The sequence below is a fragment of the Salmo trutta genome, chromosome 24 (genome assembly GCF_901001165.1).
Source record: "Salmo trutta chromosome 24, fSalTru1.1, whole genome shotgun sequence".
NCBI classification, from domain to species: Eukaryota; Metazoa; Chordata; class Actinopteri; order Salmoniformes; family Salmonidae; genus Salmo; species Salmo trutta.
The window spans coordinates 36,477,861-36,549,298 of NC_042980.1; the positions used below are offsets into that span (position 1 = coordinate 36,477,861).

The window sequence follows — 71,438 nt, forward strand, 5'->3', positions numbered from 1 at the left end:
CTATTTGTGATGTTTATGGGACATATTGGAGTGCCAACAGAAGAAGTTCTTCAAAGGTAAGGCATGGATTATATCGTTATTTCTGAGTTTTGTGTCGTGCCTGGCGGGTTGAAATCTGATTTTCATGTGTTGGTATGCTGGGCGCTGTCCTCAGATAATTGCATGGTTTGCTTTCGCCGTAAAGCCTTTTTAAAATCTGACATGGTGGCTAGATGAATAAGAAGTTAAGCTTTAATTTGGTGTATTGCACTTGTGAATGTAGAAAATATTTCTAATAATTTGTTGGGAATTTCGCGCTATGCAATTTCACCGGATGTTGTGAAAACGTTCCGCTAGCGGAACCCCTATCCATAACTTAATGCAGCTGGTGGCCACACCAGATACCGACAGTTACTTTTGATTTTGACCCCCTTTGTTCAGGGACACATTATTCCATGTCTGTTTGTCACATGTCTGTTTATGTCTCAGTTGTTTTATCTTATATTCATGCAAATATTTACACATGTTAAGTTTGCTGAAAATAAACACAGTTGACAGCGAGACAGTTTCTTTTTTTGCTGAGTTTATTTATATGTACATATTCTTATTCATCCCTTTACATTTGTATGTATAAGGTAGTTGTTGTGGAATTGTTAGATTACTTGTTAGATATTACTGCATTGTCGGAACTAGAAGCATTTCGCTACACTCACATTAACATCTGCTAACCATGTGTATGTGACCAATAACATTTGACTTGATTTGTTTTGTTTTGATTTACTGCTCTTGTGGTGGTGTCAGATATGCAAAGAAAGTAAATCATTTGACATCAAATGTGATAAAGCTGACCAGGGGCAGACTGGGACAAGGATTCTGCCCTGTAATTTTATCCACACCAGCCCACTTCACTGCAAGCACACCATCTCGTCAACACACTCACCCAGTCTGTCTGTGTTAAGCCTTATGTTATTAAAACCAAGCTAACAACTTTGGCTATATTGCAAATTAGTGCCTGTCATATGTGTTCCCCTGAATCAACACCTACCCTAAGTATTAATTACTGTTACCGGACTTTTCCCCTGGTGTTACTGGTACCACTAACTTTTACAGTGGGTGGCACCAGCCCTTGATTTGGTCGATGAGTAATCATCTGATAAAGTAATTCATAGTGTTTTATTAAGAAGTATCATAAATAGACTACTGAGCTATTTAAGAAACAAGTTGTTTCATCTAACACGTCCAAGCAGGAATGGATGATTCAAGGTATTTTGGTGGGCAACCTAATCCAGTGATTGTCATGAAGTTTGGGTTGACAATTAGTTGATAGTTGCTATTTTACTGTCAAAATAGGACTCCAGAATATCCTGATCTTGTTGTTCAATAGAGATTAATTACATGGATATTTTTGTGCACTAACTAATATCATAGGCTAATTAATTTGGGGAAGTTTTATGTTTTATTAGTTGTATGTGCAGGATGCACATGGAATACACCGTCCAACTAAACACTTACTTGCAACTTCCTTCTCGACAACGCAACAACAACAATAAGAAAAGATAAGAATACGAACATAAAGTTAATGGCTCAGTAGAATACAATAAACGTTTTAGCATAAGTATAATACAGGAAGGCACAATTTATAGTACAATATTTACACGTGTATCAGGGAAGGGGGGAATTGGGGGGCAAGTATTTAAATTGTGCAGTATCAGCCATTGTAAATACGATTCTGGTATCAGCAGTTGTGAAATGTGTGAGTGAGCGCCTGTGTGCTGTTCACTGCAGCTAGCGACTGGAACGAGCCGCAACAAACACTCAAACTGGACAGTTTTATCTCAATCTCTTCATTCAAAGACTCATTCATGGACACTTACTGACAGTTGTGGCTGCTTTGTGTGATGTATTGTTGTCTCTACCTTCTTGCCATTTGTGCTGTTGTCTGTGCCCAATAATGTTTGTACCCTGTTTTGTGCTGCTACCATGTTGTGTTGCTGCCATGTTGTGTTGCTACCATGTGTTGTCATGTTGTATTGCTACCATGCTGTCTTGTCATGTGTTGCTGCCATGCTATGTTGTCTTAGGTTTCTCTTTATGTAGTGTTGTCTCTCTTGTCGTGATGCGTGTTTTGTCCTATTTTTTAATTTAATTTATTTATATTTTTAATCCCAGCCCCGCAGGAGGCCTTTTGCCTTCTAGTAGGCCGTCATTGTAAATAAGAATTTGTTCTTAACTGACTTGCCTAGTTAAAGGCTAAATAAAAATAAAATAAATATAAATATAAACTGTCTCTGAGCCTGTTGGTATCAGACCTCATGCTCTGATACTGTCTGCCCAACAGTACGGGAGAGAACATCTCATGGCTGGGATGTGTGGGGTCCTTTGATGCTACGTAACTTCCTCAGGCACCATTTCAAGTAGATGTCCTGGAAGGTGGGAACACGTCCCCAGTGATGGATTGGGCTGTCTTCACCACCAGCTTCCGGTCGTGGATGGAGCAACTCGCGTACCAGGCTGGGATGCAACCGGTCAAGACGGTCTCTATGGTGCAGTGGTAGTATTACTAGAGAGGACTTTGGGTGGCATGCCGAATTCCTTCAGCCGTCTTAGGAAGTAATGGAAGTGTTGCGCCCTCTTTACCTGGTGTTGGTGGTCCATGTCAAAACACATGAACTAGATCACTAACTCTAAATATAATACCCACTGCTAGTAGCAGTGGATGTATTCATCCAACAGTAAATGTAATGTCCTTTAAAAATGTTGCAGTTGTAGGCTACTACCACGTGACCTATAGTCTTATCCTCGCAACAGCCATTGCACATTTCACGCTCCATATCTCAAAGCCATATCAAATATCTTGGTTGTAAAATAGTAGCTATTGAGCTGGATATTGAGAAATTCAAATTATACCTTCAGAAAGTCGCTCTGGATAAGAGCGTCTGCTAAATGACTTAAATGTAAATGTAATGTAAATGAAAGCTGAGACCCTGTTCTCTTTGACAGGGACAAGGGGACAAATCTTCCAAAATTGTGTTTTTCCCACAATTGCATTTTGAAATGTTGTGCCCTGGCAGGGGCAGATACTTTCAATACAGGAATCATAAGAATAATACACTTCACTTTTTGACCAAATCATGGCTTTAGCCGCCCAAAAATAGGACGTTTTGAGTGAGGTTACAATGTATAATGTGCTCTTTCTACGTTAATAGGCACACTTTCTGTTTTTTACAATCCATGATCTAACTGATGACAGAGTCGGAGCAGGTCTCTTTGCTGATGCCGCTTTTGACGTTAAATGTGAGTTTGAGTAACCTCAGCTCAGCCTATCAGAAACCCAGGCCGGCCAATCTTGGTAGGGGGGCAGGCCGTTGCCCACTGATCAGCCAAAGGCTCATTATAGATTAGAATAACAGAGAAATTGCACAAACATCTTACTAATTAAATATTTACAGGCCCACCTTTTTCATTATTTTATTTTTTATTAAAAATATATCTTTTGTGTGTGTCAATTTTGACCAGCCCATCCAACAAAAAAATGGTCTAGCCCAACTGGCATTTGCCAGAGTTGCCAGAGGACCAATCCTCCCCTGAAGCTGACCTTAAAATTAAATAAACATTTACTGACTTCCACAATTTTCCCTTAACATTCACAAATCCTTGAAATTGCTTCGTTTGAGTAAGCCCTAAATGGACCCTGGTAGGTTAATTTATGATCATATACCCCCACCCAGTGGATGTACTTGATATTACAGGTGAAGAGGACATGAACGATGATGTTTTGTTCAACAGTTTATTGAAAAATCCCTCCTTCCGGTATTGATTTCCCTTAGCTGAACATGTCAAAGGATGGAAACAATTAACTACATATTTCAATAGCTATACAATATTTTTTTTTTTTTTCAGAAATCAATCAATGTTTCTGGTTTTCTGAAAGACCAATTTATGCCCATAATGCATTCCTACCATCTTCGTGACAATAGGTACAATGATGCAAAAGTGTAAGAATGGTGCTAAATTCAGACCTTCAACTCCTGAGTACATACCTTTGTCTCCTGAATACAAACCAAGTAATCTTATTTTTAGGTCTTCTTGCTCTCTTGAGAATATTGAAATGGGGTCAGTCGCCAGTGGTGAGTGCGCTGAGGTTGAGCCAGACCAGGATGAAATGGGCCTAACTGCGGCGACAGGTGTGGTTGAGACTTCCAACATTTGCCCTGTGAATGTTCCCGAAGAAGATTTTTTGAAAGAGTGGATTCCTGCTTTTTGGCCGACCCATACGTTTTGTCAAGCTGGGTAAAAAACAAACTAGGAATGTTTAGAGAAGTGGAATTGTTTAGATTTTTTTGTACATCCTCTGCCCAGAAGATGCGGTGCTTCACACGGCTCGGGGTTCAACCTGTGGCGTGCTTTGCTCTCCGGAACAGGGCGCCACTCAAAGGGCTGATCAGTGGGGTAGTGTTCAGTGTCGAGGTGGATCAAATTAAAAATAATATTCCTGGTGATTCTGACAACCGCAGTTTGGTGAGACGTAGACCCGGTGATAATGGCAAGACTGAGAATACCATCTATATTGTTGAGCTTTGACACAGAGTTCCTACCTGATAAGGTCAGGTTAGATTATATTTGCTATTCTATGAGGGCCTATGTTTCCGAACCCGCTACAGTGCTTTAGGTGCCAAGGATTCGGACATGTTGCAGCAGTGTGTAGAAGGGAGATCCCAAGATGTGAGAAAGTTGCAGGAGGGCATAGTCAGAGGGAGTGTACAGTTGGAATAGAGAAAGCACTGTGTGTCAACATGCACAGGTGAGAGAGCGACAGGTTGAGATTGCCAGAGTTCGAGTTGGGCAAAAATGTTCCTATGCTGAGGCAATGAAGAGACTAGAGGATAGCCCAAGGGTGAGGGATTCGACTGTGAGTCCCCCAGTGAGTAGGCCTGAAAAGAAAGGTCCAAAGAGGATGAATTTTAGTATTTTATTTATTTAATCTTTATTTAACTAGGTAAGTCAGTTAAGAACCAATTCTTATTTACAATGATGGCCTACACCGGCCAAACCCGGACGACACTGGGACAATTGTGCGCATCCCTATGGGACTCCCAATCACGGCCGGTTGTGATTCAGCCTGGATTTGAACCAGGGTGTCTGTAGTGATGCCTCTAGCACTGAGATGCAGCGCCTTAGACCGCTGATTTCTTGCATTTATAGCCATGGTGATCAAATGCACTGTGCTGTTGGAGCGAAAATCACAGAAGATATACGTGGTAGTTGCAGCAGCAGGGAAATATTTGGGGGTGAGAGATTTAAGTGCTGAAGGGCTATAGGAAGATGGTGTAGGACCATTTTGGGCCAAAGTAGTGGGTAGTGTATAGGTGCAGGGTTAGATAGTGGTGCAATTTAAGACTTTGCCATTCCACTTTTTCTTGATGTTTGTGACCAAAATGTGCAATCCGCACTCTGACCTGCGACAGGCAGCAAAACACAACACAGCGTCTATTCTTCCGGAAAGCCACACGAAGAAGATATTCGTGACAAGCGAGTCATCTGAACTACGTTAGAGCAAGGGGAATTATGTTGCTGGAAAATCGCCGACGGATGGAGACTTTATTCAGCGTAGCGTTTATCTTCTGCTCGGTTTTTACGGCAGGTAAAACATGGAAATCTTATATCTGATTATTTAGCTACTGATCTAGATCTTTTCATGGAAATGATCTCATGCAGATACTATAAACGTTAACGAGTCCTTTGCATTAATGAAAACGGTAACGTTAGCTAAGAGGCACTAACAGCTTTAGTTAGCTAACGTAAGTTAGCTACAGACATGACTTTAAAGAACACTTCCAATCGTGTTGATATAAATATTGTTGGCAATTTGTTGCAAGCCGTGTCTTTCCCTTATAAATATGTTATAACGATGAAATACTGCTTTTCAGTTGGGCTAATTTCCCTAGCTTGCTAGTAAGCTAACTTGACAGCAACCACCACCGAACTGGAACGACAAACATCAGCTAACATGATGAGCCATTTCCCGCAGTTTTACACAACAATATCTAGTCATATGGCTGTGGTTCATTGTAAGCTGTCTTGTTAACCAGACTCACAGGGGAGCGACTCCGCTAGCCAGCTGTATCATGTGACATACAGCATTCATTAGTCGGATTGCGTTGCTAAACGTTTGGTGTATTGCAAAACGTTTACTCCAAACGGAAGACGTTTTGAACGATAACGAGAGTTTATATTGGAAAAACTCAGGTAAGTCCCTCCACGTTTCGTTCTGTTTGCTTCCGTTTGGTTCCTAGAGTCACCATTGCAAAACGTTTTGCATCGGCATCCGACTAATGAATACACACCATATTGGCTTAACTTCCTCAAAAATCCTTCTGCTTTCCCAGTCACGAGACTCCGGATTATTAACTAGCTACTGTAGCCTGGCATTCCCATTCATGAAATGGGTGTCTTTCACAGTTTGTAATTAACAGTCAAGTGGGAGCAAATGGCAACACCATACTGTCAGAACCCACCTAGATGAAGCTCCATAGTCATATTGTAATGAAGCAGGTCTCGAACCCTCGACCTTCTAGCCCGAAGTCCAGCGCGCTATCGACTGTGCCGCAAAAGTATGCTGCGCGGCAGATTCGATATTCGCGTTTATAAATCCAGGGTCTTTACACTATGATGTAGACCTAGGTATGTGTCCCCTCCACCTACACCGTATTGAACTCCAAACAGTAGTTAGCTTTGATAAGTAGAAGTTGTTTATAGACAATATTATTTGAACCAAACCAATTCCTTCTGTTTTCCCTCAGGCGTTCAGGGGGACAGCCTCACCATATTGCAGGCCCCTGGGTATGTGTCCTTCCAAAAGGGAGACTGGCCAATCTCAGGGGAGAAGATTCCAGATATGGTGGCTCTGACTATGGGTTTCTCTGTCCAGGAGGTACACATACACTTTAGAGGTCTTCACGGGTCCAACAATTTGGACCAGGACCCGAGGACAATCAGACCTGACCCGAATGGACCCGATCATTGAAAAAAATACAATGGAGACTCAAACAGACCCTAGAACAATCAGACCGAAGGACAACTTGACCTAGACCAGTATCGACCCCAACATTGTTTATCAGCCAAGTTGCTCTTCTGCTTAACAAATAGGTCTTTATATTATATTGACCAGGCCTTCTATAAGTCAATAAATTACCCTTATTCACATAAAATAAATATGCTATAGGCTATGCAGAGCTGTGGTCAGGTCCACTCTGGTCTATCAGCTGTAGTTGCATAGAACCGATGACAATCAAACAGTACCTGACCCGGACCGGAGGGACAAGTTTGAATTTTGGGATTAGGTCTCAGGTATATCGGGTCCACTCGGACCCGTGAAGACCCACACAGGCGCATATCCTATGTTTGAACAGGTGCGCAAGCCTCTGGTATTTTCCATGATACTCTAACATCTGTGTTTGTAGGATCTCTCCTGGCCAGGCCTCCGGGCAGGTCAGTTGTTCCAGCGTCCCAGGGCCAATGTGCTGGTGGTGGTGAGGGGGGTGGACAGCCTGGCCCTGCCCCAGAATGTGGCCTCCTACCCCTTGGAGAACGTGAGTGAGGCTCCCCATCGGGGTGATGGTTGAGCAGCAGCAGCGTTTTAATTAGAATGAGATTCTTCACCAAGGCTCTGTTATTAATAACTCCTCCCTTGTTCCCTCTCTCCTCCAGCCGGTACCCTTCACCCTGGACAGTGTGGCTGAGACGGTTCATTCTCTCTTTGCTGACGACACTCCTGTGGTCCTCCAGCTGGCCCCTAGTGAGGAGGTACTGTATGGACCAGCACACGTGTAAAGGTTTCTTTATACAGAGGGTTTGTATGTGCAGGGGGATAGTAATGTTATCAAATAAAAATGTATTTGTCACGTGCGCCGAATACAACAGGTGTAGACCTTACTGTGAAATGCTGATTTACAAGCCCTTAACCAACAATGCAGTTGCTTAGGAGCCCGTGAAACGTCAGCCATCCCCTCCGGCGCCATTATTATTATTATATGTGTGTGTGTCTACAGAGGCTGTACATGCTGGGGAAGGCCAACGCGGTGTTTGAGGACCTGCCTGTGACCCTGCAGCAGATCCGTTCTCGTCTCTCCCAGGATGGCTCCGTGCTGGCCTCCCTGCCACTTAACTCCCTCAACCGCAACGCTGAGGTAACATGCATAACTAGTGCTGGTTCTATCTGCGTCCCTCAGTTAAAATGAATAAGGGTTGGTTGATCTCTGAACTCTGACCTTCTTCCTCTCTTCTTATAGGCTGATCTGCTCTTCCTGTCGGAGGTCCAGGTTCTACATGACATCACTGCCCTGGTAAGACTGAATATGTTGTTTGTTGGGCACATGGGGAACTAGATCATTTCAACGCTGGTCGTCTGTTGTGGCTAACCCCCTCACCCTCATGTAGCTGCAGAGACACCGGCACCTGGCCCAGGATCACTCCCCTGACCTGTACTCCCTGGAGCTGTCTGGCCTGGAGGAGCTGGGCCGTCGCTACGGACAGGACTCCCCTCAGTATCGAGACGCCACCGCCATCCTGGCCAACGTCCTACAGAAGGTAAGCACAGTGTTTCCCCTAGGATTTCTTTCAGCAGCGGTGGCAGAGTTTGGGGGGGGGGGGTCTTCCTGGGGCATCTATATATCAAATAAAATGGTTAGTGGCAGTGGCACGAGTAGTGTTTCTGGGTTTTTAATGGATATACGTGACCACCTGTTTGTCATCTCTTGCTCTCTCTCTCCTGTGCTGTAGTTTGGTGAGGACGTCTTTGGTCTCTATGGTGACAGTGCGGTGGTCGAGGTTGTCACGGTGAAGAGCTTTGAGGCACCATTGACCAGGAAGTCCCGCTCCATCCTGGAGTCCAAACAGATTGTATGTTTGTTTATATTAGCTTCATCTGCCCAGATCTTCTGTTTTTATGTTTTATGTACATATCTATGTATCAGTGGAGGCTGGTGGGAGGAGCTATAGGAGGATGTCTCATTGTAATGGCTGGAATGGAGTCAAATGTGTTTTCTATATTTTTGATATTGTTCCATTTATTCCATTCCAGCCATTACAATGAACTTGTCCTCCTATAGCTCCTCCCAACAGCCTCCTCTATTGTGTATATATTTATGTATCAAACCATGAGCATTTTTAGATGCCTGGAATTCTATACTTCATAGATGAGATTTGCAACTACTGAAATCCTCTCTTTCCTCCTTTCCCTCCTCATCCCACAGAGTAACCCTGGCAGTCCCTATAACCTGGCCTATAAGTACAACTTTAATTATGCAGTGATCTTCAACATCGTGCTGTGGCTGATGATCATCCTTGCCCTGGCTGTCATTGTCATCTCATACAATCTGTGGAACATGGACCCAGGATATGACAGCATCATCTACAGGATGACCAATCAGAAGATCAGGTTGGACTGAGGTCCGCCCAGCAACACTCCAGGCCTCCAATTAGCCCTCTCCTAGTGGAAGTTTATTGTTTTGTGTGAAAAATAAAGATGTGGAGCTGAATGGAGTCTTAGCCCCTACTCTCTAGGTACTTGTTTAGATCTGAGATAGTTGGATAGGTATAAGCAATATGGTGAAAATAGTTCCACCCAGCTTGGTATATAAGCCATGGTCGAACTAATTATAAACCAAATAGCGTATTCATATCCAAACTCAGATATACACAAGGTGATAGGGGTTGATTGTGGACTGAGGAGTAGACATCAGAATAGCAGTTGTTCAGGTGAAGGTAATAGTTTAATCCAATATGTATGACATGTATGTGAGTTGCAGTTCACTGTAATGTCACTGGTTAGCTCCTTTTGAGAAAGTACTGCGAAGGTTGAGTATACAGTTTAATGCTGAATTGTAACACTAGAGCTGTGTCTGAAGCCAAGTCCTGTACCTTCTATCCCACACTTCACATTTCTTATGTGTCCACAGTAGTTGTCCTACTTCCATGGTGATTGCAAATATCCTGTTTTATTTTTTATGGTAAAAAGAAAAAAATATTATTGTAATGCCCTAAAAGACTGAGAATTATATGTTGTGTGTGTGATGTAAATTATTGTATTTTTTGAGATACGATACTTAAGTTAAAGTGAAATGTGTATATATTGAAGTTAGAAAATATCTTGACTAAACTGCTGTATTGGTATGGTGAGAAGGACTGTAATATTCATTGGCATGTTGCATGAATTTTGCAGTTGTGTGACGACATGAAACAGGAAAATATTATGTAAAATATGGGCAATAAATGATTTAAAATCTTAAGTTTGTGTACTTCAATCAGCAAATTGAATTAACATGTTTATTAAACCACTATAGTCTACAGAAACCAGTGATACATTGGCACAAATGTTTATAATAAACACGTTTTCTAATTCAGAGTGATATGACATGTTTACCATCACCAAAAATACTCCTCAATTCACTTATCCAATACATAAGCAGATCACGAGACTAGGTCAGACGTAACTAGTGCGCTATATAGAAGTAGCCAATCAGTGAAGCCGTGTAGCTATCTGCTCCAATAGAGAGACGAGTTCCTGAAACTCCACCTCTAAGGTTATCCGCAATACGTAACTGGGTGTGCTTCTGTGTAACTGGTTTGGTAACAGCAGATCGACTGTACTACTAAAAGACATCGTTCAAGCAGCAAGACATCCCTCTATCTGGCGACAAAAACATCCCTTTTCTGAGGAGAAAGAAGAAGACTCTCGCGCCATGGTCTGACTGCTGATCAAAGGTGCGCGCCGATCTCTTCATTCTAGTTGTTACAAAGTAACATATGAAGTCATGTTACATAGGCTACACATCTATGACAATGATATCTTGTGAGGTGTCATTTCAATAATGTTTTGCTAATAACCTGCAGGGATATATTATCTGTCTTATTCTCTCCATATTTCAGCCAGCATCTGGACGGTGAGGAAGATTCGGGCCCACATTGCTGAGGGAGAGCAAGAGGAGAAGCCCATCTTCACACCATGTGGTGTTATTGGTAAGAACAGTAATTCCATAGATATGCAAAAATGCTGATTGTTACCAACTTATTTACAATTCTATGTAAGAATACTTGCGTTACCTAACAATGCCGTAGTAAAGGGTGCGTTCGTAAATTACCTCCAGTGTGTCAGACTGCACTTTGGGTTGTTCGTAAATTCAGAGCGCTCACTGAACGCTCTGGTCTAGAAGGGTTCATCCGAGCATTCTGACCAGGCAACGGCAGTCAAGCACCCACGTTAACTGGCTAAACTTGGCTAGCTTGTCAGCTACTTCCAGACACAAATGACAGAACACCTCACTGACCATTTTACTCACCATGACAGAGCTGGTTAGGCTGTTGTGTTATCTGGTGCGTTAGTGAGTAGCTGTGCTGCTGACAACAATTGAATAACTTTTTTTTTGCCGACGTTTGACACCGGTCATATTCAATGGGTGTTCGTAAATTCATCAGTTATTTTGCGCTCTGGCACACAGACGAGAGTGCTCTACAATTGGAGAAGATGGCTAGAGTGAATTTACGAACGCACCCAAATATGCGCTGTCTAAAAACCGCTCCACCTTTTCCTGTTTTCTAAAATTCTAATTGTTCGCCTTTCAGTTTGTGATAAAACAAAAATGATAGTTTAGAGAATCATTATACCATTCTAAACCACTGTGAAATATATTTTCCATAACCAAAAATGTATTTTCAGCTGGTGTACAAAACCGAAAGGAGGATGCAAAAACACAACTTAAGAACAGGAAGTATACAAATAACCTGTTATGGCTAGGAGTTCCACAATATCCGGTGAAATGGCAGAGCGTGAAATTCATTTTTTTAAATTTGAAATACACTGCTCAAAAAAATAAAGGGAACACTTAAACAACACATCCTAGATCTGAATGAAATAAATAATCTTATGAAATACTTTTTTTGTTTACGTAGTTGAATGTGCTGACAACAAAATCACACAAATAATCAATGGAAATCCAATTTATCAATTCATGGAGGTCTGGATTTGGAGTCACACTCAAAATTAAAGTGGAAAACCACACTACAGGCTGATCCAACTTTGATGTAATGTCCTTAAAACAAGTCAAAATGAGGCTCAGTAGTGTGTGTGGCCTCCACGGTGTTGGGCTGTAAACACAACCCCCACCTGTGGACGTCTGACCTCCCTACAATGCCTGGGCATGCTCCTGATGAGGTGGCGGATGGTCTCCTGAGGGATCTCCTCCCAGACCTGGACTAAAGCATCCGCCAACTCTTGGACAGTCTGTGGTGCAACGTGGCGTTGGTGGATGGAGCGAGACATGATGTCCCAGATGTGCTCAATTGGATTCAGGTCTGTGGAACGGGCAGGCCAGTCCATAGCATCAATGCCTTCCTCTTGCAGGAACTGCTGACACACTCCAGCCACATGAGGTCTAGCATTGTCTTGCATTAGGAGGAACCCAGGGCCAACCGCACCAGCATATGGTCTCACAAGGGGTCTGAGGATCTCATCTCGGTACCTAATGGCAGTCAGGCTACCTCTGGCGAGCACATGGAGGGCTGTGCGGCCCCCGTAAGAAATGCCACCCCACACCATGACTGACCCACCGCCAAACCGGTCATGCTGGAGGATGTTGCAGGCAGCAGAACGTTCTCCACGGCGTCTCCAGACTCTGTCACGTCTGTCACGTGCTCAGTGTGAACCTGCTTTCATCTGTGAAGAGCACAGGGCGCCAGTGGCGAATTTGCCAATCTTGGTGTTATCTGGCAAATGCCAAACGTCCTGCACGGTGTTGGGCTGTAAGCACAACCCCCACCTGTGGACGTCGGGCCCTCATACCACCCTCATGGAGTCTGTTTCTGACCGTTTGAGCAGACACATGCACATTTGTGGCCTGCTGGAGGTCATTTTGCAGGGCTCTGGCAGTGCTTCTCCTGCTCCTCCTTGCACAAAGGCGGAGGTAGAGGTCCTGCTGCTGGGTTGTTGCCCTCCTACGGCCTCCTCCACGTCTCCATGCTCTGGACACTACATTGACAGACACAGCAAACCTTCTTGCCACAGCTCGCATTGATGTGCCATCCTGGATGAGCTGCACTACCTGAGCCACTTGTGTGGGTTGTAGACTCCGCCTCATGCTACCACTAGAGTGAAAGCACTGCCAGCATTCAAAAGTGACCAAAACATCAGCCAGGAAGCATAGGAACTGAGAAGTGGTCTGTGGTCTCCACCTGCAGAACCACTCCTTTATTGGGGGTGTCTTGCTTATTGCCTATAATTTCCACCTGTTGTCTATTCCATTTGCACAACAGCATGTGAAATTTATTGTCAATCAGTGTTGCTTCCTAAGTGGACAGTTTGATTTCACAGAAGTGTGATTGACTTGGAGTTACATTGTGTTGTTTAAGTGTTCCCTTTATTTTTTTGAGCAGTATATTTAACTTTCATATATTCACAAGTGCAATACACCAAATGAAAGCTTAACTTCTTGTTAATCTAGCCATCGTGTCCGATTTCAAAATAGGCTTTACAGCGAAAGCACACCATATGATTATGTTAGGTCAGCGCCTAGTCACAGAAAAACATACCGCCATTTTCCAGCCAAAGAGAGGAGTCACAAAAAGCAGAAATGGAGAGAAAATTAATCACTAACCTTTGATGATCTTAATCAGATGGCACTCATAGGGCTTCATGTTACACAATACATGTATGTTTTGTTCGATAAAGTTCATATTTATATCCAAAAATCTCAGTTTACATTGGTGCGTTATGTTCAGTAATGTTGTGCCTCAAACAGCTGCCGAATTTGCAGAGAGCAACATCAATTTACAGAAATACTCATCATAAACTTTGATAAAAGATACAAGTGTTACGCATAGAATTAAAGATACTTCTCCTTAATGCAACCGCTGTGTCAGATTTCAAAAAAGCTTTACGGAAAAAGCACACCATGCAATAATCTGAGTACAGCGCTCAGCCACCAAAACAAGCCATACAGATACCCGCTATGTTGTGGAGTCAGTAAAAGTCAGAAATGGCGTTATAAATATTCACTTACCTTTGATCTTCATCAGAATGCACTCCCAGGAATCCCAGTTCCACAATAAATGTTTGTTTTGTTCGATAAAGTTCATCTTTATGTCCAAAAACCTCCTTTTTGTTAGCGCGTTTAGTTCACCAATCGAAATTCACAAGTCCAGACAAAAAGTCAAAAGTTCTATTACAGTTCGTAGAAACATGTCAAACGATGTATAGAATCAATCTTTAGGATGTTTTTATCATAAATCTTCAATAATATTCCAACCGGACAATTCCTTTGTCTTTAGAAATGAAAAGGAACGTAGCTCGCTCTCATGGCCACGCGTGACTTAGCACATGGCATTCTGCCAGACACCTGGTTCAAACAGCTCTTATTCTCTCCCACTTCACAGTAGAAGCCTGAAACAACTTTCTAAAGACTGTTGACATCTAGTGGAAGCCTTAGGAAGTGCAATCTGACCTTACAGACACTGTATATTGGATAGGCAATCACTTGAAAAACTACAAACCTCAGATCCAACCAGGAAGTGGGAAATCATTCTCAGGTTTTTGCCTGCAATATGAGTTCTGTTTTACTCACAGACATCATTCAAACAGTTTTAGAAACTTCAGTGTTTTCTATCCAAATCTACTAATAATATGCATATATTAGCTTCTGGGCCTGAGTAGCAGGCAGTTTACTCTGGGCACGCTTTTCATTCGAACGTGAAAATACTGCCCCCTATCCCAAACAGGATAACGTGTGGATTTTTTTTAGGCGGGATTATATGTCATATTACATCATATGTCATATTACTTCATATATGTCATATCACTCTGAATTAGAAAACGTGTTTATTATAAACTTGGTGTCAGACTGAGTGACACATTTAATAAAGATCCCCTTCTTATACTTGCTTTCAATGAGTACGGTTACATGCACACAATCTGGTTATTGTGGATAGTCAGATTAATATCATAGTTCGATTAAAGTTTACATGCTTTGCAAAAATAATGATTTCCCCAAATAAATCTGTTTACATGGACACATCTAAAGTTTGGTGGCACCCTGATGAATGCAGAAAATCGCCAATCAAAATAAACATTCTACCACAGTGACCATGTTATTTTTGGGAAGCATATTTGATTCTGAGTTCAGAGCGCCGATTAAGATGTTTACATGTCCTAATAATTCAAAAGATTGTTCAGAAAACCAGGTGTACAGTTCAAGTCAAAGTTTACATAGACCTTAGCCAAATACATTTTAAACTCAGTTTTTCACAATTCCTGACATTTAATCCTAGTAAAAATTCCCTGTCTTAAATCAGTTAGGATCACCACTTTGTTTTAAGAATGTGAAATGTCTGAATAATAGGAGAGAATGATTTAATTCAGCTTTTATTTCTTTCATCACATTCCCAGTGGGTCAGAAGTTTACATACACTCAATTAGTATTTGGCAGCATTGCCTTTAAATTGTTTAACTTGGGTCAAACGTTTTGGGTAACCTTCCACAAGCTTCCCACAATAAGTTGGGAGAATTTTGGCCCATTCCTCCTAACAGAGCTGGTGTAACAGTCAGGTTTGTAGGCCTCCTTGCTCGCACACACTTTTTCAGTTCAGCCCACAAATGTTCTATAGGATTGAGGTCAGGGCTTTGTGATGGCCACTCCAATACCTTGACTTTGTTGTCCTTAAGCCATTTTGCCACAACTTTGGAAGTATGCTTGGGGTCATTGTCCATTTGGAAGACCCATTTGCGACCAAGCTTTAACTTATGTCTTCAGATGTTGCTTCAATATATCCATATCATTTTCATTCCTCATGGTGCCATCTATTTTGTGAAGTGCACCAGTCCCTCCTGCAGCAAAGCACCCCCACGACATGATGCTGCCACCCCTGTGCTTCACGGTTGGGATGGTGTTCTTCGGCTTGCAAGCCTCCCCCTTTTTCCTCGAAACATAACAATGGTCATTATGGCCAAACAGTTCTATTTTTGTTTCATCAGACCAGAGGACATTTCTCCAAAAAGTACGATCTTTGTCCTCATGTGCAGTTGCAAACCGTAGTCTGGCTTTTTTATGACGGTTTTGGAGCAGTGGCTTCTTCCTTGCTGAGCAGCCTTTCAGGTTATGTTGATATAGGACTCGTTTTACTGTGGATATAGATACTTTTGTACCTGTTTCCTCCAGCATCTTCACAAGGTCCTTTGCTGTTGTTCTGGGATTGATTTGCACTTTTTGCACCAAAGTACGATCATCTCTAGGTAACAGAACGCGTCTCCTTCCTGAGCGGTATGACGGCTGCGTCGTCCCATGGTGTTTATACATGCGTACTAATGTTTGTACAGATGAACGTGGTACCTTCAGGTGATTGGAAATTGCTCCCAAGGATGAACATGACTTGTGGAGTTCTACACATTTTTTTTTCTGAGGTCTTGGCTGATTTCTTTTGATTTTCCCATGATGTCAAGCGAAGAGGCACTGAGTTTGAAAGTAGGCCTTGAAATACATCCACAGGTACACCTCCAATTGACTCAAATTATGTCAATTAGCCTATCAGAAGCTTCTAAAACCATGACATAATTTTCTGAATTTTCCAAGCTTTTTAAAGGCACAGTCAACTTAGTGTATGTAAACTTCTGACCCACTGGAATTGTGATACATTGAAATAATCTGTCTGTAAACAATTGTTGGAAGGAAAAATGACTTGTGTCATGCGCAAAGTAGATATCGTAACCGACTTGCCAAAACTATAGTTTGTTAACAAGAAATTTGTTGAGTGGTTGAAACACTTAGGTTGGAGTCATTAAAACTTGTTTATTTAAACTTCCGTCTTCTTCTGTATGTCTTCTTTGATTTTAAGATAGTCATGTAAACACCTTACTCTATTGCATAATCTGCCTGCTGCCATAATCAGTTTAAAATTGAATTACTACTATGTGAATGACAGATCTATAACTCACATTTATATGTGAATTTGGTCACCCAAAAGTTGCATATTGCAGCTTTAAGAACACTGGAATTACCAAACAATGCCACAGAGCTAACTATCTCTGGCACAGATTAGAACAATGGTACCACCTAACAATACCATAGTTAAGTATACTGGCATTACCAAACAATGCCATAGAAATATGAATTAATTGATTTATTTGATAAAGAAGGAAATATACTCTCTTATAGAAAGTTCTTAGAAAAATATAACTTCCCAATACATTATAAAGAATTTTATTCTATATGCAAAGCAATACCTTCAGGACTTACTCAATTAATTAAATGTCATTTGTGTTTTGGAGAACATGTCAAGATAGATGCACAACTTCTTTTAGGTTTCCCCCTGCTGGACAACAAATGTAATAATACATTCTTAAGATAACTTTTTAACTCCAAGAACAAGATCTCTCCTTGAGGGAAATTCTTCTGGAATGCATATGTTACTGAAATTGAATGGAAGCTAGCTTGATTGCTCCCTCACATATTTTGTATATCAAATTAAGTAAAATAAATTCACTTTAAAATCTTGCAGAAAGTATACCCTTGCAGTAACTTGTTGTCTAAATTCATGGATTTAGAGGACATATGCCTTTTCTGTTATAAAGAAGGGGAAACTATTATAAAAATTAGTGTGACTCTGTAACTTTATTTTGGAGCAAGTTAAATATATATACTTTTTAAATTGTATTTACACATTTATTGTATTTACAATGAAAGATGTAATACGTTATTATTTGTTTTTTTGTGTAGGCTTCACACACTTCATCAGTCTCTCATTCACAATTTGACAAGCAATTTCCCGGCTACATCCTCTTTGTGTGGCCGTAATGCCCCCTAAAAACATCCATTCCCAAGGGAGGTTGGACCCTTGGGCTGAATATAATAATTATCATTCCCTCCTTCTGGCTGCGTGCTGAAGCACCTCTCACTCACATGACTTTTTGTCACGTGATCTGGTCTTTCTCACAGGCTACAAGACGGACACACCGTGGACACAACTGCTACTAGCATCAAAAAAACACTAGCATCAAAAAACCTGTTTTAAGCAATGAGCCTGACGCAACCGATCCAAATATTTATCTTAAAACGTTGATAAACTGTTAGGATATTTCTTCACATTAGAAGCGCAGCAATGCGCACACGGCAGTAGGGTATAAGCGTGAACGTTCCATTAGCAGGAGAACACCATTCTCAAATGTGACCGCAAATGTGATTTATACAGGTAATCCTTTTATTATAAAGGTGCATTTGAAAATTGTGTTCCCCAAACTTGAAACTCACGTGCTGGATATTTTATGCCAGTTAGGCTCTACATCCGTTGTAAAGTGGATTAATGTGCTTCATTTAAAGTTATTTGGCCACTTTAGTTGTGATAAAAACCTTATGAAAACATATAGGCCTATGGGCTGGACTACATGAAGTGTGTGACTATGATTACAAAAAGTCACAAAAACAAGGCATGCACTGTTTCTTGCCTTAAGCTGGGCATCATTCACAAGTTATAATATATAATTCACAAGTTATAGGCTAATATTGTCACCCATCAGACTATTCTTGGTTTAATCTTGTCTTTACATATACTAAATAATATATGTGTAAAATTTGATTTATAATGGACCATTATCATGCACCTGTATCGAAACAGGGGCAGGGGGAAAAAATACATGTCACTTATGCACTTAAATAGCAAATGAAGGACGCTTTTCCCGTTGTTCATTTCATGCCAGCCAGGTAGGCTATACTCCTGTTGTAAAGAGATGCAATGTGCTTAATATTAGGAAAGTTGAGAAATAAATATAGTTGGCCTAGTCTATAGAAAGCTGACGGGATCCTCCTCTTTTTAATAGAGGTCATCACTCTGTTTTCTTGCGGAATTACATAGCCTATAGAAATATTACACAACATGAGCTCATGGGCTCTCATGAAGTGTTTGATTAGATTTTTGATTAGATTTGGATTGATGTCAGAGTGATTAGAGCGAGTAGAGTGCTGAGTACCAGGCAGTTAACAATTTTGGAGGACTACTAATGATCATCAGCAGCATCAGAGCTTGGAGAAGCCTAATTACCATGACTAAATGGTCACGTGGAATTTGACTGTCATCATGACTCGTGATCACCGGTGTGGCGGAAATATGGTTAACGTAACAGCCCTAGTTATGATTACACAAGCACATGTGTTTATAACCTCCTACTAGGCGCAGTCAACTCCTTACATATCTAGACAGCCAACACATCCTCGCTGCCCCCTAGTTCTGCAGCTGGCCTGCCTTATCAGAGACTGTTGTCCTTCAGCTGGCCTGCCTTATCAGAGACTGTTGTCCTTCAGCTGGCCTGCCTTATCAGAGACTGTTGCCCTTCAGCTGGCCTGCCTTATCAGAGACTGTTGCCCTTCAGCTGGCCTGCCTTATCAGAGACTGTTGCCCTTCAGCTGGCCTGCCTTATCAGAGACTGTTGCCCTTCAGCTGGCCTGCCTTATCAGAGACTGTTGCCCTTCAGCTGGCCTGCCTTATCATACATGCAACTTAATCAATATGTTATTATATAGTGACAGGAAAAAGTATATTTCAAGTTAAACCCCAACATTATGCAGCATAAACAACAAAATATATCCATATTTGATTTTAATAACCACATTGTGGGCCTGTTAGAACACATAAATCATGACGGATTTTATAAATACCACTTTGTTAGAACCAATTTTGTTTTTGAATGGCCGCCAATAACCACGTCCTTGTGTTTCCCCCCACAGTTTGCAGGCTCTTTTCAATTTGCTGCATATGTCAGCTCAATCAGAAATGACCTTTACATCTCTATCACGCAATCTGTAGTTCATCAATCCACATTGAATAGAGCCCTGCGTTTCATTACCCTCTTTACTGCATGTATATATTTAATAGGGCGATATCGGCCATTGATACATTACACTGATATGTAGCACAGACGGTTCAACCTCTGTTTCTGTTGTCAACCAATGTGAAATCAACAAAACATTTCACCATGGCATTGGATTTATGTTAAAAGTTGGGTGAAAAAGACTAAATTCCATTTTTGCAAATCCAATCAGTTTTTCACGTTGATTCAACATCATCACATTATTATACATTTTTTTTATGAAGTGGAACAATGTTGATTCAACCAGTTTTTGCCCAGTGGGCAGGCTGCTAATAGGTTCCCTTATCAGAGACTGAGTTATCCCATGGCTTGCAGGCTAAGTCTTCTAATTTCAATTAGTTTATTGCATCTCCACATTTTAAGCAGAGGCTGAGAAGGTTAATCTCTAATCCCTGGTTGGACAACATTTGTTAGATCTGTGTAGCAACTTCTATACTCTAAGGTCACTCCATATGTCTTTAAAAGACTGCTGTAGCATTTACCCTGTGTCAATCATGACGGCAACTGTTTTGACAATTGGATACTTCTTGAGCTGTTGTTTGATAACCAGCTATGTACGGCTAGGATTTAAAAAGCATTATCAGTCACTACGATTAGGCAGGCTAATTAATTGCATCTTTTGATAACTAAAATCTTGGTGCTGGTCTGCTAAACCTTGTCTGGCCTTTGCATAACCTTTACATAGAATGTGTGTGTACTACTTCTCTTTATCCCCTCAGGCTTTAAGAAGGAGCAGTTGACGTCAGGTTCCGATCCACCGGCGGCCATAATGACCCCTGAACCTGATGATGGTATCGCTATCGGCGGCCAGGCGCCGACGACCGAGACAGCCGTGCAGAAGTGCGGATCCTGAGGTTAAAGGTCACACTGGATAACTGGCTGGGACCAATAAATTATTATTAAGCATGTCTTGAAAAAGGATGCATTCACAGACCTGTATGTCGGCAGACGCCCTGTTTCTCGCTCCTCGCCAACTTTGCAGTATTTAGATTTGTTTGTTATTTCTTACCTTATTTGCTCAGAACATTTCTAGTATTGTTACTTTACACCCGGAAAAAAACTTTTGGACATTAATCAGCAAATTCTACTTCCCTGATCTGGACTGTCTATAAACAACATTCACATACATTATTCTGATACGTCTTCATTTCCTGTTCTTTTTCCAAATGTTGGATTATGTATGTATTGTATTACTAGATATAACTGCATTGTTGGAGCTAGAAACATAAGCATTTCGCTGCACCTGCAAATCAGTACGCGACCAATCAACTTTGATTACTTTTTTTGTATAGCCCAACACGCTCTTACTGACCTTAGTCAAAGCGTTCCCATAGAAACTGTCACTATGACCAGGATGATGACTAGTTTTGAAACCAAGTTATGACAAGTCATTCCATTTCATTTACGTTGTGTAGGAGTGAGGTTTCTCAACCCAAGTAAAAAGTTATTATTTACTGATCTATAGAAGATATTCCTTAACAGCCCTCCAACTGAAAAACATATATGTTGTCATGCCCTTGCTGTCCCAGTCTCTGTCCAGTGTGCCCATACTCAGTGGACCAAATACTAAGCTGAGATACCTGCTGTAATTCCAACTTTCACTCACACCAGTCACTAAGTCAGTGTGAGGATTGTGTGAAGTTATGACATTTTCATATACACTGATCTCAGGTCAATATTGGGTCCAGTGAGCTCTGTTTAACCTCTGACACCAGATGACCCTTGTGGCTGCAGCGTGTGACGGCCTGCTCACCAACCCCTCCAACCAGGGACTGAGCTGTTCTGATGCCCCTGCTGCAGCTTCCCCAATAAACACTTTAAAACTATCTGGTCGACTTGTCTTTTGTTGTGTTGTAGGCATATCTTCCCAGAATATCCATTATGAGCTATTATACTCAATAATGAACATTAAAAATGATCAAGAAGTGCTATGAATCAAACATTTCTTACATAACTGCAACATGAAATTACAGCTTGGTCTCAGACTAGACGTAAGAGCAAATGTTACAATTGGTATGCTTTTTCCATGACAGACTGACTAGGTGAAGCTATGATCCCTTATTGACGTCACTTGTTAAATCCACTTCAATCAGTGTAGATGGAGACCAGTTAAAGAAGGATTTTAAGCCTTGAGACATGGATTGTGTATGTGTGCCATTCAGAGGGTGAATGGGCAAGACAAAAGATTGAAGTGCCTTTGAACAGGATATGGTAGTAGGGGCCAAGCACGCCGGTTTGTGTCAAGAACTGCAATGCTGCTGGGTTTTTCAACTCAATATTAGGAAGGTATCTGTAACAATGTGCGCTGAGAGATGGGAAGCAAGTTCAGGGAGTGAGTATTTTAATAAATAAATGCAACATAAAACAGGAACAGCACACAGATTTAACACGAACAGAAACAATAACGCCTGGAGAAGGAACCAAAGGGAGTGACATATATAGGGAAGATAATCAGGAAGGTGATGGAGTCCTGGTGAGTCTGACGATGCGTAGGTGCTCGTGATGATGGTGACAGGTGTGCACCATAACGAGCAAACTGGTGACCTAGAGGCCGGAGAGGGAGCACACGTGACAGTATCTTTAATATTGTGTATGCTCAGTGTATAAGACAGGTTACTTTAAGGTAAAAACTAAAGGATGGCGGTTGGTCGTGTTGTATAAAGTGAACATCTAGCAACCAAAAGTTGCGTGTTCTAATCTCATCACAGACAATTTTAGCTAATTAGCAACTTTGCAACTACTTTTTAGATACTGTGCAACTATTTAACATGTTAGCTATGCTTACCCCTAAGCCTTTAACCTAACGCCAAACCTTAACCCTAACGTTACCCTCTAACCCCTAGCCTAGCTAACTTTAGCATTAGCCACCTAGTTAACGTTATCCACAACAAATTGGAATTCGTATCATAAACATATGCACTCACATTCACACGCGCTCACACACACACAAATATTACCACACATGCACACAAACACACACAATTGGCCTTGCTGTTTTAATTTGATTGTTTTTCATGTGTTTTGTTGTTACATTGTTGTTTTGTTGTTTTTTCCTTTGTTTTCTTTTTCTCAGTATTTTTTGTATTTTTTATTGGTTGTTGGCACATCAGGAGGGTAGTTGTTAGGTTGGGTTGGGCAGGGATGGTTCCTCAGAGGGGGTGAAGTTGGGGGGATTGAGGATGAGATTTTTGGGGGGGTCTTGGACAGTTGAGCAGCTTCACTGCAGGTGGATTGTATGTTTTTTAAATGACCCTAACCAGTCAGGCTTGAAGAGAGGTCACTCAATCGAGGCTGCTCTCCTCTGTGTCACGTAGGCTGCTCTCCTCTGTGTCACGGAGGCTGCTCTCCTCTGTGTCACGGAGGCTGCTCTCCTCTGTGTCACGGAGGCTGCTCTCCTCTGTGTCACGGAGGCTGCTCTCCTATGTGTCACGGAGGCTCTCCACACTGCCAAAGCTGACTCTCTCTCCTCTGTTCTCATCCTAGATCTATCCACTGCCTTTGACACCGTGAACCATCAGATCCTCCTCTCCACCTGACTCAGTCATCTCCCCCTCTGTCCTAACTTATACCTCAAGTCTGTAGCTTGCCAGCACTAGTACCTATTTCAGTCCTCCTTCAATAACTCTTTGGGTAAAATACAATTTCTTTGGATCACTATAAATAAAAAAAATGGATACCGCCGTTGAAATGGTACATTTACATGTTAGTCATTTAGCAGACCGTCTTATCCAGAGCGACTTACAGTAAGTGCATTCTTCTTAAGATAGCTAGGTGGGACAACCACATATCACAGGCAGAGAAAGTACATTTTCCTCAATAACGTAGCCGTCAGTAGAGTCAGAGGTCAAGTGCTGGTTTATTTTGTTATAAACCAAAAAAACGTGAGGAGGAGGATTGTTTAAGATACTGTTTGAAGAGGTAGGGTTTCAGATGTTTTCAGAAGATGGGCAGGGACTCTCCTGTCCTAGCTTCAGCGGGAAGCTGGTTCCACCATTGGGGTGCCAGGACAGAGAAAAGTTTGGAGTGGGCTGAGCGGGAGCTGCCCTCCCGTAGGGGTGGAAGTGCCAAGAGACCTGAGGTGGCAGAACGGAGTGCTCGGTTTGGGGTGTACGGTTTGAGAATAGCCTGGAGGTAGGGAGGGGCAGTTCCTCTTGCTGTTCCGTAGGTAAACACCATGGTCTTGTAGTGGATGCGATCTGGGTGACATGAGAGAACTTGGGAAGGTTGAAAACCAGGTGGGCTGCAGTGTTCTGGATAAGTTGCAGGGGTTTGATGGCACAAGCGAGGAGCCCAGCCAACAGTGAGTTGCAGTAGTCCAGACGGGAGAAGACAAGTGCCTGGATTAGGACCTGCGCTCCTTCCTGTGTGAGTTAGGGTTGTAATCTACGGATGTTGTAGAGCATGAGCCTGCAGGAGCAGGTCACAGATTTGATGTTTGCAGAGAACGACCAGGTGTTGTCCAGGGTCATGACAAGGTTCTTTGGACTTTGGGAGGGCGACAGTGTGTAGTGGTCAACTGTGATGGAGGTCTTGAGCATGCAATCCTTTCCTGGGAGGAAGAGCAGTTCCGTCTTGCCGAGGTTGAGTTTGAGGTGGTGGGTCGACATCCAAGTGGAGATATCTTCCAGGCACACGTAGATGTTTGTCGCCTCCTGGAGAGACCATGTGAGGATATGTCCGGTTTTTCACATGATTCCGTTGTCCGTACACATCACGGACAAACTGAAATGGTCCACCCACACAGACAGCATGGTGAAGAAGATGCAACAGCGCCTCTTCAACCTCAGGATAATAGTTCAACCTCTCAACTGCAACAGGGCACACGAGAGAGCGCATCAGCAATCACGTTATCAGTTGAACTATTCGGTCATTGAAAAAGAAGCGCTAGCACTCATTTGGGCGCTACAACACTTTGAAGTGTATGTTGGGTCGGGAGTAGTACCTATTGTGGTCTACACCGACCATAACCCTCTCACCTTTTTCGGGTCCATGATGTGTCCTAATCAGAGGATAATGAGATGGTGTTTATTTTTACAATCCTTCCATCTCGATGTGCGGCACATCCGGGGAACTGATAACGTGATTGCTGATGCGCTCTCTCGTGCACCCTGTTCCTGAATATTTACGGACTGACCGTTGTTTGGTGTTGTCATGTTCTGTCTTTCCTGTCTGTTCCCTCCTGGTCTCGTTTTCTTCTTTCCTCTTAAAAGTTGCTTCCTGTGTAAAGGTTGCTGAGGTCTGGGGAGGAGGTTGGTTGGGGCAGGTGGAACTGTGAACACGTAACCCCTAGTCAATTTGGGACGCAGAGGCTGGTACGTTGTTCCGGGGTCCTTGTTGGTCCCCGGTTTTATCGGGGGGGGGGGGGGGGGGGTGACGACCCTCCCACTCTGTCTGCCGTATTCTCTCTTTTTGTTCTTGTTTCCTTGTTGGGATGCCGGTGGGCGGACTCTGAGCCGGTTCGTAACACAAGACATTGGTGTCCGCGACAGGGCTGGTTTTCTTTTTGTAATCAGTGTTTGACTGTAGACCCTGCCACATACGTCTCGTGTCTGAGCCGTTGAATTACGACTCTACTTTGTCTCTATACTGACGCTTAGCTTGTTTGATTGCCTTGCGGAGGGAATAGCTACACTGTTTGTATTCGGTAATGTTTCCGGTCGCCTTGCCATGATTAAAAGCAGTGGTTCTCGCGAATGCTGTCATCAATCCACGGTTTCTGGTTAGGGAAGGTTTTAATAGTCACAGTGGGTACAACATCACCGATGCACTTGCTAATACACTCGCTCACCGAATCAGCATATACACCAATGTTGTTGTCCGATGCTATCCGGAACATGTCCCAGTCCACGTAATCGAAGCTATCTTGAAGCGTGGAATCAGATTGGTCGGACCAGCGTTGAACAGACCTGAGCATGAGCGTTTCCTGTTTTAGTTTCTGTCTATAGGCTGGGAGCAACAAAATTGAGTCGTGGTCAGATTTGTCGAAAGGAGGGCGAGGGAGGGCTTTGTATGCATCGCAAAAGTTAGAGTAGCAATGATCCAGAATTTTGCCAGCCCGGGTCGCGCATTCGATATGCTGATAAAATTTAGGGAGCCTTGTTTTCAGATTAGCCTTTTTAAAATCCCCAGCTACAATACCTGCAGCCTCAGGATATGTGGTTTCCAGTTTACATAGAGTCCAATGAAGTTCTTTCAGGGCCGTCGGGTGTCTGCTTGAGGGGATATACATGGCTGTGATTATAATCGAAGAGAATTCTCTTGGTAGATAATGCAGTCGGCATTTGATTGTAAGGAATTCTAGGTCAGGTGAACAAAAGGACTTGAGTTCTTGTTTGTTGTTAGGATCACACCATGACTCGTTAATCATAAAGGCATACACCCCCACCCTTCTTCTTACCAGAGAGATGTTTGTTTCTGTCGGAGCGATGCTTGAAGAAACCAGGTGGCTGTACCGACTCTAACGTATCCTGAGTGAGCCATGTTTCCGTGAAACAGAGAATGTTACAATCTCTTATGTCTCTCTGGAAGGCAACCCTTGCTCGAATTTCGTCTACCTTGTTGTCAAGAGACTGGACATTGGCGGGTAGTATACTCGGGAGCGGCGAGTAATGTGCCCGTCTACGAAGCCTGACCATAGGACTGCTCCGTCTGCCCCTTCTACGGCGCCGTTGTTTTGGGTCGCCTACTGGGATCCAATCCATTGTCCTGGGTGGTGGTCCAAACAGAGGATCCGCTTCGGGAAAGTCGTATTCCTGGTCGTAATGTTGGTGAGTTGACGTTGCTCTTATATCCAATAGTTCTTCCCGGCTGTATGTAATAAGACTTAAGATTTCTTGGGGTAACAGTGTAAGAAATAATACATTAAAAAAATACTGCATAGTTTCCTAAGAACGCAAAGCGAGGCGACCATGTCTGTCGGCGCCATCACGTTTGTGTGCTTCACACCTTCTGTGTGACTTACTGTACAGATAAAGTTTAGGCTTGGTGTTTTTACTTTACAGTAATGTCGTTTTGTAAATTTTGTCCACTGTAATTCCGTGTCTTACAACAATATATCCCTTTATTGTATTCACCACAGAGTGGAGGATGCAGAGGGTTTGGATGATGCCGTTTGGGAGCCAGCCCTCCCCAGCTAGCACCCCCGCCGGTCAAGGTCTTCATGCTATGTCAATCACCCCGTCTGATGGTTCTACATCCACCACTCGACAATGGCCCCACTCCTCTTCAACCACCCCCACTGCAGGCCCTGGCACCACTCCTCTTCAACCACCCCACTGCAGGCCCTGGCACCACTCTTCTTCAACCACGCCCACTGCAGGCCCTGGCACCACTCCTCTTCAACCACCCCACTGCAGGCCCTGGCACCACTCCTCTTCAACCACCCCCACTGCAGGCCCTGGCACCACTCCTCTTCAACCACCCCCCCCCCCCCTGCAGGCCCTGGCACCACTCCTCTTCAACCACACCCACTGCAGGCCCTGGCACCACTCCTCTTCAACCACCCCACTGCAGGCCCTGGCACCACTCCTCTTCAACCACCCCCACTGCAGGCCCTGGCACCACTCCTCTTCAACCACCCCACTGCAGGCCCTGGCACCACTCCTCTTCAACCACGCCCACTGCAGGCCCTGGTACCACTCCTCTTCAACCACCCCCACTGCAGACCCTGGCACCACTCCTCTTCAACCACACCCACTGCAGGCCCTGGCACCACTCCTCTTCAACCACACCCACTGCAGGCCCTGGCACCACTCCCCTCTCTGCAAGTTCATCTGGAGGTGCGGGGGCAGGGATGAGATCTAGACCTCAACAGAGAAGAGGGAGAGGCAGTGGAAGCAGCACAATAGAGGGAGAAGCAGAGGGAGAGGCAGTGGAAGCAGCACAACAGAGGGAGAGGCAGTGGAAACAGCACAACAGAGGGCGAGGCAGAGGGAGAGGCAGTGGAAGCAGCACAACAGAGGGAGAGGCAGTGGAAGCAGCACAACAGACAGAGAGGCAGTGGAAGCAGCACAACAGAGGGAGAGGCAGTGGAAGCAGCACAACAGAGGGAGATGAAACTAAGGACGTGCCATATGGTCCTTGAAGATGATGAGGAGACAGAACAATTTAAGTTTAAACCCAAACGACTTGAAGGCCCACAGTTGGTTAGTGATGAAACATACACCCCCTTACAGCTGTTACAGCTCTACTTTACCACCTCTGTACTGGGAACACTATGCTCAACTACATTTCCTTGGTGATTTACATGGGACTGGTAAAGGTATCAAGACTATTCGACAACTGGAGAAAGTCCCCTCTCTATCGGTTCGACTTCCCCACCTCCATCATGAGTGAACACCGGTTCTTGGCCATCAACCATATTCTTCACATGAGTGACCCACAAAAGGTTCTGGAGAATGACCAGAAGAAGGGGGCTGCAGGGTATGATCGTCTTGTAAGAGCCCCTTTATCATGACATGGTGGAGGCATGCAAAACCTACTTCCTGCTCAAAATCTATCTATAGTTGAAGCAATATATTGTCACGAATTATGTCGTGGTGTTGCAGAGAGGAGGACCAAAATGCAGCAGAGTTGTGGATACTCATTCTTTTAATGGGAAAAAACGAAAAGCATCCACAGGAAAAACAAAACAATAAATGATACTCACGACTCACAACAGTGTAGCAGGCTCAATAATGCTCACAAATAATCTCCCACAAAAGACAAACACACCCTACTATATGGGACTCTCAATCAAAGGCAAATAGACAACACCTGCCTTCAATTGAGAGTCCCAACCCCAATTAACCAAACATAGACATACAACCAGCTAGATCAACATAGAAATACATAAACAAGGAACAGTGCCCAAAAAACCCCGGAATACATAAATCAAATCCCCTACAACAAACACACCACCCCGAACCACATAAACCAAATACCCTCTGCCACGTCCTGGCCAAACTACAATAACAATTAACCCTTATTCTGGCCAGGACGTGACATATATGAAAAATAAGCCGACCAAACGAGGCTACAAGCTCTTTGTGCTGGCTGATTCAGCCTCTGCCTACACATGGAACTTCTTTGTCTATGAAGGCAAGGCGATCACACCCACTGGGAAGGGCCTTGGTTATGACTGTCATGCAGCTGATGGACTTCCCCTTACTTGGCAGTGGGCAATTTTTATACTAGTCCCATGCTTTTCAAAGACCTCTTGAAAACAAATAGGGGCTTGTGGCACCATTCGTCCTAACAGAATCAGTTTCCCTAAGACCAAGGTAAACGACTTGACAAAGACAGCAGAGAGGGGACCATATGTTGGATCAGGACTGACAAGCTGCTTTTTGTGAAATGGAAGGACACTAGGGGAGTAACCATGCTCACCACACAGCATAAGGCATTCAATAACTACCAATGTCTCAAGGAGGGTGAAAAGTGCCAATGGGGCATGGGTGAGGAAAAATGTCCCTATTCCTGTTTCTGTGATGGACTACTAATGCCAGCATGGAGGGTGTCGACCTATCTGATGCTCTGATAGGCTACTACCAGGTCCTCCACAAGACCAGGAAGTGGTATAAGACTTTTTTCTTACCACTTTGTGGACATTGCTACAGTAAATGCTTTCATTCTCCACAAGCAGACGGTCAAAGCAAAAGGTCAAACCCCTCTCTCCCAGTTGGCCTTCAGAGAGCAGCTGGTGTTGGAAATTGCTGAATTAGGGGCCCAAAGCAACCTCACAACCATCACAAGACCCCCCACTCAAGGTGAGCGCCACTATCCAACACATATGCCAAAAGACTTAAGGAAGAACTGAAAGCATTGCACAAAACATAGGGGTAAAAAAGGGTGAAATCCCAGATCTTCTGTCCAAAATGCCAGTTTGCTTTTTGTTTCCTGGCAGAGAGGGACTGTTTCAAAGACTATCACAACATGCACAAGCTATGGTGAAAGTAATATCTAATCATCTACACCTGTGATGTAAAACCAACACGAATGCCATTTGTAAACAGTTCAGCTTTTTTTCCATTTTTGCACCTTTTATTGAAGGATACGTGTGTAACCAGGTTTGTGTTTGACAAGACATTTTTATATTTTGTTTTATTTATATCTGTTGCTTTTATGTTGTTTTTGTAAACAGTTAATTTGTATGTGGGACCAATACATTGGATATGCCTAGGCTAAATGTTGAGGCACTTTGGAGACACCTCAATGTTTGAGAGAGATTGGTATTGTAGAAATTTAGGTTTTATAGTGAAAAATAACTTTTAGGCACACCCAGTGTGCAAAAACAGTGGAATTACCATATTCGGACACATTGGAGAGGTTAAAAGGACACTTGAATGTACCCTGGATATCCCATAACTCCACCACAAAGTGTGAGTGAGGTTGATATGGTAGAAATTGTGTTTTTATACTGAACAAACAGCATTTAGGGATTGAAAATATGTAATAGCACTGGAATTATCTAACTTACAGACATATGCCACTTTGGAGAGGTTTAGGGACACTTGGAAACGTCCCGTCACCACACCTGACACCACTTACTAAAATATCTGCCCATTTCTAGTTAGGTCTATCAATCCCATTTCTGAGAACTTGAAGCCCCACCTGAGGGACCACTGCTCTACTTCATTAATCCCTTCTTGAACTCTTCTAGCTGTATGGGTAATATTTCTCGCTCTCTTCCACAGAGCCCCATCATCCGCAAACAATGATCTCCAAATATCAGGTCTCACCTGGGAGAATACATCAATCATAATGGAGAACAAAAAAGGACTAATGACACTTCCCTGGGGGGTACCATTATCTACCTCATAGCTTTCTGACATAGAGCTCCCCACCATCACTTGTATTGATTCCCCAAAAAGAAAATCCTTTATCCAGTTAAAAACCTATCCTCCAACCCCCCATGATATCCAGCTTGATAAGTAGGCCTTCCTTCCACATCATATCATAAGCCTTCTCTACATCAAAGAAAACGGCTACCACCACCTCCTTATTTGCCTGTGCCTTCCGTATGACTGACTCAAGGCACAACACAGGATCCATCGTCCCCCTGCCTTTCCTCAACCCACTTTGATCTGGTGTTATTAATCCTCTACTCTCCAGAAAGTGAGAGCCTTTCTGTCATCATCCTTTCCATAAGTTTACATACATGAGATGTCAACCCTACCGGCCTATAGCTTGAAGGACTAGTAGGGTCTTCCCTGGTTTCTGTATCGGCACCACTACAGCCTGCTTCCAACTTCCAGGCAGTTTCTCTTCCTGCCTCACCTTATTGTAAAGACCCAATACTTTCCCCATTGCAGTGTCACTGAGATGAGCCATCGTGATGTAACACATCTCATCCTTCCCAGATGTTACACCAGCTTTAGCTAATGCTCTCTTCATCTCAGCCAATGTAAAAGGGGCATTCAATGTATCCCCCACCATCTCTCTTTAATCCAGGAGAGAGATGGTTCTCCTCAGACTCTCTCTCTCCCACGTTGCCCCTCTTCTGTCAGATTATTTGAGCTGTGCACCTTCACAAATGCCTGGGCTGACATCTCTGCCTTCTCCATATCTCTCACTGCAATCTCCCCACTTTTCAGCACAGGGAGATCCAAATCTCATCTGACCTCACTCATCCTTATAATCATCTCCCATACCTCTCCCACAGGAGTGGTTCTGCTTATCTTTCCACAGAACCGGCACAAATACTGTCCTAATGATCCTCCTTACTACTGCTTGTGCTTGTTTATACTGAATCAGGCGCTGGTAATTATGGAACCTTTTCAACATTCTGAAAGCCCTGTTCCTACAGTTCAATGCTTCTCTACACTCATCAGTCCACCAAGGAACTGAGTTACTCTTTCTCCCCCTTGTACCCATAGGAATCACCTGCCTTCATCTGAATTGAGATCAACCTGAGATGGCTCCTGTTCACTCAACTCCTGAAACTAACCCCACTCCGCTTCCCCAAATATCCATCTCCTCAATCCATTCCCTACTGAATCTTCCACCCTCATTCCTACAGTACACACAACGGGATAGTGACCACTACCCTCTGTAGATAACTCCAAAACCTCCCAACTACATCTGTCTGCCATCGAACTGGAGATCAAAGTAAGAGCCAGAGCAGATTAAAATCCAGTTACTGGGTCAGTCCTGGTTCCCCGGCCGTCATTAAGACTCACAAGCCCTTTCTCATCCAGTAGTTCCTCAAACACTTGTCCATTTACATCAGTCCGAAACCTTCCGCAGAGCGTACTGAGCATTAAAATCCCCACACCACATTACCTGTCTCCTATCTTGACCTTCTACATTTCCAATGGCCATCAACTCTAGTCTCTTACACAGGTTGTAAAAGTTCACTATTACCATATTCCCCCCCTCCCTATCACACCTCTACCGCTACATACTCCTGTTTCAAATCCCTCTCCCACACACTTATATGGGATCCCCCGCAGGTAGCCTAGTGGTTAGAGCGTTGGACTTGTAACTGAAAGGTTGCAAGATAAAGTCACTGAGCTGACAAGGTAAAAAAAAATTGTTCTGCCCCTGAACAAGGCAGTTAACCCACTGTTCCCCGGTAGGCCATTGTTGTAAATAAGAATTTGTTCTTAACTGACTTGCCTAGTTAAATAAAGGTAAAATAAAAATAAAGGTAGCACACCGCCCTATCTCTACGGACTGCAACATAACATTGTAATACAACATCTAGAGTAGGTTTAAGCCATGTCTCCTGGAGACATATCACGTCATGTTTGGCTGGTAACTCCTCAATAAATGTTTTGAATTCTTGCCCATTAGCCATCAAACTTCTGGCATTGCATTGAAGGAGAAACACCATTGTGAAAATGAACCAATACATGATTCCTGGCAGGACTGATTCTCAATCTTATTGAGATCATCCTGTACATTTTCCCATGTCAGTCCTGTGATCCCAAAATACCTCACTGCCTGCTCCACTATGATCTGTATCTTCTTACTGTTCCATTGTCATTTTTCTGTGCAATTGATTGCTGCTGTCACAAATGTAACAGCCTTCCTCATGTCTACTACCATTGTTGTGTTCTCCCCCATTCTGCTTCCTACATCATGCCCAACCTGCATCCCAATCTGCCCTGGAATACCTGCTCTTCTAGGTGCCCAGATTGTTTCTCTGTGAACTACCTTCACTGCTTCTGCATGCAATATTTTTCACTCACTCCTCACCTTCTGCACTTCCGCCCGCTTTTCATCATTGAACAACCCCCATACCTACACTATGGGCTCCCCCACAGTTACAGCCCTTTCACTGGACCCCATCTCCCCATCCCCCATATGCATGTTCTCCCCCACACTTTGCACATATCCTTTTGCATTTACACAGCGCCGCCACATGCCTAAACCTCGGCCAGTTATTGCAACGCAATGGTTTTGGAACATATTATCGCACACAGTGACTCATATACCCAATCCTACTTTTTTCTGGCAGTACCAGATCCTCAAAGTTTAGAAGCACTGACAAGCTATCCAGCTCCTTCCCATCTTGTGCTATCTGGATGCGCTTTGCTTCAATAAGAGAGCCTCCCTTCAAGTGGTCCTTTATTTCTTTCATGTTAACAATTTCTGGAACTCCTGTAATAACTCCCTTCAGCCACTGCCGTCCAGTTTGATCCAGCATGCTACTATCAACCACACGTTTACATACCTGCTTGAGTGGCTTCTTATACTGTTTAGCATTGAAACACAACACCACCAAACTTCAATCACAAATAACTTTAGCATGCACAACCTCTTCTACTTTACTGTCCAAATCCCTAGTCAACGCGATCTGACTCACCGCCATGACTCCACCTTGGTCCTTAAATTTCACCAACACCTTGAACTCCACTTCTCTCAGTACAACACTGCCAACCGAAACTCCCTCATCAGCACTACTCTCCTCTGACAAGACCTGCGAAGGCTCCACAGGCTTCCTCTTCTTCTTAACCTTTACTCTTTCTACTCTACCTCCACTTTTTTCCACTCCACCATTACACTCCATCCTGTCCTCCTCAACTCCTAATCCCCTACATTTACATTCATTTCTGCTTCAGTCATAGCTCAGTGTTGCTCAAACTCCTCCACCGGATTTCTTCATGTTTAGTCAATACGAAAAGTAAACTCCGACTCAAAATGATATTTAATAGAAAAACTGAAACTTGACTAAGCTTGTGTGAGCTGTTCGTAGCTACAAATGCACACCTTTGCCCATCCACGAGGATGATACCCAATAGGAAGCACTTTAAGTCAGCAGGTACAACACAGGCGCACTGGTCGCTGCCGGCTTACTATCAACTCGTAGTGCAGCCCAATCAGCCATGCAAAACGGTCTTGAGTGGCAACAAATCTGCCCAATTAGCTGATTCGCTGTCCATACACTCACACCCACTCGCCCATACTCCGGTCGTCATATTGGTTTACAGCTACCCATGCTTTAATTTTATTCATTTTTATTTGAAATTCCATACATACAAAAATACAAATGTGTCACATTTTCTTAGAAGGATGTATAGATTTTTGTATCACAAACAGAAAAACAGAAACACATACAGGGTTTTTACATTCAAAGAAATGTGAAAATCTTAAGAGTATCAATTGATTTTAATACCTTCTTATTCTTACAGAGCATACTAAGTCTACCTTAAAAAATATTGAATAAGATGTTTTTTTTTTTTTTTTAAATATCCTTTTATGGATGTGATATTTAGCAAGAACTTTAATCAAATGTATCACAATACTTTTCATTTGTGGAGAATCTTGGACTATCAAAAACAAGAAGAACATCACAAGCTTGCAGATGGATGTCCCCACTAAATCTTTTACCCCAGTCCAGTCGAGGATCCATCCAGAACATATTCACATAGACGCATTGGAAAAACAAATGCCCAAGTGGTCTTTTCGTTGGATGGGTATTCTCTGTGAGTTATTTAAAGTGTTTCCCTCACTTTGTTTGTGAGCGCATATTTGTGTGATAAAATCCATACCTTTGGCCAATTTACAACATATTGCAAGTTCCACCAACATTTTTGCTATTGGAACATCACTGTCATAAAAAGCTTCTCTTTGAATGAATTATATATATTTTTTTTTATCATTAACTGAGACACTGTTAACTGCTATGGTTGAAGATGATGGATCTGTATTGAACACAGTTTGTTTCAAAAGTGTTAGAACACCACCTGGTATTGCTTAAGACACCATTTCATATTCCTTTGGTGAGACAGGGAGTTCATACATTCTTAAAAACTCACTGTATGTATATAGGTGTCCATCTGAGTTCAGCAGCTGGCCCACAAGTAAAATGTCCTTTCTAAACCAATGTTCTAAAAACAGCGGCTTGTTTTTATATTTTATGATAAGATTATTCAATATAACATACTAATGAGGGGGGAAATTATGTTTGTATAGAAGGAACCAACAATTAAGCATTTGTTTGTGGAAATCAGCCAGTTTAACAGGACGTTTTTCACCTGCTGGACATTGCAAAAAGGAAACTTAAGCCACCAAATTCATTGAAATTAAGATTTGGTACTGTAAACCCAGAGCTGTTTGGGTCCTTAAAGTATTACTTTATCCATGAAATCTTTAAGACTTGATTAAAAGTAGTGAAGACCAACACATTATGACTGCCCACACCTTTTTTAAGAACATATTTTTTTCACATTGTGAGGTTTATTTTTCCATATAAAGTTAAACAGTGTCTTATCTAATTGGGAATGAATAGATTTGGGACTGTCAAGACAAGAGAACACGGAAGAGGTTCTAGACATCTATTCAGCCTTAGTCAGCAAAACTCTTCCTTGAATGGACAAATCTCTGCCTAACCATGAGTTGAATTATATATATATATTTTTTTATAGCTCAGACAACTGAGGAAAGATTCATGTTCTTCACTCTCAGCTACCCATACTTGATTAATTTTCAAATGGCTTTCTCCAACGACCCATGGCGGAGTTTAAGCACAGATTGAACAATTAGACAGATATTTGGTTGGCGTTTCCACTTACTACCAAATATGGTGGTGAGAGGAAGCACAGCGGCCGGCAGTGGGGCAAGATGGATTTTGGCCGACATTCTGCTAATTTTGTAATCGATGAATCATTTGATCTCAATACAGTTTTCTGTTTCCAAAACTAGAATATGTTACGAACAGAGTGGACTACGTTTTGTAGACTTTACCCTTTGCCATTTTCTTTTAAAGATTGCGTTGTTTGGAAGGACTGCAAGGGCAAATTGATTTATTGCACATGCGTACTTCACAGAATAGGCGTTCCCTAATGGAATATGCAAATATATGCTGAACGCACCAATAGGCTCTCACTAGGTCGTGCTTGGCTCTGCCCACTCTGATTAATTTTCCCCCATTGGAAATGACAGGCTGTGGTCTATCTTGGGTTAGTTATAAAAATCTTTGGTTTAAGTGCCTGCAAAAATATGGCATTATTATTCCTCTCTCTAGGCGCTAAAGCGGCTAGATCGTCCACTTCCGGAAACACCAGGATGTTCTTCTGTCCAGGAAAAGCGTGAAAACATCTACAACCTGTGCGAACAACGCAACGTGTAACTATTTATGAATTTATAGGCGTTACAGTTAATCAGCGAGAGGATTTGGAGTGTACGGTAGCTGTTTACATTTCCCTTATCCTCGCTCTTTGGTCACGTTTGTGTATGTTGCACTAACTCGCTGTATTATTGAGTAAGTATGAGAATCGGGAACAAAGTTGATGTCTGCTAGTGAGCTGGCTAAATTTCAGTGAAGTTACAGGCAGGTTTTTGGCAGGTTTTATTAGCTAGCGTGTCTGTGCATAGCTGGATAATATTGTAGAATGTCAAACGGCACACACGAAGATAACCATTACATGAGCAGTATTTAACTTCAGTGAAATGCAAATGTTTAGCGACCTGAGGGCTAGCTAGAAATTGCTAGTAGCATAGCATGCAAATTCAGAAAATAAATGTGCACCAGTACCACGCGTGACAAGATGCTGCTATTCATGTGCTGCTATTACAAGCTTATAAACAATGGTTTTATTTTTCCTGGCAAAAGCATTAAGTTCAAAGTACAGAATAAAATAATAGCTCTTGCATGTACCTAGTGATGCTACAGTCACCAATGTACACTAAATATACAAAAGTATGTGGACACCCCTTCAAATGAGTGGATTCGGCGATTTCAGCCACACCGGTTGCTGACAGGTGTATAAAATCGAGCATGCAGCCATGGAATCTCCATAGCCAAACATTGGCAATAGAATGGCCTTTCAACATGACACGTCATAGGATGCCACCTTTCCAACAAGTCAGTTTGTCAAATTTCTGCCCTGCTGAAGCTGCCTCGGTCAACTGTAAGTTCTCCTAGGTTGCAACACTCACTACCGAGTTCCAAACTGCCTCTGGAAGCAAAGTCAGCACAATAACTGTTAGTCGGGAGCTTCATGAAATGGGTTTCCATGGCCGAGCAGCCGCACACAAGCGCAATGCCAAACATGCGCAATGCCAAGCATCTGCTGAAGTGGTGTAAAGCTTGCAGCCATTGGACTCTGTAGCAGTGGAAACGCGCTCTTTTGAGTGCTGAAGCACGCTTCGCCATTTGGCAGTCCGACAGACAAATCTGGGTTTGGCGGATACCAGGAGAACGCTACCTGTCCCAATGCATAATGCCAGTTTTGTGGAGGAGGAATAATGGTCTGTGGCTGTTTTTTATGGTTCGGGCTAGGCCCCTTAGTTCCATTGAAGGGAAATCTTAACGCTACAGCATACAATGACATTCTAGACGATTCTGTGCTTCCAACTTTGTGGCAACAGTTTGGGAAATGCCCTTTCCTATTTCAGCAGGACAGTGTCCCCGTGCACAAAGCGAGGTCCATACAGAAATGGTTTGGCGAGAATGGTGTGGAAGAACTTGACTGGCCTGCACAGAGCCTGATCTCAACCCCATCGAACACCTTTGGGATGAATTGGAACACCGACTGCGAGCCAGACCTAATCGCCCAACATCAGTGCCCGACCTCACCAATGCTCTTATGGCTGAAAGGAAGAAAGTCCCCACAGCGTTGTTCCAACATCTATTTGAAGGTCTTCCCAGAAGAGTGGAGGCTGTTATAGCAGCAAAGGGGGGGATCAACTCTATATTAATGCTAATGATTTTGGAATAAGATGTTCGGCTTGCAGGTGTCCACATACTTTTGATTATGTAGTGTATGTGGGATCGTGCGCTTGTAAACTGACAGGTATGAAAGTGAATGTATACTGTACATATCATGTGTGTCTGCTGCAGAGCTTGTTTGCTGCGTCACAATCGCTGCCTGGATTGGTGACAGGAGGCCCTGGAGAAGCAGTGGCCTGAGGTCAAGCCCCAGAGCCTGGTCATGATGGACCATAAGAGAGCACTAACCATTTCACTGGCCGTTGACAAGGTGGATAACTCTCAAGTATGTCTGGCCTGCCTGGCTATATTAGTCCATTGTGATTCCTAGTCTTTTTCTCAGCCACTATGCAATTACTATCATCAACAACAGTGAGCATTTTAACAGTACCACCTTCTGCTTTAAAGATGGGAAGTCCACTAAAAATTCCCAAGACCCTTCTTTCTTCAGAGTTGAGATGTGGGAATGAAGAGTCACAGGTAAATGTTATTCTCTACAGGTCACCTTTCTCTTTCTCCTCTTGAATGTGCAAGCAGTAACTTGTTTTGCCCCCTGTGGCCTCCTTACGAAGTGTACAACACACGCATACACCCAAATATTAAAATGATAGAAAAGTAATGAAATGACAGATTGCGCCTTTAACCTTGTTCCCTGAGGTTTGTTATTGTGATCTGGGTAGTGGGTCAGTAACTCTACCTCCATTTCTCCCAACAGATTCACTGGACCCAGATTGCTGGAAACAGAATCAAACTCCAAAAGTCTTGTCAGCAGAATGGATCCATCTCTTTGGATCACGGCCAAGCGGCATTAGGCCAAGCGGCAATGGACTGGTGAGGAGCAGTATTTATGGAGCCACAAATGGAGTTATGTTAGGAAGCAAACCTAATTAGTCTGGTTAGGTTAGACTTGTTGACGGTTCATAGATGATTTTGCTCCCTAACACGGTCAGTTATTAAAGCTGCAATATGTCACTTTTTGGGCGACCTGACCAAATTCACATAGAAATATGTTATAGATCTGTCATTCTCATTGAAATGAACTGTAAAAAGCAGTAGATTTGTTCTTTGTGCACCATTTCTATGCTTCCTGTTCTGAAGTTTAGGTTTTGTACACCAGCTTCAAACAGCTGAAAATACAATATTTTTGGTTACGGAAAATATATTTCACATCGGTTTAGATGGTACAATGATTTTCTACACCATACTTGCTTGTTTTGTCACATAAACTGAAATTGGAATTAGAATTTTAGCAACCAGGAAATGGTGGAGCGATTTCTGCGTAGTGCATCTTTATCTGTGAACTTATTCGGTCCCTTGGCAAGGTAAGGATGAATTAATCCACTGTCATTGAGTGCAGTTTTCCAAACATTCACCAGATGGAGCTCTTCCCCTAAGCACTTTTCTCAGAGGTACAGTGCATTCGGAAAGTATTCAGACCCCTTGACTTTTTCCACATTTTGTTTTGTTACAGCCTTATTATAAAATTGAGTAAGTAGTCCCCCTCACCAATGTATACGCAATACCCCATAATGACAAAACAAAAACAGGTTTTTAGAAACTTTTGCAAATTTATTACGAATAAAAAATTGAAATATCACATTTACATAAGTATTCAGACCCTTTACTCAGTACTTTGTTGAAGCACCTTTGGCAGCGATTACAGCCTCGAGTCTTCTTGGGTATGATGCTACAAGCTTGACACACCTATATTTGAGGAGTTTCTCCCATTCTTTGCAGATCCTCTCAATCTCTGTCTGATTGGATGGGAGCGTCGCTGCATAGCTTTTTTCAGGTCACTCCAGAGATGTTCGATCGGGTTCAAGTCCGGGCTCTGCCTGGGCCACTCAAGGACATTTAGATACTTGTCCCAAAACCACTCCTGTGTTGTCTTGGCCGTGTGCTTAGGGTCGTTGTCCTGTTGGAAGGTGAACCTTCGCCCCTTCGCCCCAGTCTGAGGTCCTGAGTGCTCTGGAGCAGGTTTTCATCAACGATCTCTTTGTACTTTCCTCTGTTCATCTTTCCCTCGATCCTCACTAGTCTCCCTGTCCCTGCCGCTGAAAAACATCCCCACACCATGATGCTGCCACCACCATGTATCACCGTAGGGATGGTGCCAGGTTTCCTTTCTCCTAGGCTGAGAGGAGACTCAGCCTAGGAGAAATAGTTAAATATCAGTGCTTGTGTGAAATGTCTTTTGTCTGAGTCCAGCTGTATCGAACCTTTGGGAAGAATTAAACTGGGTTAAGCTTCTCTAGTGTCCGTGAGTTATTTACTCTGAAAATTAGAACCTAACACAGGTGACTACCTAATGAAGCTGGTTGAGAGAATGCTAAGAGTGCAAAGCTGTCATCAAGGCAAAGGGTGGCTACTTTGAAGAATCTCAAATATAACATATATTTAGATTTGTGTAACACTTTTTTGGTTACTACATGATTCCATATGTGTTATATCATAGTGTTTATGTTTTCGCTATTATTCTACAATGTAGAACATAGTAAAAAATAAAGAACCCCTGGAATGAGTAGGTGTCAACTTTTGACTGGTACTGTATGTAAATCTTTTAATTATTATAATTTGTTTAAACATTTGCAATAATTTCTAAAAACCTGTTTTCACTTTGTCGTTATGAGGTACTGTGTGTAGATTGATGATACATATTTTATTTAATCAATTTTAGAATAAGCCTGTAACATAACAAAATGTGGAAAATGTCAAGGCGTCTGAATACTTTCCGAAGGCAGTGTAGCTGACATTCCCAGTGTACCCCCACTACTGATACTGTTGAGCTGCAGCAGCAGTGCTTATCTTTATCTCACACACACTGCCTGGTCCTATCAACCCCATTCCTCCCCCTGTAGTCTCACGAGCCGTTTCCCTATTGGTTAACTTTAAAAGAGATGTCCCAGAATGGCCATCAAGATATATTACATTTAAGTCATTTAACAGATGCTTGTCAGATGAGGTCATGATGACACATATGGGTCGTAGGGATCTAAAGGTTCTGACTGGTTCTGTTCCTTCCTTCAGCACGCAGCTCCAGTTGGTCCTCACGGACGTCCTGAAGACGGAGCAGGGGCAGGCCTACCTGGACAGGAAGATGCGTGGCAAGATGACAGGAATTGGAGAGAGGAAGAGAGAGTCACGGATGGGGAGCGGGCAAAGGAGGGTGTCTCAGAGCAGCAGAGATGGGAGGGAGGATTGTAGAGATTTTACAGCACACAGAAAGAGACCCCATGACCACCCCACTCCCACCTCGACCCCGATCCGCAAGGAGAGGAGGTAATGCTTGGTTAAATGTTGCTGAATTCCGCTGGGCTGTTGGAGAGTGGACGCTGTATGTAGATTCATTTCTGTAGATGATTACTGTGGAGTCTTAAGTGTAGGGAACATGTCTTCCCTTTTAGGATGTCAGTGAGCGATTTAAGAGTTAAAACACAGCACAAGGTAAGCATGCAGTGGAATAATTGTTTTTCTGTGACTTTCTCTCTTGTTTAGGTCACACCACAGATGGGGGTCGGAGGAAGACGAGGAGGTGAAGGAACTTTTAATAGGAGAGGAAAACATCAAGGACCAGAGATGCAGTGAGTCCTCCATCACACACACACACTCCCCCTGCTACTGCGTTCCCTATCCCTGCCTCTCTGAAGGTTTTCCTTATTGGAAAGGATCTGCAGTATTCCTGGCCTCAATCCTGCTGTAAATAAACAAACCCTTTTACTTTTATAGAGCTGTAAAACAAAGACCTGCTGAATGTGCTTTTCACCTCTTACTAACACATATACACACACAGGCAAAGTTGATTTAATTCTATGTTACGGTAATTTGTTTTCCCTTATCTGCTGCACTACTTTCTGGAGAGTAGTAACACGTTTATTGTTTCACCATCTCTCTCCTCTGCAGACAGTAGTGTGTCAGGGAGGCACAGTTCATGGGAACCCCTGGAGGAGGTGACCTTTACTGAGGGGGACATGCACCAGGAAAAGCCTTACCCACAATCCACCAGGACTAGGAAGGCAGAGTCGGGTTCACGCGAATCCACACATGTTGAGGTAGAGTCTTCGGGTAGAAGTTACTTAAATACTGACATTAAAGTTGACTGACTTTAAGGCTGAAGCCAAGAACCTGCAAGCTGCTAACCAAACCATTAGACAACCTGCCCTGGGGCTAAAGTAACACCCTATCTTTCCTTGTTTCTAGAGGGAGAGTCGGAGGAGGGAGTCTGGGCTCTACAGTAATGGACAGGTGAAGGCTGGAGGGATGAAGGATGGAGTGGCGGAGGGCTTGACCACAGACGCCTCCAGGAGCTCCAGAGGGAGCGTGCTGCGCCTCTCCAGAGATGCCAGAGGCAAGGGAGGACTGCCCTCCAAACAGATGTGTCTGGAGGGGATGAGGGGCATAGACACTAATGTAGCATCCATAGAAGTAGAGGCGGACCCCTCAAACTTTGACGGGACCCTGATGGTAGTCACTGTGGGGGAAGACAGGGAAGTTGCCAGCCCCTCTAACACCAGCTGTGGAGGGGTTAAGGAGAGGAGAGGAACCCTGAGGCTGGGCCTGTCCTCCAGCCAGGATAGGACGCCCAAACTCAGTCCTGTTGAACCCAGTGAGTATAGAGCTACGTATAGGCTATCATATTGTACACTGCATATCTGCACTCCGTGTGTGTGTGTGTGTGTGTGTGTGTGTGTTTGTGTGTGTGTGTGTGTGTGTGTGTGTGTGTGTGTGTTTTTCTCCTGACTCTCTTATTGAAACAAACATACACAAATAAACCAAAACACAGATCCCCCACCCTTTCCTCCTCCTGGAATGGCGTCATCATAATAAAGTCTATTTCTCTGCCTCGGGCACCGACCCTAACATGCTGACCATGCCGCTCGCGTTGCAAAATAAATGTACACATACATGTTATTCAATCATTTCACCCACACTGCTAGTGAGCTTCTGCGTAGCCTGGCACTAAAATATAAATGTATTCTATTTGTGACGCTTGACACGCTGCAAGTCCCACCTCTCCCATCTCCTCATTGGTTTTTAGGAGCATATACCCACGTGGGTGATTGAAAGATGAACTGAGGTCCACACTCCAGTCCAGTTGGTGGTGGTAACGCACCTTAAAGTTGGTTGCCAACAACCATATAAAGTCCAAAGAAGAAGAAGCCTGAAGGAGGAGAGATTACTAGAAACAAACTTGGTTTACCGTTTTATCTGTGGATTAATTGTCGGAGTAGAGGACCTTGTTCATTTCAGGTAAAATAACAACCAAATGTTTATATTCCAGGACAAATTAGCTAGCAACAGCAAGCTAGCTGGATAAATTGCCATAAATGTTTAATGCTTTTCGACCTGTCCCCAAATGAATATAGCTGTTTCAGATGTTTCAACCTGCGTGTCCTGATGGCATCTGGTGTGGGTGGACAATATGAACATGCGAGTGGTCAGCATGTAACTCTGAACCAACTATATTCATTTGGGGACAGGTCGAAAAGCATTAAACATTTATGGCAATTTATCCAGCTAGCTTGCTGTTGCTAGCTAATTTGTCCTGGAATATAAACATTAGGTTGTTATTTTACCTGAAATGAACAAGGTCCTCTACTCCGACAATTAATCCACAGATAAAACGGTAAGCCAAGTTCATTTCTAGTAATCTCTCCTCCTTCAGGCTTCTTCTTCTGTGAACTTTATATGGTTGTTGGCAACCAACTTTAAGGTGCATTACCACCACCAACTGGAGTGTGGACCTCAGTTTATCTTTCAATCACCCAGTTGGGTATATGCTCCTAAAAACCAATGAGGAGATGGGAGAGGTGGGACTTGCAGCGTGTCACAAATAGAAACAAGTTCTATTTTAGCGCCTGGCTACGCAGACGCTTGCGAGCAGTGTGGGTGCAGTGATTGAACAACATGTATGTGTACGCGACGCGAGCGGTGTGGTCAGCATGTCAGCCCCCTCACACACAAGCACACATACTGTCTATCTGTAACACTGACCGCTGGGTCTGTGCTTGTGACTGTCTGTGTCAGTATGCCCAGTGTGTGTTGAGTGCATTTCTGTGTGTGTATCTGACTCAGGCAATACTGGCAATTTAACATTTTAATTTGTTTGTGCACAGTACATGTCTGAAATAGCACAAGCTGTGCCTTACAACACTGGCATTGCTATGGTTACTGCCCCCCCAACATAGCAGGATTACTGCTGTCCCCGTCTTTCCTTCACAGTGCATTACACTACGGTCATCGTGTGAGAGAGATTATAATTGGGCGGATATATACAGTATTTCACTGCAACGTGTTTAATCTGTGTGTTCTAGTCGTTCTCTCCAGTGATGAGGATGTAGTCACCCCGTCCCACAGTTCAGTCCTTTGGCCACAGACTAGTGAGTCGGAGTCCCAGAGAAACCATGCTCAGACTAGTGAGTCGGAGTCCCAGAGAAACCATGCTCAGACTAGTGAGTCGGAGTCCCAGAGAAACCATGCTCAGACTAGTGAGTCGGAGTCCCAGAGAAACCATGCTCAGACTAGTGAGTCGGAGTCCCAGAGAAACCATGCTCAGACTAGTGAGTCGGAGTCCCAGAGAAACCATGCTCAGACTAGTGAGTCGGAGTCCCAGAGAAACCATGCTCAGACTAGTGAGTCGGAGTCCCAGAGAAACCATGCTCAGGAAGACAACGTGGTGGAAGAGACAGACTTTCAGGTGGGCAAAAACAACTTCTTACATATGACATCATAAAGGACAGAATAATCTCGCAAAGGATGACACCACAAAGGAAAGAATAGGGGTCTCACAGTAGATGCAGCAAAGAGATCAATCGAATTCTACCAAATCAATGGAAATTCCATGGCAATGCCACTCAGGTGTCCTCCCGTGGGGGAAAGATTAAGAATGTCCTCATTGCCCCCATCAAAATGAACCTAGGCTACATTTAGGCTATTGGTTATATGTGCATTTCACACTATTTTGGGGTAAAAATCTGTATAATGCTTGTATGGAGGTCAACCCTAATACATGTTCTGTTATCGTCACCAATCAACTGCATTACACTTAAAAACATCTTAAAGTACCACCACCAATATCTATATGGCTAGCTATGCTACCAGCTTATATGAACAGGAGTTAGGATATAGCAGATATTTTTTTCTGACCCCAAAAAAAAACATTTTTCTAAATATTATGCAGCGAACATAGCCAAATATATCCAAATCAGATTTTAGTAATCACCTGTTAGAACACAGAAATCATGACATATTTGACGAATATCCACTTTGTGCACCAATGACGTTCTTTCCCCCACGCTCTGCGTTCCATTGACCTCGTTACTGCATGTATGGGTGACATCACAAAGGGCAGATCAGGGAGAGCTCACAATGGATGACGTCACAAAGGGCAGATCAGGGAGAGCTCACAATGGATGACGTCACAAAGGGCAGATCAGGGAGAGCTCACAATGGATGACGTCACAAAGGGCAGATCAGGGAGAGCTCACAATGGATGATGTCACAAAGGGCAGATCAGGGAGAGCTCACAATGGATGATGTCACAAAGGGCAGATCAGGGAGAGCTCACAATGGATGATGTCACAAAGGGCAGATCAGGGAGAGCTCACAATGGATGATGTCACAAAGGGCAGATCAGGGAGAGCTCACAATGGATGACGTCACAAAGGGCAGATCAGGGAGAGCTCACAATGGATGACGTCACAAAGGGTTGGGAACTGGGCAGATTCTGTGACATAAAGGGCTTAACCTGGCCTGGATGATTTCACAAAGAAAAGCACAGATGGATGGGATGTCACAAAGGGCTGACTAGGTTAAAATATGTCATAAAAGAAAGCAAATAGATACGGGTGATGTCACATAGGGCTGCTCACAGAGGGATCTGGGTAGAGGCAGGTGGTGGGAAAAGGGAGGGTGTTTCATGATTAGACTGGCCCTAGGGGGCAGAACCACCACCTGATGCCTGTCAGGCTTTATAGGCCAGAGTGGGGATACTGTAGCTCCCACTACTGCAGTCAGCCAAAACATAGGAGGACAAGCCAAATGCCTTCTGCTGCACTACATACAAGTGAACACACATCATTTAAACCTATCCGTTGATTAACTAAGTCTCTCACACGAACCCCTTCTATGCCTCATTGCTTATCCGGATTCTCTTGTGTCCTCGTTATCAGAAAGCATGAGCATGTTTGTTGTGTGCTTGCATGCATGCACACGTGTTTGTGTGTCATTCATCAATGTGTGTGTTGCTCATCAATGTGTGTGTTACTCATCTGTGTGTGTGTGTGTGTGTTCCAGGTGATGCCTGTGGCGGTGACAGGGTTTGGGGTGGCCAATTTCCCCAGCACTGAGGACTCTGAGGGTATGGTCCTAACCTTCTCTGCCCTGCACTGTGGGGGGGTTGAGGGGAGGCCAGCGGAAACCTCATGGTAAGGTTCTGCACACTGTGCTCCAACTGTGGAGAATGGGTACAGTACATTCTAGAATAGGCATGCAATACAGTAGTTATGTGACCTGGGACCCTTTCTTTCGTCCTCTGCAGATCACAAACCACAGAATCATCATACCAATTAAAGGTAACCAGCACCCCTGGACTTTGCTTGTGTTCTCGCCACACTGTTGACCATACAGTCCTGGTCCTCTATTTAAACTTGAATCATTAATCATTTTCAATTATTACTTGGTCCAACCTGAACATGACCGTGTGTGGTCGCTAGCCCATCTGTGCCCTGTCTGTGACCCAGGGCAGGCGGTGGTGGTGTGGGATGATTGTGTGGTGGCCTAGATTGTTAACCCCTCTCTCCCCTCTGTCTCCTGCCCCCTCAGGCCGGGTAGAGGTGATGGTGACTGTGGAGCGCTGTCAGCTGTGGAAGTACAGCGTCTGGGACAGGGAGGAGCTACAGGAGAGAGGGCTGGGGTGGGAGGTCAAGGGAGAGATGGGGCAGCCTCCTCCCGCCCTCCTCCTCCTCTACGTATCAGACGCCCAGGCGGTCGCCGTCCAAGAAGACCTGAGGGAGCTGTCAATCAAACAGGCCTTAGAACCACCCACTGGTGAGAGCCTGCCTTTTGGAACCAAATTGTGTGTTAGTGTTGCACGGTATACCAAAACGTTTTTGATAGTAGAATGTGAAAAAAATGGTTCAGTACTAGAATCGTCACAATGTGTCTCACGTCGTCTATTGATTGAGAAAGGATCATGCGTGTCATCGTAGCCGATGTCCCCTCTCATACTGACTCTAGTCTGTCCTGAGGAACCACTGGGAGTCTGGACTGGATCATGTTATCTCCTCTCTCATACTGACTCTAGTCTGTCCTGAGGAACCACTGGGAGTCTGGACTGTATCATGTTATCTCCTCTCTCATACTGACTCTAGTCTGTCCTGAGGAACCACTGGGAGTCTGGACTGTATCATGTTAACTCCTCTCTCATACTGACTCTAGTCTGTCCTGAGGAACCACTGGGAGTCTGGACTGGATCATGTTATCTCCTCTCTCATACTGACTCTAGTCTGTCCTGAGGAACCACTGGGAGTCTGGACTGTATCATGTTATCTCCTCTCTCATACTGACTCTAGTCTGTCCTGAGGAACCACTGGGAGTCTGGACTGGATCATGTTATCTCCTCTCTCATACTGACTCTAGTCTGTCCTGAGGAACCACTGGGAGTCTGGACTGTATCATGTTATCTCCTCTCTCATACTGACTCTAGTCTGTCCTGAGGAACCACTGGGAGTCTGGACTGTATCATGTTATCTCCTCTCTCATACTGACTCTAGTCTGTCCTGAGGAACCACTGGGAGTCTGGACTGTATCATGTTATCTCCTCTCTCATACTGACTTTAGTCTGTCCTGAGGAACCACTGGGAGTCTGGACTGTATCATGTTAACTCCTCTCTCATACTGACTCTAGTCTGTCCTGAGGAACCACTGGGAGTCTGGGCTGCATCATGTTAACTCCTCTCTCATACTGACTCTAGTCTGTCCTGAGGAACCACTGGGAGTCTGGACTGTATCATGTTATCTTCTCTCTCATACTGACTCTAGTCTGTCCTGAGGAACCACTGAACCCACTGGGAGTCTGGACTGTATCATGTTATCTCCTCTCTCATACTGACTCTAGTCTGTCCTGAGGAACCACTGGGAGTCTGGACTGTATCATGTTATCTCCTCTCTCATACTGACTCTAGTCTGTCCTGAGGAACCACTGGGAGTCTGGACTGTATCATGTTATCTCCTCTCTCATACTGACTCTAGTCTGTCCTGAGGAACCACTGGGAGTCTGGACTGTATCATGTTATCTCCTCTCTCATACTGACTCTAGTCTGTCCTGAGGAACCACTGGGAGTCTGGACTGTATCATGTTATCTCCTCTCTCATACTGACTCTAGTCTGTCCTGAGGAACCACTGGGAGTCTGGACTGCATCATGTTATCTTCTGTGCAGCCTGAGAGGGGAGTTAACACACTTGAGTAATGCAACACAGCATGTAGAAATGTTGAAACTGTTTGCCGAACAACGTCCATTACAGGCTAGAACACTTTACAATGCAAGAAGATACTGCTAGCTTCCAGCTTTGTAGGCTAGCTTTCCTTGCTGGGCTAACAGCTGAAGCTAACGTCAGTTCACTACCTTAGTACCATAACGCAAAATATGCTGATTTCAAAGCTGATTGTCGCCAAAAACCATAGTCAATGTTGGAAACGTTGTTCATTCACATCTCTCCTGTCTCTCACTGTGTGCGTGTGTGAGTGATGTCATTAGGTCTTAAAGAGACGCGCTCTTTTATAAAAGAAGACATTGCTTTGTCTATGCAAATGTTGTTGATCAGTAGAGTAAAATAAGTCCATTCAATGATGACCATTTATGTTATGTGCTTAGATTGATTGTATAGTTGATTCATTAATGCATACATGGCTGTCTATGAAAAATGGACGTCAAACATTTCAAGTGTGGTATTGAAGTCTACAGATCGTCTGGAATAAGTGCCATTCTAATACGGCAGCTTTTTTTGTTGCAGTGTTATTGTTTTGGTGTGGTGATACTAAACCTGGTATCAAAGTCAAATTTCTGGTCTTGTGACAACACTAGTATGTGGGTAGGTGGGTGTTTGCTCAAGCTGGTGTATGTCCATGTGCTATTCATGTGTGTGTGTGTGCGTGTGCGTGCGCTGATAGGCCCGGCCAGCCCCTTCCTCCTGCTGACTCTGCATGCCCCTCTGGAGGGGGTGGAGGGGGCTTTACTTCGCTCCATCCTCGACATCATCTGTCTCAACAACGCCCAGCACGTCGACGCTGCATGTCTCTGGGGGAACGCTCCCATCAACGGGGCGGTGGACCTCCACAGTCCTCTCCTGTCATTGGATGACAGTCTGGCGCTGATCGGTAGAACCGGACTGGACCACCAGCTGCTCTCCCTACTGGGACAGAACAATGCCGAGCCTGTCACAGAACCCGACCAGGACAGAGACACACCTGGGCCAAATCTGGACGCTGTGGAGAGAGAGTCACAGACACCACCAGAGACAGAGGTACAGGCAGAGGTACAGGCAGAGGTACAGGCAGAGGTACAGGCAGAGGTACAGGCAGAGGTACAGGCAGAGGTACAGGCAGAGGTACAGGCAGAGGTACAGGCAGAGGTACAGGCAGAGGAGGAGGAGCAGAGGGAGGCAGAGCGCGTACCCCTCGCTGAGGTTGGTAGTACTTTGTGTGTGTGTTTTTGGGGGTGGAGACTGATGTCATAAAGCTCAACCATAACAAACCCTAAGCTCTACATGAATGATCAAATGAACAACATGTAACCTATTACACTTCCTCTGTCGTTTGTCCCCCCCCCAGGAGAGTCCAGCCCAGACCCGTGTACACAGTGTGTCACAGCAGAACCAGAGGCTTCTACTCTGTCCCTGGGCCCGAAGCCAGGCTCCAACTGGACCCGATACAAGCACCAGGGTCCCACACGCAGGCAAGCTACACAACTCCCATGATTTGTTGATTCTTTGAAACAGGTGTGTAAGTGCAGGGCTTGAACAAAAGCCTGCACACCATATTGGTCTACAGGACCAGAGATGGAGACCCTTGCTGTAGAGTAGTGGTTCCCAAACTGTGAGGTCGGCAGGGCAGGCGCATAAAATAATAATAAGGAACTTAGTCCGGCTTTCCTCTTGAAAGTTGTAATGTAGAATGCACAAGGTGAAATTGGTAGTGCGTCATCAGTTCCTCTTGTCATGTTAGTCATTGCATAGCTTAGAGAGATATTTATAACTGGTCAGAATTGTCCAGATCAACTAACCCATGTCAGCTAACGTTTTTTATCACATGAATACACATTAGACATGGCAAAATGTGTAGTATTGCAGGAAATTAGCTTTAAACCTGCAACATTCTCTCCACCAACAAGAGGGGTGTGAACAGTTTGTGTCATGAACAGAGCTTCTGCCCATAGAAATAGATGTGGGGGGGATGTTCCCCAATGCTGGAGAGGGAGCCGGAGGGAAAACGTTTGGCAACCCCTGATGTAGACCATCGTTAGTGTAGATATGTGGTTTCACTCTCTCTGATCCTTCTCAGGTTGATCCAGTTTCCTCCACCGCCTTCCAAAGGAGGGATCGCCGTGACAACAGAAGATCTGGAGTGCCTTGACAACGGCCAGTTTCTGAATGATGTCATCATCGACTTCTACCTCAAGTGAGTGACATCGTCAGTTTGGTGCATGGAGGACAGTTTCAACAACATGGAGGACAGTTTCAACAACATGGAGGACAGTTTCAACAACATGGAGGACAGTTTCAACAACATGGAGGACAGTTTCAACAACATGGAGGAGTTTCAACCTGTGCATGTCTCTGTCCCAACAGGTATCTGCTTCTGGAGAGGGTTCTGCAGGATGTGGCTGATCGCTCTCACGTCTTCAGCAGCTTCTTCTACAAGCAGCTCACTCGCCGAGACAATGCCAGTGAGGACAGTACCAGCGTCTCGTAAGTGTGTGTGTGTCTATTTTAGTTGATCAATTATGGATTTGTATCTTTGTGTTTTGTGTGTTTTTGTTTGTATGTGTGTGTCTCTTGACGTGTGTTTGTGTTGTCTGTCCCCAGAGCGCAGCGGAGGCGGCATCAGCGGGTGAAGACGTGGACACGACATGTGGACATCTTCAAGAAAGATTTCCTGTTTGTGCCTGTCAATCAAGAGTGAGTGACACACACACACACACACATCAATAAATAAACTGTGTGGCTCATAGTGCTTTCTTCCTTATATGACAGAGCCCACTGGTACCTGGTGGTGATCTGCTTCCCTGGCTTGGAGCAGTGTGAGGAGGGGAGCAGCCCAGCCTCGCTGAGGGGAACAGGGGGAGAGAAGCCAGACGAGGCCCAGGCTGAAGAGGAGGCCTCTGGGTACAAAAAGCTAAATGGCATCAGTGAAGTCACCCCTGAATCAACTAGCACTGACAACCAGGACAAACGGACAGTTACAGGTATGTGTGTCTTAAGTCCTCTCATCCTGTCTCTCAGGATGTTACATGTCTTTATGTCAAACTGACATAATAGTCAGACATTAGTGAACATGTGCGTAGGTTTAGGAGTATAACTGTAATATATGTTTTAGATAGATACGCAGGGTAGGATGGAGCTGCTCAGAACTCCAGTCACAGACAGAAACACAGAATGAGGCTGGAACTCAAGAGGCTTTCATCTACATGTTTTTTTATGATGCATTCCATTCTTTATATCACTGTGTTGCAATAACATCCACAATGACAATAGCAACAACTACAATAGGAACAGGGTTGCTGTTAGGAAATACTAGTGCTGAAGTCCTGGGATTTAGCAGCAGGAGGAGGATAGTTGCTGATCCTGCTGCTGTTTTCTCTCTAGTTTCAGATGGTGTGGTACAGAGTGACTCAGTACTCCAGCCACCTCCTGGTCCTCTGGTAAGACATCACTCTCTTTAGGAATCTCTGTTACTTCTCTATTTCTCACATTCAGTTGGTTTCCTTCTCTCTCACTCTGTCGTCTTTCTTACATTCTGTCCTTCTTCTCACTAGGACTGCACTGAGAAGACCTGTCACAGAGAGACCATCTGTAAACGGTGAGTGGATGACCACACACACACACAAATAAGGTGTGTTCTAGAGGTCTTAACTAGATGTTTATATGCACATCTCTTCTCTCCTTAGACCCTGTATTCTCCTCATGGACTCCCTCAAGTTCTCCCTCCATGAGCGCGTCTTCAAACTCTTACGGGAGTGAGTCTACTATTAAATGGAATAGTGTGTGTGTGTGTGTGTGTGTGTGTTGTACCCTTAATGTACCAGCTATCTCTGTGTGCCAGGTACCTGCAGTCGGAGTGGGAGCTGCGTCGGGGCTCTGTGCGCGAGTTCAGTTCTGAGCAGATGCAAGGCTCCCACTGTAAGGTCCCCCTACAGGACAACAGCAGCGACTGCGGCCTCTACCTGCTGCAGTACGTCGAGAGCTTCCTGCAGGTAACCGTACGCATGGAATAAGAACATGCGTGCATAGGAATTCACACGCTCCCACCTGTAACCAGCCTGGTATTGAACTCTTGTCGTATCTGATCAACTCATGACTCCGTTATCCAACAGAGTTTAAGCTTGTGTCTTCAGGTCTCAGACAAGGTTGTGTGTTTCTCTTATGAGACCATACTCACCAAACACATACGCTGACGTACACCTACATAAGACTTTTCTCTCTGTCTCTCCTACCCTTTCTCCCTTTAGGACCCTGTGGTGCACTTTGAACTCCCCCTGTGCCTAGAACGCTGGTTCCCACGGCAACAGGTGAGGAGGAAACGAGACGAGATCAGGGACCTGGTGCTACACCTGTACAGACACCAGAGGGGCACGGTGGGGAGTATAGGAAATATGGGAAATGTAGTCAGTTAGGGCATGGTGGGTAGTATTATGGCTGTGACGATACCAGTATCCCAATTTTTTTTCCATGGCAAAAATGAAAACACGAAGCAGACCAAACACTTTGGTCCTTTAAAAACCTGCTGTATGTAAAATATTGTGTTCTATATCTTGGAAAATGAATAAATGTGACTCTGGGTGACAACCATAATGATGTTTGTTTCCAACATTAGGTTTGTTTTCCTAAAGAAGTTAAATCTGCTTCGTGTTTTGTTTCTTTGACACGATACTAACGAGTGTCGCGATACTGGTATTATCCTGGCCCTAGGTAGTATAGGAAACATGGGAAATGTAGTCGGGCACAGTAAGCACCTTGGCTGCATTCCAAACACTTAACAGACACACCCTCTGCCCTCAGCCCTCAAATTAAGTGGACACTTCTGATGGCGTGTCATGACGTCTGGCGAGTTTACACTTGCAGGCAAGGGTCGAGGGAGGGAGGAAGGAATGAATTTTAAGTGGACTGCCCTTGCCCGAAAATTCGTCACTCGTTTGTCCCACAACAATTGTGTTTTCAGCCACTGGTGGCTTGTGGGTGCTTTTATATGAGCTACAGTCAATTATGATTTTATGTCTACTTATATTAACTATATAATTATTAATATACGCCTACTCTATGATAGCTAGCAAACTAATTAGCAAACTAAGGTTAGCCTGTCTTGCTGGAACTTCTGAAGAAAGAAAATGTTGAATTTCTACAATTTCCAAAAGATAACCAAACAAAAACAGATTTACTTTTACTAGACGTGTTTGTGCCATCATGTGCATTAGTAGCACAATTTCTAACTTATTTACATTCGTTTTTACTTACACTTGTATGTTGACTTCTCCATATTGACGTTGAGGTTTTACGTTTTGGCTGACTTTTCTTAGCGGATGTGCAATCATCGCAAATTTAATTATGGGGCGTTTCAGGCCCGAAGTGAACATAATTGTACACTTGCAAACTCAATTAAAAACGAGGGCTTACGTTTTGAACTTCCCTTGCTTGGCTAATCGTTTGGGCCGAAGGCCAAGAAGGTGACGGGGATTCCCCCGAGGGCATAAGGCAAGGGTAAGTGGAGGAGGGTGTTTCTTTTATGAGTTTGAAACGCAGCCCTTGAGATTCTGCTCATGCTGAGCAACCAGTAAATTTACATTTCAGCCTGATACATTAAAATATTATTTAAGCTTTTATAGTTGTATCACTGGCCAGCTGGGCCATTCAAATTACATGCAGATGTCTCATGTCAACCTGTAATTTGTCACTAACGTCAAAGGCTGTTGCATTAATGATTTAAATCTCTCCGGGGATGAATATGAAGGACTTTCTGCAGTAGCTGTAGAGTGTCTGCTTCGGTGCTTTTTTTAAGCAGAGGCATTAAAGGGGCCTTCCACTGAAATTCAACAGTTTAACAGGTTCTTCTTTACTGTGTCAGTGGAACGTCTCTTTAAAAAGTCTGTCCCCTCTGCACCTTATAGAAAGGCCCTACATCCCACCACTATAGCCTCGTTTAACATGAGATCAGACTGAGTCTCGCATTTATTATTTTACCTGTGTTTTACTATTTATTTGTCCCCTAGGTGATTTTATTGTAACTTATGTCAGTTAGATTTTTACATGTGGATTTTGTTTCTAAAATGTACGTTTTGATAACTGTGTTTTGAATATGAAATGTAATAAATACATTTGTAGACTGAATTACAGCAATTCATTTTCTGTTCATTTACCACCGATTCTCTGCAATACTCCGACATGTTGAGTCGCCACTGTTCCTCCACACCCAGCAGAGGGTCTACTGAAGTACCCTCAGGGTAGAACCTCCACATACACACACGCACATACACACATGGATGCCAAGAGACCTAAGATTTCAGTGTAATGCTGGGGGTAGGGATATTGTAGGATTTAGGAAAGAGACTGGCTTGTCCAGAAAGAACCCTTAGCCATAAGCAATTGTTGGTCTGATTTATGTGGTGTGTGTGCAGGTGTATGGGGTATGATACTTCAACATTTTGCAGGATCCCCTGTTGTCTTGTAAGATGGTTACACAACCTCCTGGTTAGTGTGAGATCGCGCTCACATTTAAACAACACTACAGCCCGAACTGGACGGACTGAGGCCAGGGCGGGCGGATATAAATATCCAGGAATAGTATTGTTGCTTGCCGGGAGGTGAATGGCGATTCCAGGTCAAAGGTTAGCAATCTTAGTTTGTTTAGTGCTACTGTAAGTGTTTGTGTCAGTAAGGGAACGTAAGAGGAAAACCTGATTGGAAAGATGATTAGACATTGAGTTCTACATGGGTTCCAACTGTCCCAATCACCCCCATTCACTGGGAGGTCCCTCTAGTCCTTATGCAGATAGACTTCCTCAAGATTCTTAGGAATTATGACATCACTGTCTACTTTGTTGGTACCATCCCAGATTGTTGTTGACATGAGGCTGTCCAGACACCAGTCAAGGTCTCATTGTCTCTCTGAGAAGGTGAAAGGCTCTATTTGGTTAAATCTCTGTTAGAGTTTAGACCAGTGTGGGGAAAAGCTCCTGTTGATGGTCCCAGGCAGCTCTAGAGTGGGTGAACCAGATAAGAACCACAATGTTCCAAACCTCTGTTAGAAAGATAAAGAACAACAAACATTAAACAGTCAGAAAGAGTTAACATTCAACACTAATTTGATTCAGTGACGCGTTTGTTATTCCTTTTCTAGTTTTAGTCAGTTTAGCGACTGGCTACGTCATTGTATGGGGTAACCGGTCTCATACACAACAGATCTGTAGCACTTAACTCAGTGATCCATGGCAGTCATTTTGTGCCAAAACACTGTCCACATGCCAGCTATCAATGCAGGATGCTGTGCTTCTCAATTGCTGCCCAGCTAGATCTCAGGTTACAGGGTAAGGAGCTCAGGGCATTACAGAGTGAGTCACCATGTTGCAGCAGAATGGTCCTGGCTCTCCAGCTATTTGTTTGGCCCACAGCCTGGGACACAATTGGAGACTATTTAGCCACTTGGCACTAAAGAGTTCAAAGACGCGGAACCTGAGGTGACCTGATAAGATCAGAGTCAGCAATATAAAATAGCTCCACTTTGCTCTCTGATTGGCTAGATGGAATTCCTGCCAAGTTGGCAATGGAGGTTCCAAAACAATTGCATTGCAACTAACGAGCTTATCTATGGTGAACAAATCCTCCCCAAAACCGAAGATTTCTATATACGTCACACACAGGTGATGGCCTAGTAGGTTACTGTTGTACAGCAGAGTGGTTGCGTGCAACAGTAAGTGCTACAGTAAGTTGATTAGCTGAAGTTCATTTGTCTGTCCACCCACTGGGCAGCAGGTAGCCTAGCGGTTAAGAGTATTGGGCCAGTAACCGAAAGGTCACTAGTTTGAATCACCAAGGTGGAAAAATGAGCAAGGCAGTTAAGCCCCAACCACAACTGCTCCCTGGGTGCTGATGATGTTGATTATTTTCAGGTCTCTCCAGAGATGTTCGATCAGGTTCAAGTCCGGGGTCTGGCTGGGCCACTCAAGGACATTGACTTGTCCCGAAGCCACTCCTGCATTGTCTTGGTTGTGTGCTTAGGGTCGCTGTCCTGTTGGAAGGTGAACATTCACCCCAGTCTGAGGTCCTGAGTGCTCTGGAACAGTTTTTCATTAAGGATCTCTCTGTACTTTGCACCATTAATCTTTCCCTCGATCGTGACTGTCTCCCAGTCCCTGACACTGAAAAACATCCCTAGGGTGGTGCCAGGTTTCCTCCAGAAGTGACGCTTGGCATTCAGGCCAAAGAGTTCAATCTTGGTTTCATCAGACCAGAGAATCTTGTTTCTCATGGTCTTAGAGTCTTTAGGGGCCTTTTGGCAAACTCCAAGCGGGCTGTCAAGTGCCTTTTACTGAGGAGTGGCTTCTGTCTGGCCACTCTACCATAAAGGCCTGATTTAGTGTAGTGCTGCAGAGATGGTTGTCCTTCTGGAAGGTTCTCCCATCGCCACAGATGAACTCTGGAGCTCTGTCAAAGTGACCATCGGGTTCTTGGTCACCTCCCTGACCAAGGCGCTTCTCCCCCGATTGCTCAGTTTGGCAGGGTGGCCAGCTCTAGGAAGAGTCTTGGTGGTTCCAAACTTCTTCCATTTAAGAATAATGGAGGCCACTGTGTTCTTGGGGACCTTCAATGCCTCATCACAATTCTGTCTCGGAGCTCTACGGACAATTCCTTCGACCTCATGGCTTGGTTTTTGCTCTAACATAAACTGTCAACTATGGGACCTTACATAGACAGGTGTGTGCCTTTCCAAGTCATGTCCAATCAATTGAATTTACCACAGGTGGACTCCAACCAAGTTGTAGAAACATCAAGGATGATCAATGGAAACAGGATGCACCTGAGCTCAATTGTGAATCTCATAGCAAAGGGTCTGAATACTTATGTAAAAGCTATTTCAGTTTCTTTTGATACATTTGCAAAAACCTCTACAAACCTGTTTTCACTGTCATTATGGGGTATTCAAATCAAATCAAAAGTTATTAGTCACATGCGTCGAATACAACAGGTGTAGACCCTAACCGACAATGCAGTTAAAAAAAAGGATAAGAATAAGCGATTAAAGTAACAAGTAATTTAAACAGCAGCAGTAAAATAACAGTAGCGAGACTATATACAGGGGAGCACCGATGTAGAGTCAATGTGCGGGGGCACCAGTTAATTGAGGTAGTATGTACATGGAGGTAGAGTTATTAAAGTGACTATGCATAGATGACGACAGAGAGTAGCAGTGGTGTAAAGAGAGGGGGGGGGGCAATGCAAATAGTCTGGGTATCCATTTGACTAGGTGTTCAGAAGTCTTATGGCTTGGGGTAGAAGCTGTTTAGAAGCCTCTTGAACCTAGACTTGGTGCTCCGGTACTGCTTGCCTTGCAGTAGCAGAAAGAGAACAGTCTATGACTAGGGTGGCTGGAGTCTTTGACAATTTTTAGGGCCTTCCTCTGACACCGACTGGTATAGAGGTCCTGGATGGCAGGAAGCTTGGCCCCAGGGATGTACTGGGCCATTCGCACTACCCTTTATAGTGCCTTGCAGTCAGAGGCCGAGCAGTTGCCATACTAGGCAGTGATGCAACCAGTCAGGATGCTCTCGATGGTGCAGCTGTAGAACCTTTTTGAGGACCTGAGGACCCATGCCAAATATTTTCAGTCTCCTGAGGGGGAATAGGTGCTTGGACCATGTTAGTTTGTTGGTGATGTGGACACCAAGGAACTTGAAGCTCTCAACCTGCTCCACTGCAGCCCCGTCGATGAAAATGGGGGCGTGCTCAGTCCTCTTTTTCCTGTAGTCCACAATCATCTCCTTTGTCTTGATCACGTTGAGGGAGAGGTTGTTGTCTTGGCACTACACGGCCAGGTCTCTGACCTCCCTATAGACTGTGTCATCGTTGACGATGATCAGGCCTTCCACTGTTGTGTCATAGGCAAATTTAATGATGGTGCTGGAGTCGTGCCTGGCCGTAAAGTCATTAGTGAACAGGGAGTACAGGAGGGGACTGAGCACGCACCCCTAAGGGGCCCCTGGGTTGAGGATCAGCGTGTCGTATGTGTTGTTACCTACCCTTACCACCTGGGGGTGGCCCATCAGGAAGTTCAGGATCCAGTTGCAGAGGGAGGTGTTTAGTCCCAGGATCCTTAACTTATTGATAAGCTTTGAGGGCACTATGGTGTTGAACGCTGAGCTGTAGTCAATGAATAGCATTCTCACATACAGTTGAAGTCGGAAGTTTACATACACCTTAGCCAAATACATTTCAACTCAGTTTTTCACAATTCCTGACATTTAATCCTAGTAAGAATTCCCTGTCTTAGGTCAGTTAGGATCACAACTTTATTTTAAGATTGTGAAATGTCAGAATAACAGTCGAGAGAGTGATTTATTTCAGCTTTTATTTCTTTCATCACATTCCCAGTGGGTCAGAAGTTTACATACACTCAATTAGTATTTGGTAGCATTGCCTTTAAATTGTTTAACTCTATTTCAGGTAGCCTTCCACAAGCTTCCCACAATAAGTTGGGTGAATTTTGGCCCATTCCTCCTGACAGAGCTGGTGTAACTGAATCAGGTTTGTAGGCCTCCTTGCTCGCACATGCTTTTTCAGTTCTGCCCACAAAATTTCTATTAGATTGAGGTCAGGGCTTTGTGATGGCCACTCCAATACCTTGACTTTGAATGTGTTTAAGCCATTTTGCCACAACTTTGGAAGTATGATTGGGGTCTTGTCCATTTGGAAGACCCATTTGCGACCAAGCTTTAACATCCTGACTGAGGTCTTGAGATGTTGCTTCAATATATCAACATAATTTTCCTGCCTCATGATGTCATCTATTTTGTGAAGTGCACCAGTCCATCCAGCAGCAAAGCACCCCCACAACATGATACTGCCACCCCCGTGCTTCACGGTTGGGATGGTGTTCTTCGGCATGCAAGCCTCCTCCTTTTTCTTCCAAACATAAAGATGGTCATTTTGGCCAAACAGTTCTATTTTTGTTTCATCAGACCAGAGGACATTTCTCCAAAAAGTACAATCTTTGTCCCCATGTGCAGTTGCAAACCGTAGTCTGGCTTTTTTATGGCGGTTTTAGAGCAGTGGCTTCTTCCTTGCTGAGCGGCCTTTTCAGGTTATGTCGATATAGAACTTGTTTTACTGTGGATATAGATACTTTTCTACCTGTTTCCTCCAGCATCTTCACAAGGTCCTTTGCTGTTGTTCTGGGATTGATTTGCACTTTTCGCACCAAAGTACGTTCATCTCTAGGAGACAAAACACGTCACCTTCCTGAGCAGTATGAGGGCTGCGTGGTCGCATGGTGTTTATACTTGCGTACTATTGTTTGTACAGATGAACGTGGTACATTCAGGCATTTGGGAATTGCTCCCGAGGATGAACCAGACTTGTGGAGGTCTAAAATTCTTTTTCTGAAGTCTTGGCTGATTCCTTTTGATTTTCCCATGATGTCGAGCAAAGAGGCACTGAGTTTGAAGGTAGGCCTTGAAATGCATCCACAGGTACACCTCCAATTGACTCAAATGAGTCTATCAGAAGCTTCCAAAGCCTTTATATCATTTTTTTGAATTTTCCAAGCTATTTAAAGGCACAGTCAACTTAGTGTATGTAAACTTCTGACCCACTGAAATAATCAGTCTGTAAACAATTGTTGGAAAAATGACTTGTGTCATGCACAAAGTAGATGTCCTAACCGACTTTCCAAAACTATAGTTTGTTAACAAGAAATTTGTGGAGTGGTTGAAAAACAAGTTTTAATGAATCCAACCTAAGTGTATGTAAACCTCCGACTTCAACTGTAGGTGTTCCTCTTGCTCAGGTGGGAAAGGGCAGTGGTAAGTACAATAGAGATTGCATCATCTGTGGATCTGTTGGGGCGGTATGCAAATTGGAGTGGGTCTAGCGTTTCTGGGATGATGGTGTTAATGTGAGCCATGACCAGCCTTTCAAAGCACTTCATGGCTACAGACGTGAGTGCTACGGGTCGGTAGTCATTTAGGCAGGCTACCTTAGTGTTCTTGGGCACAGGCATTATGGTGGTCTGCTTAAAACATGTTGGTATTACGGACTCTGACAGGGAGAGGTTGAAAATATCAGTGAAGACACTTGCTAGTTGGTCAGCATATGCTCGTAGTACTCGTCCTGGTAATCCGTCTGGCCCTGCGACCTTGTGAATGTTGACCTGTTTAAAGGTCTTACTCACATCGGCTGAGGAGAGTGTGCTCACACAGTCTTCCGGAACAGCTGGTGCTCTCATGCATGTTTCAGTATTATTTGCCTCGAAGTGAGCATAGAAGTAGTTTTGCTCATCTGGTAGGCTCGTGTCACTTGGCAGCTCTTGGTTGTGCTTCCCTTTGTAGTCTGTAATGGTTTGCAAGCCCTGTCACATCCGATGAGCATCAGAGCCGGTGTAGTATGATTCGATCTAAGTCCTGTATTGACTCTTTGCATGTTTGATGGTTCATCGGAGGGCATAGCGGGATTTCTTAAAGCTTCCAAGTTAGTGTCCAGCTCCTTGAAAGTGTCAACTCCTGCCTTTAGCTTAGTGCAGATGCTGCCTGTAATCCATGGCTTCTGGTTGGGGTATGTACGTACAGTCACTGTGGGGATGACGTCATCGATGCACTTATTGATGAAGCCAATGACTGATGTGGTGTACTCCTCAATGCCATTGGAGGAATCCCGGAACATATTCCAGTCTGTGCTAGCAAAACAGTCCTGTAGCTTAGCATCTGTTTTATCTGACCACTTTTTTATTGATCTAGTCACTGGTGCCTCCTGCTTTAATTTTTGCTTGTAAGCAGGAATCAGGAGGATAGAATTATGGTCAGATTTGAGAAATGGAGGGCGAGGGAGAGCTTTGTATGAGTCTCTGTGTGTGGAGTATACCAGAGTATTCCTCTGGTTGCACATTTAACATGATGATAGAAATTTGGTAAAACGGATTTAAATTTCCCTGCATTAAAGTCCCCGGCTACTAGGAGCGCCGCCTCTGGGTGAGCGTTTTCTTGTTTGCTTATGGCGGAATACAGCTCATTCAATGCTGTCTTAGTGCCAGACTCTGACTGTGGTGGTATGTAAACAGCTACGAAGAATACAGATCAAAACTTTCTCGGTAGGTAGTGTGGTCTACAACTTATCATGAGATCCTCTACCTCTGGCGAGCAATAGCTCAAGATTTCCTTGGATATTGTGCACCAGCTGTTATTTACAAAAATACATAGTCCTCCACCCCTTGTCTTACCAGACGCCGCTCTTCTATCCTGCCGGTACACACAGTATTGTGTGTAGATTGATGAGGAATTTTTTTTATTTCATACATTTTAGAAGAAGGCTGAAATGTAACAATGTGGAAAAAGTCAAAGTGTCTGAATACTTTCCAAATGAACTTTATGCATAGCATGAAGCCATGGCATCTATGGGTCAAAGGTTCACAGTGCGATGCTAATCTAATTCTAATTTCTGTGTGTGTGTACCCAGGTTGTGTATTTATAACATATGTGGTAATACTGGGACCTGAATTGCTTGACCTTATCTGCGGTGAGGCTCCGTAAATACAGACAGCACCTATTTCGCCACTGATAATTTGTTTTTATTTTTATTTAACCTTTATTTAACTAGGCAAGTCAGTTAAGAACACATTCTTATTTACAATGACAGCCTACCAGAAGTCAAAAGGCCTCCTTCGGGGCTGGGATAAAATAATATAGGACAAAACACACATCACAACAAGAGAGACACCGCAACACTACATAAAGAGAGAGCTAAGACAACAACATAGCATGGCAGCAACACAACATGACAACATGGTAGCAACACAACATGGCAGCAGTACAACACGGTAGCAGCACAAAATATGGTACAAACATGATTGGGCACTGACAGCACAAAGGCCAAGAAGGTAGAGACAACAATACATCACACAAAGCAGCCACAACTGTCAGTAAGAGTGTCCATGATTTGGTCTTTGAATGAAGAGATGGAGATAAAGCGGTCCAGTTTGAGTGTTTATTGCAGCTCGTTCCAGTCGCTAGCTGTAGCGAACTGAAAAGAGGAGCGACCCAGGGATGTGTGTGCTTTGGAGACCTTTAACAGAATGTGATTGGCAGAACGGATGTTGTATGTAGAAGATGAGGGCTGCAGTAGGTCTCTCAGATAGGGGGGAGTGAGGCCTAAGAGGGTTTTATAAATAAGCATCAACCAGTGGGTCTTGCGACGGGTATACAGTTTACAGAGGACTATAGAGTGCAGTGATGTGTCCTATAAGGAGCATCGGTGGCAAATCTGATGGCTGAATGGTAAAGAACATCTAGCCGCTCGAGAGCACCCTTACCTGCCGATCTATAAATTGATGTTTCCGTAATCTAGCATGGGTAGGATGGTCATCTGAATCAGGGTTATTTTGGCAGCTGAGGTGAAAGAGGAGCGATTACAATAGAGGCTACTACATTTTTTTCGTAAATGCTTCTCCAATTTCATTGTGCATGAACCAATTTTACTGGACCAGTCTCGTTGACACAACAATGAATGATCAAGGGCTTGGCTAAAGCACAAACAGATCTGGCCATGGCATTATGGGCACGATCTCAATTGCATACTCCTTGTGTCCTCTCTCCTCGTCTCCTCAAAACCCATCGGATGAGAAAACCAGAGGTCCCTTCCCTCTGACCTTCTCCTCCAATGGGTTTTGAGGAGATGGCGAGGAGAGAGGACGCGAGGAGTATGCAATTGAGATTCTCCCATGGTTGAGCTTAGTTTCCTGGTCTAGGTCACATGTTCAAGAAGAACGCCTGACCCTATAGGCTATATGAGGGATAAAAACAGCGCTGAGCGGCTCAGATCATAAAGTAAGAATGAATATTACCCCCAGATTTTGTCCGCAGGATGATTCTTAATTGAACCACTGGTGATGTAGGCTATCCATTAGTTCTAATGACAGTCTGAAAAAATAGGCCTCAGCCAGCCCCAGCCTTGAGTTGAGGTTAATTTTGACCAGGATTGTCTGCTACCTGTCTTCATTAATGGAGGAGCCTATCTTTGCACTTAAAGCCATATCTCTCTGCGGGTGGCCTCTTCTCTCTTCACTCCTCCCCCCTTTCCCCTCTCTCCTTCCACATTCCCCTCGCACTAAGCACCCTTTCCAGTATTACACCAGTATCTTCTTGACAAGCTGCTATAAAGGGCTTAGCAAACAAGATTAGAGAACAAAATCTCTCTCAATGGGCCATCTGCCTAGCTGAGCCTGATCCCTGGCCGGGAGCTGTTCTGTAGCACCACGGAACACACCTTCCTCAGCCGATGTAAGCAAGGAGGAGAGAATCACTTCAGAATGACTGGTTAAAAAAACAGATACATTTTCTGGATTCTGAACTATGCAAACTCATAAGGAGGGCCAAACATTGTTGTTGTACGATTCCAAAGGAAGTACCTGTCGTGTCAACGTGACCCCTTTTCAACCCTTCGGAGTTAAAACTACTACGGATTTAAGATGTCGGACTCTTCATTGAAATGCCTTTTGTGTACACTTTCTTTCATTTTAGCGTTTGAACTCTTGGGAATAAGAACAGGTATGTATGCAGGCCTAACAAACAGTCAAGCTACACTTTCACAATTAAGATGGAGTTGTTGTCTAATGTGTTTTATCGTTTTATCACAGACGCTGCATCTGGGCAAGGACCTCTTCCTGACGGACAGGATCTATATTACAAAACAGTTAGAATATCACCTATTCTATCGGTTCCTCAAAGCATAGTTCAGTCACCTCTCCTCAAGGTCTCACACAAGGACCATGGCGCTATCCCCCGGCAGAAGCGCAACGTGCTTTTCCCCAGCGGGGTCAAACTTTGTGCTGAAGAGAGCATGCAACAATCCATCGCAAATCACCTCAGCTACTTTCACCTGCGAGGTAAGACCACCACCACTCACCTGTATGTATAATGATGGAGGAAGAAGTGGCACTCCCCAAATCCGAGGTGGCAAGTCTGCGCGTGGCCCGTTCCGTCAACCCTAACCCAGACCATAGAGAAGGCCTACAGAGGCTTCAGAAATTATTCACACCCCTTGACTTTTTTGAGATTTTGTTTCAGTGGCCTACACACAATACCCCATAATGTCAAAGTGGAATTCTGTTTTTATACATTTTAACAAATGTATTTAAAATGAAACGTTTAAATATCTTGAGTCAATAAGTATTCAACCCCTTTGTTATGGTAAGCCTAAATAAGTTCAGGAGTAAAAATGTACTTAACAAGTCACATAATAAGTTGCATGGGCTCACTCTGTGTGCAATAATAGTGTTTAACATAATTTTTTTATGACTACCTCATCTCTGTACCCCACACATACAATTATCTGTAAGGTCCCTCAGTCGAGCAGTACATTTCAAACACAGATTAACCCACACACCAAGGACTGTTTCCAATGCCTCGCAAAGAAAGGCACCTATTTGTGGATGGGTAGAAATAAAAAGCAGACATTAAATATCCCTTTGATCATGGTGAAGTTATTAATTACACTTTGGATGGTGTAACCATATACCCAGTACAGGCGTCCTTCTTAACTCGGTTGCGGAAGAGGAAGGAAACCGCTCAGGGATTTCACCATGAGCCCAATGGTGACTTTAAAACAGAGTTTCATTGCTGTCATAGGAGAAAACTGAGGATGGATCAACAACATTGTTACTCCACAATGCTAACCTAAATGACAGAGTGAAAAGAAGGAAGCCTGTACAGAATATTCCAAAACATGCATCCTGTTTGCAATAAGGCGCTGAAGTAAAACTGTGGTTCAGGAGTGAAATAACTGTATGTCCTGAATACAAAGTGTTGTGTTGGATTTGCCTTAAACATAACACATCACTGAGTACCACTCTTCATATTTTCAAGCATGGTGGTGGCTGCAACATGTTATGGGTATGCTTGTCATTGGCAAGGACTAGGGAGTTAAAAAAATAAAATAAAATGAAATAGAGCTAAGCTCAGGCAAAATCCTACAGGAAAACCTGGTTCAGTCTGCATACCAACAGACACTGGGGGACATATTCACCTTTCAGCAGGACAATAACCTAAAAAACAAGAATAAATATACACAGGAGTTGCTTACCAAAATTACATTGAATATTCCTGAGTGGTCTAGTTACAGTTTGACTTAAATCGTCTTGAAAATCTATGGCAAGACATTAAAATGGCTGTCTAGCAATGATCAATAACCAACTTGTCAGAGCTTGAACAATTTTTAAAAGAATAATGTGCAATTATTGTACAGTCCAGGTGTGCAAAAACTCTTAGACACTTACCCAGAAATACTCACAGATGTAATTGTTGCCAAACGTGATTCTAACATGTATTGACTCAAGGGTGTGAATACTTAAAGTACCAGTCAAAAGTTTAGACACACCTCATTGCAGGTTCTTTTTTTGACTATTTTCTACATTGTAGAATAATAGCGAAGACATCAAAACTATGAAATAACACATATGGAATTATGTAGTAACCAAAAAAGTATTAAACAAATCAAAATATATTTTATATTTGAGATTCAGGCTGTAAGACAACAAAATGTGGAATAAGTCAAGGGGTATGAATACTTTATGAAGGCATTGTATATGCTATAGTCACCAGCCCTAAAAACAGGTGTGTGTCATCACCGTATTGAGATTTGGGTCTCAACCTGAAGTATTTTGCCTCTCCAACATCCAATTTTCAGGCAACATCTGCTCTACTTTATTAATTTCCTGGCAAAAAGTATGTCACACTGTAGGTAGCACTGTATGTCACACTGTATGTGAGGATAAGCCCATTTAGAGACTTGAGCCAGGTAGCAGCACCTACACAGAGGGGGAGGGAGAGACATTCCTGACTCTGAGAAGGATGTTGGGCGTGAGCAGGCAGGTTAAAAGTCATTCTCAGAACATGTGTCCAGCCACTCAAGGTGAGAGAGAGAAGCTTAGGGTTTTGAGAGGGAGGAGTTATTGAGTTGGTGGAGTGAGTGAGTCTGTAGGGCCTGTAGTCGGACTAATCAGTGGTCAGTGTGCAGGATAGCTCTGTATGGGATTCCAGTCTTGTGGGCTACCTGGCTGGACTAAGTTAGAGGGTTGCTAACATTCCCTCCTTGGCTTTTTGGCTACTTCAGGAGTCTCCAGAGTCTCCGCACTTTATAACTCTACATAATAAAGCATTTATAAAGGATTAGTAAATCATTTATTCATCATTTATTTATTAATTACTCTCATAATTGTAAATGTTGGTAACCTAGTTATTCATACATTTATAAACAACTTTTAAAGTATTTAATAACGATTCATAAGATCATTCACAAGATGTTTAATATACAAGTAACTTCCAGAATAATGTAAACACGAGAGTAAATGAGGGATACAAAGTATATTGAAAGCAGGCGCGTCCACACGGGTGTGGTTCCTGAGTTAATTAAGCAATTAACATTCCATCATGCTTAGGGTCATGTATAAAAATGCTGGGCAGGCCATTATTTTGGCTACCGTGGCTATACCCCCATAGCAGGATAATGCCCCCATCCACAGGGCACGCGTAGTTACTGAATGGTTTGATGAAAGTGATGTAAACCATATGCCATGGCCGTCTCAGTTACCAGAGCTTAACCCAATTGAACACTTACAGGAGATTCTGGAGCGACGCCTGAGACTGTCACGTCCTGACCATAGTAAGTTGTTATTTTCTATGGTCGAGTGGTCAGGGCGTGACAGGGGGTGTTGATATGTTTTTGTATGTCTATGTTCAGGTTCTAGTTGTTGTATTTCTATGTGGGTTCTTGTTTGGCATGACCTCCAACTAGAGGCAGCTGGTTGTCATTGTCTCTAATTGGAGGCCATACTTAAGTTGATGTTTGTCCCACCTGTCCTTGTGGGTGATTATATTTTGAGTCGTGTGTTTTTTCCCTCTCTGCGTCACGGTTTGTTGTTTTCTGGTTAGTTTAAGTATTTATGTATTGCATCACGTTTCACTATTAAATAAAGATGTGGAACTGCGAAAACGCTGCGCTTTGGTTCGCTCCTTCTAACAGCCGTGACAGAGACAGCGTGTTCCACCACCATTAACAAACTCCAAATGATGGAATTTCTTGTGGAAGAATGGTGTGACATCCCTTCAATAGAGTTCCAGATACTTGTAGAATCTATGCCAAGGTGCATTGAAGCTGTTCTGGCTCATGGTGGCCCAACGCCCTATTAACACACTTTATGTTGGGGGTTCCTTTATTTTGGCAGTTATCTGTCGGTCCTTATGAACCATTTAATAATCATTAGTTACGTTTTTTTTTGTGTGGGCTATTTACACTTTAGAAATATTTTATAAATGTTTTGAGTGTCCAGTGTAATTTCTCACAAAAAGATGGACATGCCGTTGGTAGACATTCCAGCAGTATCTGATGCTCAAAATGGCCCTTAGAACATATCAATGGTTCAACAATAAGCACACAAAATATATTGAAACTTTTATTCCTAAACAGTCCCACTGTTGTAATAGTGTCATATGTACCTTCAGACACACTGAGTATGCTGAGTAAAATACAGTTTTTAGTCCAAAAATGCTAACATAAGCGTTTCTTGGCAGCAGCGGATGGGGGCATTGTCTTAGGGCCTAGCCTTTTGTGGGCCCCAAGATGCATTTAGTTGGGGAGCCCCCTGGAAGCCAGGGCCCCTGGGCAGGTGCCCTGCGTGCCCGGTTGGTAATTCAACCATGATCACTACAAGTTAGTTTACTAGACTACTTTACCAATTTAAAAAGCTTTAGCTGACATGGCAGTGTTAATCTCGTAAACAATAACTGATGAAAAATACTCGCCAACGACCTACTATAGAGATGAGATGCTCTGGGGGAAAAAAGCATAACTATTACAAATTACTTTTCATTTTAGTTTACGAAAATGGGATGAGACAAGAATTCCATGTGATACTAATGAACATTATATTTGACATGAAGCTCCTATTCATCAGTTTTGTTCAATGCTTAGCATGCATACAGAATAGTTTATGCAATCCTCTCATTTGGAAAAATGTACATTTTTCAGTTGTGTTGTCTAATTGAGCTGATCTGCCCGGCTCTCCCTCAGAGCTCCCAGGCGGTCTCTTCTGTCACTCGTCAATCTTTTGTACTGATGCAAACCCAGAACACTTGACTTGTAACTAACCTCAACTAGAAACAATGTTTACTCTCTTACTTTCATATAGGATATTTTTGCTTTGATCACAACAGAAGCTCTATATTCCCATGTGCGCTGTTATTCATTCATCTGTGTTGCTGCTCTTGCAAGTTGCGGTGTCCTTTTGTTGCTATTTGTCTGCGGTTAAAAGACTGAAGCACTGGAAGATTTAAAGGTTGTATACAGTATGTAACATTTCTACCTGCAAACCATACATTAAACATGTATACCTCAATCACATATCAGTAGTAATGAAATAATAAAAACCCACTAGAGAAAAACGATCCGGTCCAGCCAGCTGTTGTGTGTAGGCTACATCTCCCTGTTGTATGATTACAACTCAAGTCCTTGCAACAGTTGTTTCTCAACAGTTTGTGTGAATAAAATGTTCGATATATTTCCTTCAACGTCCTGTGCTGTGTGCTTATTCTTTTACCATTGACATGTTCTAGAATATTTTGAGACCTTATTAAGGAGCATCTGGTATTGTTGGAATGTCTACCAACGACATGTCCATCTTTTGAGACGGAGTCTACAACCCACACAAGTGGCTCAGGTAGTGCAGCTCATCCAGGATGGCACATCAATGCGAACTGTGGCAAGAAGGTTTGCTGTGTCTGTCAGCGTAGTGTCCAGAGCATGGAGGCGCTACCAGGAGACAGGCCAGTACATTAGGAGACGTGGAGGAGGCCATAGGAGGGCAACAACCCAGCAGCAGGACCGCTACCTCCGCCTTTGTGCAAGGAGGAGCAGGAGGAGCACTGCCAGAGCCCTGCAAAATGACCTCCAGCAAGCCACAAATGTGCATGTGTCTGCTCAAACGGTCAGAATCAGACTCCATGAGGGTGGTATGAGGGCCCGACGTCCACAGGTGGCCACTGGCGCCCTGTGCTCTTCACAGATGAAAGCAGGTTCACACAGAGCACATGTGACAGACGTGACAGAGTCTGGAGACGCCGTGGAGAACGTTCTGCTGCCTGCAACATCCTCCAGCATGACCGGTTTGGCGGTGAGTCAGTCATGGTGTGGGGTGGCATTTCTTTGGGGGGCCGCACAGCCCTCCATGTGCTCGCCAGAGGTAGCCTGACTGCCATTAGGTACCGAGATGAGATCCTCAGACCCCTTGTGAGACCATATGCTGGTGCGGTTGGCCCTGGGTTCCTCCTAATGCAATACAATGCTAGACCTCATGTGGCTGGAGTGTGTCAGCAGTTCGTGCAAGAGGAAGGCATTGATGCTATGGACTGGCCCGCCCGTTCCCCAGACCTGAATCCAATTGAGCACATCTGGGACATCATGTCTCGCTCCATCCACCAACGCCACGTTGCACCACAGACTGTCCAGGAGTTGGCGGATGCTTTAGTCCAGGTCTGGGAGGAGATCCCTCAGGAGACCATCCGGCACCTCATCAGGAGCATGCCCAGGCGTTGTAGGGAGGTCATACAGGCACGTGGAGGCCACACACACTACTGAGCCTCATTTTGACTTGTTTTAAGGACATTACATCAAAGTTGGATCAGCCTGTAGTGTGGTTTTCCACTTTAATTTTGAGTGTGACTCCAAATCCAGACCTCCATGGGTTGATAAATTGGATTTCCATTGATTATTTTTGTGTGATTTTGTTGTCAGCACATTCAACTATGTAAAGAAAAAAGTATTAAATAAGATTATTTCATTCATTCAGATCTAGGATGTGTTATTTTAGTGTTCCCTTTATTTTTTTGAGCAGTACACTTTGGGTCCAGGGATGAGACAGAACACTCTTAGAAAAAAAGTGCTATCTAGAACCTAAAAGGGTTTGCGGCTGTCCCCATAGGAGAACCAATTATTTGCTTCCAGGTGGAACCCTTTTGCTTCCAGGTAGAACCCTTTTGGGTTCCATGTAAAACCATTTCCATAGAGGGTTCTACATGGCACCCAAAAGGATTCTACCTGCAACCAAAAAGGGTTATACCTGGAGCCAAAAAGGGTTCTCCTGTAGGGACACTTTTGGAACCCTTTTTCGTAAGAGTGTAGATGTAGGGGCAAAGTAGTGAGGGTTGCGTAGGTAGCTGCAGGTCATTGGGTTGGTGACATGTAAGCTGATTTATGGAGAAGGGTTACATCACTGGTTTGGCAGTGGCATGACAGTGGAAGAGTGATACTGAGGTCAGGCAGATAGGCACACAGCATGCCTGCATAACCACAACCCTGCTGTGGCAGGGCTAAACATGGAATCAGTTAACTCTGACCTGGCGGGGGGTATGTACTGTAACACTTATAGTCACACTGTGATCGACACATGAGCTAATATGCCAGCTAAGATTTACCTCAGGGGTCACAGCTCTAGAACTAGATGGCCACAGCCTGCGTACTGTAGTTTTCATCAATGCCCCTTGTAATCCTCAGAGACAGAAAGAATGGGTTCTTTCATCAATATGTGACCTGTGTGTGGTGTGTGTGTTCAGTGTGTCAGGAGACGGTGTGGGAGGCCTTCAAGATCTTCTGGGACCGCCTCCCGAACCAGGAAGAGTACCAGATCTGGATGAGCCAATGCCTGGACGGCACAGCCACCGCTCTGGCGATGGGCAACAACTTTAGCCAATCAAAGGAGCACCTGGCCCTGGTTGAGAGTGTGAGTCTCCAGTTTCCATGAAATTACCATCATCATGTACAGTACCAGTCAAAAGTTTGGACACACCTACTCAGTCAAGGGTTTTTCTTTATTTTTGCTATTTTCTACACCGTAGAATAATAGTGAAGACATCAAAACTATGAAATAACACACATGGAAACATGTAGTAACCAAAAAAGTGTTC

The 71,438-nt window shown here is 43.8% G+C and overlaps 4 protein-coding genes, 1 long non-coding RNA gene and 1 pseudogene across 8 annotated transcripts in view; 5 read left to right on the forward strand and 1 right to left on the reverse strand.

The window, feature by feature from the left end:
- Positions 1–5,491: 5,491 nt before the first annotated feature.
- LOC115161222 (renin receptor-like) lies at positions 5,492–10,265 on the forward strand. Its single transcript, XM_029712025.1, has 9 exons — positions 5,492–5,620; positions 6,780–6,910; positions 7,440–7,568; positions 7,687–7,782; positions 8,028–8,165; positions 8,268–8,321; positions 8,416–8,565; positions 8,758–8,877; positions 9,231–10,265. The coding sequence occupies exons 1-9, from the start codon at positions 5,545–5,547 to the stop codon at positions 9,423–9,425; spliced, it is 1,089 nt and encodes a 362-aa protein (XP_029567885.1). The 5' UTR covers positions 5,492–5,544; the 3' UTR covers positions 9,426–10,265.
- Positions 10,266–10,558: 293 nt separating this feature from the next.
- On the forward strand, positions 10,559–21,705 carry LOC115161223 (uncharacterized). The gene is made up of 3 exons (XR_003869212.1): positions 10,559–10,740; positions 10,906–10,995; positions 20,599–21,705. It is a non-coding gene; the product is annotated as an uncharacterized LOC115161223 (long non-coding RNA).
- A 2,038-nt stretch (positions 21,706–23,743) lies between these two features.
- LOC115160549 (uncharacterized) lies at positions 23,744–25,715 on the reverse strand (annotated as a pseudogene).
- Positions 25,716–36,249: 10,534 nt separating this feature from the next.
- LOC115161224 (uncharacterized) lies at positions 36,250–46,939 on the forward strand. 4 transcript variants are annotated; one of them, XM_029712026.1, is made up of 12 exons: positions 36,250–36,566; positions 38,148–38,301; positions 38,424–38,495; positions 38,731–38,846; positions 41,043–41,294; positions 41,511–41,596; positions 41,916–42,064; positions 42,213–42,618; positions 44,327–44,709; positions 46,308–46,438; positions 46,552–46,585; positions 46,836–46,939. In XM_029712026.1, coding segments are annotated over exons 2-11 (1,659 nt in total). In that variant the 5' UTR covers positions 36,250–36,566; positions 38,148–38,238; the 3' UTR covers positions 46,553–46,585; positions 46,836–46,939. The 4 variants fall into 4 exon arrangements, 3 of the variants coding, with proteins under 3 accessions (XP_029567886.1, XP_029567887.1, XP_029567888.1); XM_029712027.1 differs by having other exon boundaries at positions 38,148–38,286; XR_003869214.1 differs by lacking the exons at positions 44,327–44,709; positions 46,836–46,939 and having other exon boundaries at positions 36,253–36,566.
- LOC115160550 (sentrin-specific protease 6-like) lies at positions 46,706–54,612 on the forward strand. Its single transcript, XM_029710715.1, has 14 exons — positions 46,706–46,718; positions 46,836–47,060; positions 49,184–49,338; positions 49,395–49,536; positions 49,844–49,967; positions 50,573–50,689; positions 50,860–50,979; positions 51,097–51,189; positions 51,265–51,476; positions 51,877–51,932; positions 52,047–52,090; positions 52,179–52,247; positions 52,334–52,484; positions 52,740–54,612. Exons 1-14 carry the CDS (start codon positions 46,706–46,708, stop codon positions 52,902–52,904), a joined length of 1,686 nt encoding a protein of 561 aa, XP_029566575.1. The 3' UTR covers positions 52,905–54,612.
- Positions 54,613–70,850: 16,238 nt separating this feature from the next.
- LOC115160551 (interphotoreceptor matrix proteoglycan 2-like) overlaps positions 70,851–71,438 on the forward strand; it is a 40,021-nt gene continuing 39,433 nt past the window's right edge. The window contains exons 1-2 of the mRNA XM_029710716.1: positions 70,851–70,881; positions 71,088–71,254. Coding sequence (XP_029566576.1) covers positions 70,851–70,881; positions 71,088–71,254 — 198 coding nt within the window. The remainder of the gene's footprint in view (positions 70,882–71,087; positions 71,255–71,438) is intronic.

Coding starts and splice junctions, on each gene's coding strand:
- LOC115161222 (XM_029712025.1), top strand. CDS start 5,545: ATGTTGCTGGAAAATCGCCGACGGATGGAGACTTTATTCAGCGTAGCG. Junction 6,911..7,439: donor TGGGTTTCTCTGTCCAGGAG/GTACACATACAC, acceptor CTGTGTTTGTAG/GATCTCTCCTGGCCAGGCCT. Junction 8,322..8,415: donor TACATGACATCACTGCCCTG/GTAAGACTGAAT, acceptor ACCCTCATGTAG/CTGCAGAGACACCGGCACCT.
- LOC115161224 (XM_029712026.1), top strand. CDS start 38,239: ATGATGGACCATAAGAGAGCACTAACCATTTCACTGGCCGTTGACAAG. Junction 38,847..41,042: donor GGCCAAGCGGCAATGGACTG/GTGAGGAGCAGT, acceptor TCCTTCCTTCAG/CACGCAGCTCCAGTTGGTCC. Junction 41,295..41,510: donor CCGATCCGCAAGGAGAGGAG/GTAATGCTTGGT, acceptor TCTCTTGTTTAG/GTCACACCACAGATGGGGGT.
- LOC115160550 (XM_029710715.1), top strand. Junction 49,537..49,843: donor AGACACCACCAGAGACAGAG/GTACAGGCAGAG, acceptor TCCCCCCCCCAG/GAGAGTCCAGCCCAGACCCG. Junction 52,248..52,333: donor GTCTTCAAACTCTTACGGGA/GTGAGTCTACTA, acceptor TCTGTGTGCCAG/GTACCTGCAGTCGGAGTGGG.